Source organism: Diadema antillarum, unplaced genomic scaffold, assembly GCF_040938485.1.
Source record: "Diadema antillarum isolate AM-2024a unplaced genomic scaffold, OU_Dant_1.0 seq00001529_RagTag, whole genome shotgun sequence".
In the NCBI taxonomy this organism is placed as follows: Eukaryota; Metazoa; Echinodermata; class Echinoidea; order Diadematoida; family Diadematidae; genus Diadema; species Diadema antillarum.
In genome coordinates, this window is record NW_027272261.1 from 433,188 (window position 1) to 505,276 (window position 72,089).

A 72,089-nucleotide genomic window follows, 5' to 3' on the forward strand; every position below is an offset into this window, starting at 1 on the left:
GCTATTTTATTGATTATAGCTACACAAAGAAAGTTTAACCTGTGCTGTATTGCCACTCTTTGTATGACTAAAATGGTGGAGTTGCTGTGGCTATTATGACATTAGATCCTACATTTTTCATGATCTAGACTTTTCTTCTTTATTGACATTTTTTTAATCACAATGTAACCACGTAGTTATTCTGTTTTTCTTTACTGAAGCCTGTAACTGACTACAGAGTAAGTCCTTTATGATGATTTAGTTTGGTTTGTTTAAGTTTATCATTTTGGGCTCATAAAATATTGCTCTTTGCCTTGCAAATTTGCAGTGTTGGCAAAAGTCATCAGCAATTACAGTCCCTCATTTTCTGTTTTTACTTATTGCTTTTTCTCTGTTTGTAATACACAATATTTTCAAGAATTCTTCAAATTTTAAGTGTTACTCATATTTTTATGCTTGTGATAAATCAATCTCACTACAGTACAAACTGTCATTCAAAATCACTTTTGTACAAAGACCTTACAAGATGTTGCCTACATTCTCAAAATCATTCTTCAAATACATGTATGCATACCTTATATATACAATACATACATACAATGTATAACCAGTGCATTGTTTAAGGTAGACCTCACAACCATTCTGATTGTGGATGAAAGAATGTGAATTTTTACTATTTTCAGGTCTTGTTTTCAATAGGAGTTTTCTATTTTTCTTGATAAGTTTACTACACACTCCTGTGGAAGCTGCTCTTTCTTTCCTACTTTTAAGCCAAATCATCCCCATTTTTCAGAACCAGCTAGAAAGGTTGGAAGATCTGTTAAAAGACAATGTGTATACACATTCGTTTTGGTACAAGTTTCAATACCCTTAATTCTTGCTGATTGATTTTAAATGTAAAGTTTAAAAATGTAATCTCCACTCACTTGACATTAAGCATCTAGATCTTTATAATGTTAGATTTATAGGAAAACACAATCTCTACAATTTTGATAGTGGACACAAAAAGGGACAGTGAAGTAAACTGTCAGGAAGTAAAAGTTCCATCAAAATCTTACATGTAGTAACAAAGAACAATCATAAAATCTAGGTTTCACATGTGTTTTCCAAATGTTTGATGCCATTACTTTACATCTACATGTAGAGTATAACAAGAAGATTAGGTGATGATGTCATTGCCATGCTACTCTTTCATTATTTTGCACATCAAGATATTATAGACAATTAGTGAACTTGTTTTATGAAGGCCAATAAGAAAGTAAGACAAAGACAAACAAAAAACAAACTCACAACGAGACAATTTTCTGCATAATTTGTTGGTTTGAATATGAAAGACTACAGGGAAAGCCATTTTAACATTATGAAACAGGTAATAGGCGAAGGAAGAAAACAAAAATGTTTTGAGAATCAAACCAGAAGTACAGAATTTCACTTCATATTTTTCAGTTTACCTCATAACAGCCTGGTGGTTATGCAGGCATCTTGCATTATTTATTTCTTGTGGCTCATGGGTGTGACATGCATCACCACTTTGCCCGACTGTATGGTGGTTGATAAACTTCAGTGTGGTCCATGGTTTTCGTAATACTAACAACATATGATACTTTACCAATGCACTTTTGTTTTGTATTTTTGAATTTGAAAATACAAATGAATGTATTGAACGTGTACATGTACCACATTATAGGTACTAGCACATGCTTTCTTGTCACACAGTGTAAATAATAGTCACTTACTCATTGGGGGTGTTTGATGAAGTGTGCTATGACACTTCTACAAATTTCAGTACACAGCTGTGGATGCAAGAACAAGTGACCTTGTAGAGTCATCTTGTTGTGTGCTTGCTTTCTAAATTCATGGAAGTTGCTGATCGAAGAGTAAATGTTTCATGATTAAAAAGGAGAGAAAAAAAAAAAAAGATGGCAGAGGCCAGACCACTATCAGCAAAGGTTTAAATTGACAAGAATGGTTCAGTGCACCAACAAATTTTAAGCTGAATAAAAAGTAGTGGTTTGTATTGTTACCCACGCCGATGAAAATCGGCAGGGGGTTATGTGAAGGGTTCCGTATGTTTGTTTGTTTGTTTGTTTGTTTGTTTTTTTGTTTGTTTGTTTGTTTGTTTGTTTGTTTGTGTACAAGATAACAAGAGAACGGGTAAACGGATTTGCACGAAATGTTATGGGGATGTTTGGATAATGGCAGGAAAGAATCGATTAGATTTTGGTGATAATCGGTTGACCCTTGCAAATTCTGTGTGACCTTGAAGTTTTGACTCCATGGTATAGTGACCACTCCGAAAATTTCCCGTTTCTCACTTTGCGATTTTCCGCTACCATACGAAAACATAAACTCCCAAACGATCCGACTTCGCTGCTCAAATGTTCGTAAGAATTCCGAAATTTACGTTTAGGCCTATTTGAGGGACTATGTCCTTCTAGATTTATGAAAGTTCGTTCTCCGTCATCACAAACTGGCCCGTATTTTGATGATTTTTCAAATTAACATTGATTGTTTTTTTCGTTGGAGGAGCATTTGCTCGGTCGCAGTCACACTGCACGATATGCGCGCTCAATGTCAATGCGTGTGCAAGGCCGCTGAAAATGCATCGCGCTCTACACTGTTGGTGCAAAATTGCATCGGGGACGTTGCGGCGCTCGTTGGTGGCCGAATACTGGTGCAGTAGACATTTGCATTCAACCCTTGCATTGAATAATTCCCGTAGACACTAATCATAGGGGTAATTGCCTAGGGGGTACTGGTGTACGTAAATTTTGTTTTTCTTTTGCGCTTTTGTGGATACCATCAAAGATCGTACACTCATACGGCCTTTAGATATCATCACACTCTCGGCTTGCTATAATCAAAATATCCCGCAAGAAAACGGCGTATTTCTCGATTTTTAGCGCTTTTTCGGCGACCCGTCGCGTAGACAATACTCTTAAAACTGGACTTAATTCGCGCGCGCTTGGAAAAGTTCCGATTCTGCACTTTTGACAGTGGAATTTGGGATTTTCGATGGATTTTTGGAGGAGACTTAAGGACTTTCCTGTACGTGAATGAGTGTTAATACCGTATGCGTAATGATGTGATTTGCGTGTGATGTGACTGTAGAACCAAAGATCGTACACTTCAGTGTACGATCTTTGGTAGAACTCACTGGCTGGTGATAAAGCACACTGGCAATTAAGTGGCCGAATTCTGGTAGATGACCGAATGCACATTATGTTTACCCCGACTTTGTACTTATAGGCGTGGGTCTGCCGCCTTTGACGGCCCCTCTCTAGTTTTTAGTGCAGTCTTGCCGTGCAACATCTTGTATCTTCCTTTCATTAGTAGTGTATCAGTAAATTTCTGAAAACTGTGTACTGATGAAAAAGGCGGAATTGCATTACCCATTTTCTTTAATGTTGAAGTATGACAAGTGATATGAAAACAATACATTGTATCCTAAATTATCGCACCCTAAACACTCCAAAGGATTCTGGAGAAACCACCACAAAATGAGATTTACCAAAGTCATTTTGATATCGCAATCTGGAAAAAAAAAGTACTGGTATCTTATAGTTCGAATAGAGATCAAAGTTATTTTTTTTTTGTATTTTTATAGAAAACCTTGTGTGTACATACATGTCAGGGGGCCAAGATTTTATCACAGAATTTAATGTTTCTGCTTTAAAAAACCAAAACCAAAACCAAAACCAAAAAAAAAAAGATTAACAGAAGTATGTGCACCTTGTTTGTTTAAGTCCTTTAGATGATGGTTTAACAAGCTTTTCATTGAAGCTTTTAGTATTATAGTGTAGATTTGAAGGTTTGACAGGAAGTGACACTATTTTCACATACGTATGCACACACACACACACACACACACACACACACTTAAGATAAGAACAATCTATTTGTGTGTTTCTGTGTTTTGTGCATGTTGCAGTGCTTTATAGTACAACTGTAGCAAAAAATTCCATTTCATATGCTCAATTCTTGCCATGTTACTGTTTCATGAGAACCACAGGTTCAGAGTTGATGATCAACATCTTGTTTACTTTAACTGATGAAGTATGAATTTATGCTTCGCTCTCTACCCCATCATCATAGTAGTCATTTTTTTAATCACAGAGATAATGCTTGCAGTGTAAACAGTGGAAGTTATCCAGACCATTTTTATCAGAAATTGGGTGTTCATGTTGTTTGTTTGGTTCATTTCAAAATAGTTAGCAGAATGTTTTTTTTTTTTTTCCAGCTGTTTATATTTCTGGAGCTATTGCTTCTGAATAAATGTGAACTCCTGAATATGTGTTTGCAAGCTCAACCTGTGGTTATGGTGCACAATAGTTGAAAAGAGAAGTGTATCCATTGTCAGACATCCAGTACCAATCAATCTAAATACCTGAAATTTGGGTAAGCCGATCCAATTTTGAATGTTACATTCGAGGAGTAGATAGTATGCATCAAGTTTGTGAAGTCTATAATATTGCTAGTACTGTAGCATGCAGCGGGCATGTTGAAAATAGAACTATTTCAAGCTTATCAAAACATGCATACATCTACATATGTGTATACTGTATAGATTAAGTGTATTGTTGCATTAAAAAAAAAAAAAAAACTTTCACTTGAGTTTCACTTGCCTTTCACACTGTTTCCTGAATGTCATATTCCATGAAATAAATTGTGATTGTTAATATTCAGCTTCATCAGAGACCAAGCATGTCTCAGCACATGGTAAGGCAGCCTCATATTATAGAGGACTTTCTTGTACACACCTCACACCTATCACTCACAGTCACTATCCATTGCGCTCTAATCACTATCAATCAGCATTTCACTGCATTCCTTTAATAGTGTAGTCATGTTTAGTGTGCCTCAACTAGCTGTACATGTACACTTTGCATAATTGGTGTTAATCTTGTGCAATTGTCTAAAAACCATGCAAAACTTTTGTCAATGCAATTAGTGTGTAGAACTTGTCAGATTAGGATCAGATTTTCCATTTCAGTGGTTGGATTAATGTTAATGCATGCATTTAAGTAAAACTTGAGATATGGGGAATAGCAGAAAGAGATTTGTTTGATTCATTGCATCTTTCATATAAATGACATACAATATCATAAATATTTTTGGAATGTAATGATCATAGTCATGCATTAGTGCAATTTATGTTAGATTTTTAGTAACTGTTTTGTGTTATGTACAATATGTTTGGAACAGTGTCAGTATTACTTTACTTCATAATTGCATTTGTTACAATACCCAAATTCTATTCAGCAACAAGTAATGTAATGTATAGTTTTGATTATTTATATCATTTTTCTCCTTTTATCAGTCTGACAGGTCAAATTGACGGTGTCTAGAAATTTGTAAATGATTGTGTTGGCAGAAGTGTATGAAATATTGCAGAAGCTAAATACTGGTAGGAGTTAATACACTTCACAGATACAGTAGAATCAATGAACAAAGTGGGGAATATAATCCCTTCGAACACATGTGTAAATATATGCTATACAACAGTCTAATCTTTTAAAATAAAACCATATACAGCATGTTTTGTGGTTTATGATGTAGAAGAGCTTTAAAAAAAAATATCAATAGAAATAGAGTTTAGTAAGAACTTGATTACATCCAAGCTTGGGATTTGAAAGGCAGAAGAAATCCTCTGAGCCTTGCATTCCCTTCAACTTTGGCCAGGTAGATGTTTGACAAGGAAATTTGACAGATGAAAGCACATTGCTTTTTTAATAGTGATTATTTACCTTTGTGTGATTGCAGTTAAGTAAGATTGTCAGGCTAAGGTATGAACAAGAAAAAAAAAAGGATGCTGGGATAGGTCTTTTGATGTCCATGCAGGATCTTTCCTTTTGGTATGAACCTTCACAACAAATTCAAAATATTTCATATGAAGAATCTTTCAAGATATACCTGTAGGCAAAACTGTTTGATCTTTGTAAGTGCTTTTGTGTTGATTTATGTACTGTCTCTTCTCTCTATCTGCTTCAATTCATTTTTATGAAACTTTTAGGGGATAATTTCTTGTTGTGCATTGTGCTATTATGATGGAGTTGTTGCAGTCCACAGTTGTATACAATATTCTCACAGCTACTATCACAATCATTATTACAGTACAAGAGCATACATATTGAATTTGCTTTATTTTTTTCCAAGCACAGCTAAAATATGTTTGGTTTGACATTAATGGATGCCTTCATATCAGCTGCAAGCTAGGCACTGTCCATAGTTGCAATGGGCATATCTTTGTAAGGATAATGTACACATTTCATTTTTATGAATACAACATTGCTGTAGCTATGGGTGCATTCGAGCACTCTCCTAAAGCGAAGTATACCATACCATACCCGCACCAGAGGAGCGCTAGAATGCTCCTAAAGTGTACTGTACCGTACTTAACTGAGCCAAAAGTGTACCGGTACCACTTCCAGATGTGCTCCTTAAGGGTACCAAAAGCATTCCAAAAATTTGCATGTGAAGAATGCGTGTAACATGCACATATGTCATAATGCAAAGAGTTCATTCTCTTTGTTCAGGACATCTGTATTAAGTAGTGCTTGCCAGGTGAATGACCCTCTTCGAAGTCTTGCTACAAAATGAGTGACCCCCTCTTCAAAATGTAAAACTAACTCATGAGGTACACTTTCTCAACAGAGTGCTCGAACGCCCCAAATCTGGCACAGGTCAGTACGGTACGCTTTGGTTCAGTTTACTCTGGTTCGCTTTAGAGCACTCGAATGCACCCTATGGATTTCAGTACATTATTTTCAAAAAGCATTCAACAATTCTAACTTTTAGACATTTAAAAATAAAATAAAGGCATGCTGGTGTTTCTTTTTTAAATTCAGAGATATGTATGCATGTTTGATGTACAGCATGAAAGCATTTTTTTCAAATACTGGATTTTATGATTTTTGTTTTGTTTGCATGAATTTACTTTATGTTGCCATTAGAATGTACACTTTGATGAAAATTTATGATTTTTATCATGTAACTATGAAGTGTTTTGAACAGTGTTGTATTATAAGTGATATATTTTAGGGGCTACTGTAATTCAGTGGTGTCAAGTACATGTAAAATACCACATTGTGCCTCATTTTTTACAATTTTGAATTTGCAAAGTTATGTGAATGTGTAAGGCATTCATCACAAGCATACCACCACTTTGTATGTTTTTGAAACAATCTTTGTATTGTGAAGCAGAAGTGTTTGAAAACTTTAATAATTATTAATTCTATCTTCTACTGATTAGGCTGATCGGTCAAGGAATTGTCTATCATTTGAATTAGAATAAAAATCATTATCCCTTGTATCATTATTATCAGCATTCAAATATTATTGTAGGAAGGGGTGACATGAAAAATCGGAATCTGTAGAGTGTGTTCATGCCATCAGCTTGCATCTCTGTACAATTTCAAAATTGTGAAAATGAGGCACTATGTGGAATTGTTTTTGCACAGGTCTGCATGAATGTTATAAACTCAAATACTGTTTTTCTTGACTTGTAACTTTATATACCAATCTGTCTGTGTCCAATGTTTCCAGTTATTTGATATCATGATAAAAGGATTGGGTCTGAAAAGTTCACATGACTATACTGTATTTTAGCTGGTGCAATGCAATATTATTGGAATGATCATGCAGTTATCTGCATTAAGAATGAGAAATAATTTAGATAGACATAAAGTATTATGACAAATCATCTGTGCCAGAAAATTTGCAATAAAAGTGTCAGTTTTCACTGAAGCTTGCCCCTAGATGATGAATCCTGTCCAAAAGGATAAGAATGGACATAAATGTCATTCTGAATTTGAGTTCATTAGTTTGTATCTAAGTAAATTTATTGATAAAAATGCAAAGCTTTGCCACTCAACATAAAAGTACTCCTTTCAGAGTAATCATGTGTAATGAATGGATGTCTGATGCAGTTTATAACCTCCTATTAGTTTTAGGAGTCTTAAAAAAAAAGAATATGTAATTCAAGAACGTACATAATGACAATATTCTATAAAGAAATGTAGTGAATGGTAGTCTTGTAAATGCAGTTTTTGTCTTTCACAAATTCCTCTCCTTCAGATACTCTACTACTCTACAGTGTACAGTGTATGGTTTTAACCAGTTATGTTCAACATAGCTTATATAAGTATGTTACTATAAACTGGATTGATATCTATAGCTTTAATGATTATTATGATGGTTATGATTGTGGGCATCACTATTATTATCATTATTTATACAATTATTACCATAATTATTAACATTATACAGTAGCCTGATGCAATACTAATTGCATAATGTACATGTACACTGTAGTCATTGGGATTTCCTTGTGAGCTGCAAAACACATAATTTAGGAGAGGACTTTGGAGCTGTAGAGACTGCTCTGTTGCATCTGTCATCTTTGTTAATGATGAAATGATTTGTGAAAATGCCCCCCCCCCCCCCTCTCATTTATAGCCTCCTCCTGCCTGCTATGGAGGTCGACATACAGTGACCCTTATTCCGGGTGATGGCATTGGACCAGAACTCATGCTGCATCTCAGACAAGTCTTCAGGTAATGCTGCATCAGGGTATTATTCTGGGGTTTGGGGAGTGTTCAAGCTAAGAATCGCTTTGTTAATTGTTCAAAGTTGAATGTTGGAGAAATATAGAAGGACGTACAAAAGAGAGAGTTTTGATGCAGTACTCTTGTTTCATTAATATTTTATGGAGTACTTCTGTATGCTTCATGCCTTGCTTATCATACGTTTTATATTTGTTTGTTTGTTTGTTTGTTTGTGTGTGTGTGTGTGTGTCTGCGTGTCTGCTCAGGCAGGAAATATTCTTTTTTAATTGTATCCATATTATGTGAATATTTTGTTACTTTGTATAATAATACCAGTTTAGATTACTGTATTCATATCATTGAATGGAAATGATTAAATTCAATGAAAAACAAAATATATTCCCTATTCTCTCTTCCCCCCCCCAAAAAAAAAAAACCCAACCAAACAAACAAAATAAACAAACACCCAGACATGCAGAAGCCCCAGTGGACTTTGAGGAGCACAGCCTCAGTGGGGAGTCTCAGGACAGTGCAATGAAGGACGTGGAGGCAGCCATCATGGCTGTTAAGAGGAATGGTGTGGCTCTCAAGGGCAACATCCACACTGACCTGGACAAATTCATGTTCACCGAAGAGAAGTCGATGAACGTCAAGCTGAGGTAAGATCCGTCCCCTGCTGATCCTGTGAAAGTCACCGGTATACTTCCTGTGATTAGACCCCCCCCCCCCCAATTCTGGTGGCCTTTCTAACCTCAACCATATTTTACGGTAAGCACTATTTGGTCACCCGTCCCGCTTCATCATGAATATTCATCATCTACGGGTATCCGTTATACCGTGGAAATACATAATTTTTACCTTTCCCGGCAGCGTTTTTAAGTTTCTCGGCAAAACTGAACATTTTTCCATCACCCGGCGAGACGTTTTTACATTCCCCGTTGATGCAATTTTTGACAATTTTACATTTCCCAGCGATACGTTTTTACATTCATATGGCACATATCCAGCGTTCTGCCATTTACTAGTACAGTATCTTACTGCCTGATGAATATTCATAATGAAGCGGGACGGGTGCCCAAATAGTGCTTACCATATTTTACCTGGAGATGTTTCTTGGTATGCTAACAGCACTGTATGAGAAATTCTAGTGTGTATCTCCATGACCATCTGGATTTGGAGTGAGAAATCTGTTGTTTGTATTTACAGCATTTTACATTCGCAACAGAAATCTTTTGTTTGTATTTACATCATTTTACAGTCATACCAAAGGCATCTGGCGGTTTCCTTGGGATATCAATACATAATTCTTATCTTGAATGTCACATCTGACTACAGATGTATGAATGCCATGTCAACTTTTCCTCTATCAGTTGTTAACAGTAGGCAAAACCTATTTCAGAAACCTCTCTTACCCCCCCCCACCCTTTCCTGCGAAGGATTACCTCACTGCTAACCAGTCATGCCGTTCTTGCATTCGTGCAGTTTTGCGGACATGAATGACATAACAAAAAGAGAGTGGAACTACTATCTATTGTCACATTAATGCGTTTGAATAGCATATGTTCACAGTGAGCTTTCTGCATTTGTATGCTATGATTCAGACAGAACAGGAAGCCAATTCTGGGCCCCGTTGCAAGAAAGTTGCAATCAATTACAAATAATTGCTAATTTTGAAACAACCATTCTGATTGGCTCAGGGTCTGCCCTATTAAGAAGACATGCATGCAACAATGATTTTGATTGGCCAGTGACAATCAGTTGCAAGTTGCGTTTAAACGCAAAGTTTCTAGCAACGGGGCCCTGGTCTGTGTTTGCTTCTGTATATAATCATAATGCAGAGCCATGACACATAATATTTGGAAATGTGCACCCTTTGTGAAATTTACTTCCCATACAATATTTACACAAAGTCAATGCAGGATTCGAAGGATGTCGGGTCAATAGATTGTGTCTCTATTAATGCTATGCTTTGGGTTCTTACCACCAGGGTGGGGCTGGATGTGTTTGCCAATGTGATCCGGTGTAAGAGCATCCCGGGTGTGAAGACGAGACACGAGGACATCGATATCATCATCATCCGGGAGAACACGGAGGGGGAATACTCAAGCCTTGAGCATGAGGTAAGGTGGACTGAGGTTACTCACATATCATCAATTAACTTACATTTTCTCTATCATTTTTCTTTTGCCACTTTTTATACAAAAACAAATGGCTATTAATATGGCCATCAGTGGACACACAATGTACTTTGTTGCACGAGACCAAAATCAATTTGGTACAGTGTACTTTGTAGACCACATCCTAAAATAATCGTCACATTATCCTAGAACTATTAAGATAATGCCATCAAGTTAGGATATGAAATACAAATATACTTACACAAAGATATTTAACATACATGAATGTAAGGACAAAGATGAAAAAGAAATGTCTGTCTCAGTTATGTATTCAAAAAAAGAATAAATGTATTGGAGACTGTCTTTCTATAGTGCATGAAGAATCTAGAGTTGTGTAGTTTACTGGATAGATTTCTCCATGATATGAGACCTCAGCAGAAACTTGTTGGCTCTGGGAAGTCAGATTGGTGAAAGGCTTGGTAGAAGGGAAAGCTTTCTAGATTTCTTGCACTGTAGGAGTGAAAATTGCTTTTCAAATAAAAATGTTCTTGTAGAGAGACCGGTAACGTACCACTCAGACATTTAGCATAGAAGATAAATGTTTATGAGGATGTAATCGTTAATTATCATTTACTTTTATTCTTGTTTGAATAACACAGAAGTTAAGAATATGAAATGTAAGTTATGATGTACACTGCAGTCTTTTGGAAGTGAGTTAAATATAGTGGCTCTCATGCCATTAATACTGTATATGCAATATATTTAGCGAGTCTAAATTTTTTGCAAATCGGGACTTCGCGACGATTTCGCCAGTGGTTAAAATCGCGATCGTGGAGTACTGTTCTGAACGGAGAAATGTATACGTGTGTGTCACATTCATGTGGGATCAGAGTTGTTATTTTGGCATTTTTTAATTTCACGAATAGCACCTTACTCTCACGAAATTCGCAAAAATAAAAAGCTCACAAAATATTCAGCATATACAGTAGTATATGACACGTGGAATGTAGCACATACATCACTTTTGAAAAGGGTTTACAAGCATTTACATCAAAGAGGAAGTTATAATGACATCGTGTAAATTTAAGAAAAACCCAAAGAAATTAGGTCAGTTAGTGAAATATAATGATTCTGCTCATACAAGGTCAAGATTGGATTCTGCTGGTACATGATGCATTGTGCATTAAATATTTTTGTACTACACACTGTAAATTACGATTAGGACATACACCTGTATACAGTATCAGTGAAGCTAGGTCATAAGAAAGACGGAATGGGATCTTTGTCTTATGTGCACTTTGTATACTGCTACAACTGTATGATAATCTACAACAATCAAAGCAATTTATCTTTCTGATCTTAAAGGAATGGTACAGTATTGGTGGAGATGAGAATTGGGCTTTTAACTTTTTGCGAGATACCAAGAAAACACTTATGATATAGTACAGAGCATACCATTTTAAGAGGAATTTAAAGTTTATTTGATAAAAATCAGGTTTGGAATGACTGAAACATCCAAAAACAAAGTAAAACAAAGCGATCGTAATAAAGTGTGGGTCCCACACTTTAGTAGAATCGCTCTTTTTGGGATATCTCAGCCATTTCAAAACCAATTTTCATGAAATAAACGTTGAATTCCTTATAGAAGTACATGCTCTTTCATATTCAATAAGAGGTTTATCATTATCTCACCAAAAAATGTTAGAAACCTGAAATTAGGTCTCAACCAAAACTATACGATCCCTTTAATGGCCTTCCTGTTCATACCATGCTTTATAATCTGTATTAGAATCTGTACTACTGTAATGTTGATGGAATGAAATCAGTGCTTTCCAGCTTAGTGTTGTTTGTTCAGTAAATTTTGCATGTAACAATATGAATCAGTGTCCATGTGTTAATTATTATTTACAGTAGGGGTAGCTTTGCTTGAGAACAAGTTACACTAATGCTACTAGAGCATAGTAGGAAAAAAATTTGGGTAGGACATAGAGTAAACTTGGACTACAGTTGTAGTTGCACCATGGTTTCAGCAGTGTTCATGGCAATGAATTATTCACCATGGTATTCCATTGTAGATGTCGCAGCAGCAGTATTCAGTCATAAATGTTTGACTGTGGTATCCCATTCTACACCTCACATTGGTGTATAGCCATGAATGATTTACTTTGGTATTCCACTTTAAACCTGGCATTGGTATTCAGCCATGAATGATTTATGGTGGTATCTCATTTCAAACCTCACAGTGGTGTTCAGTCATGGAGGAAAGGATATTGGTCTGTATCCCCATGGATTGAGGAAGTATTCCCTTTAACTAAACATCAAGAAAACAATCAAGGACCTGGTATCGCACTGGTATTGCACCACAGCTCCTCTGATATGTCATGTTGGAGAATTTACTTTCAAAACTGCTTTATTATGTCTCTGTATCCACGTCTCAAGCTGTTATTATTCTCCAAAATATTGGATTGTTTTCACTTGACTACATTCTCTTTCAGTAAAAAAACAACAACAAAAACCAAAAAACACCATGAGGTAGTTTGTGGTAGTGCAAATGTCAAAGGTTATGGACAGCATTATCCAATTTTCACAAACAGCATCCTGCCTTTCTTGACACCTCTCCCTCCGGCAGAATGTAGACGGCGTCGTTGAGAGTCTAAAGATCATCACGGCTGAGAGATCACGGAGAATAGCCAAGTACGCCTTCGACTATGCCGTCAAGCATAATCGCAACAAGGTCACCGCCATTCACAAGGCCAATATCATGTAAGTCGTTAGGTGTGTCTGAATAGATCACTTGCATAATGCAGTGGAATACGTTCGCAGTTCCTCACCGCAGGGCCATTCACGAGAATGTGGTTTAATTTCACAGAGACTTGTCTGACCTACTTTGTATGACAATGACGTTAGCAACATGCACTGTTGATGTACGACTCTGACAAAGAGCTAGCATCCTAATGCACCATCACTCTACAGTAACATCATTAAAGGCTCAGCACAATGATGCATGGCAAATGTCATGATGCACTGGGAGGGAGATCATTGCAAATTCCCAACCATTCTTTGTCGGAATGAGTTGAGCACAGATGTTAAAGGGAAACATCACTCCATTTTCAAGTAGACTTTAATGTTGACAGTAATATAAAGCTTCATCGAATCAGGCAAAAGAAATGGAGAAAGTTATGGAAGTTTCAGGTGGTAGATGGCTTTGCTCAAGACTGATATACTGATGATGATTATAGTTATAAATATGTAACGCACACCAGGCAATTATATCCCCTCCTAACAACTCTCGTGTTGGTTTGTATTTAGATGGGATGGGAATTTGATTTTCTTAACTCATGTTTACAGAAGGAGGTTTATTGATAATTCTTATGCAAGCAGATAGGAGATTTGTGAGGCAACAACACGATCACCTCATGTAATCTGTATCAAAGACTGACTGATTATAACTTTTCTCAAGAACTCTGAGACATTAGTAGGATTTTGTCACTTTTTGTGTGTTTGTTGCACTTTTTTAGGGGGGGGGGGAAGAAAGGGGTGTTGAGCACTTTTAATAAATTGTCAGTTCATCTGACATAACTCTCTATATCAAAGCAAACTGTTGCATAGAGTGGCATTTTAACTGCCTTCAGAAGAAACAGTATTTACTATTAACAATCTTCATCTACTTGGACTACTACTATACACCCACTGTGTCCAATATATAACTTTCCTGTTGAATGAAGTGATCATCTATTGCGCAAAATTGCACATTTTGGAACATTGCATTCATCTAGGCAGAAGTTTCACATGTCTGACATACATATATTCACATGAATATATTATTTCTTTATCGATGTGTTCTTTTATTTCATACATTGCGTTGTCACAAATGTACACACTAGTAGTTATGTACACGTACATGTATGATGTACTGTATGCCGGGCTGTTTTAATGTGTATGTACACAGGTGGACCAGATTAATGGAGAACATTCTATGTGGTATAGATATAGTACATACAGGCTGACCAGATAAGTGGAGAATTTTCTAGGTGGTATACAATGTAGCTATACAGTACATGCATGTAACAGGAAATACATTATAGCTCACTCAATCTAGAATGATTTCACCCATTCCAGAAAGTTCTGGGAAGTGCTTACATGTTTGGCTGAGTGAGGCACTGTCCCTGTAGCCCAATGTGATTGGTAGTTATTCTTGGTAATGATGTTTTGTACATAGTTAGGCAGTGAGTCATCCAGGTTTCCTGGAACTTGGACTGGCTAGTAGGTTGGAGAGAGTTATAGAATGTGCTAGAAGGGGGTGAATGGATAGTATATAAGCCAGAGAAATTCTGCAGTAGGCAGAGTACCCAACACCTCTGCTCTGAGAGTTACGTCACTTCTGGCTCTGAAGCGACTTGTTATAGTCAGTCCTGTGTTACCTGCTGACCTGTTATGTTTGTGGAGATAAGGCCTGGGAGACATTTTGCCTGCAGAGAATTAATGTGCCTTCATTGGACTCCATATTTTAATGTCAATGGACATTGCTACGGCAAAGCTGTGACGGGCTGGATTCATAGCTGGACAATATAAAGTGAATCATCATTCAACGCATCAACTGGACGTGGTCGTCACAACGTTTGGACTCTGCACGTTTCGCCGTGGACATATATCGTGGATTTTACCCCGGATCTATACCGTGGACTATCGTAACCTGCGCCTCTGGAGTTACGTCGGAGGAATCATTCATCGGTGCGTCGCGGATCATTCGTCTGTGCATCGAACATCGTATTTGGACACTTTCAAAGGATTATTTAATACGTGTAAGTGATTCCACTACCGATTTATAACTGTTTCTATTGATCATTGTTGTACTGATGTGACGCCAATTACCAGTCTGTACCACTGTCAATAAACCGCCTGAACATCAGTTGATTGTTTCTTTTGTGCGATCATTCTCGGAGTGATTTTGGTCGTAACAAAATTGGGGGCTTGTCCGGGAATTGAATTTTAAGCCAAAACTTAGAATTTGGAACGTTCCGGAATCCAGAATATTGGTACAGACAAAATACCAGTTGAGTTGATTGTTCAATTGTATACATGTATTGTGTGTAATACATTGTGACAATGTCAATCAGTACAATGGATGTTCAGGCATTTGTTCAGAGGACAGATTTGTCCCTCAAAGATTTGCAAAGGTTACGCAAATGTGATTTGATCGCTGTTGCACAGCATTTAAATGTTGATGTTCCACAAGGTGCTAGAAAGGCAGAGATTCTTGACTTAGTAGCTGGTCACATGGAGCTCAAAGAAGAAATTGACACTCCAGATCAAGCTCAAATTTCTGATCAAACACGGCTTGAACTTGCTAGATTGGAAATGGAGAAAGAGAAGATGAGATTAGAAATGAAGGAAAGAATAGAAATGAAGAGAATTGAAAAGGAAATGGAGCAACAACTGAAATTGCGTGAGATGGAATTGACTCATGCACAGACTGTTGGAAATCGTGAAAGGGCTCCCCTTGAATTCAATTTGGCCAAGAACATTCGATTGGTGCCAAAGTTTGAAGAAAACAGAGTTGATGCATATTTTGTGTCATTTGAGAAGGTGGCTAACAGTTTGAAATGGCCACAGGAATTTTGGCCCATGCTCCTTCAAAGTGTGTTTGTCGGCAAAGCAGCTGATGTGTACTCATCTCTCTCTGAAGAGCAATCACGTGACTATGCTACAGTCAAGAAAGCAGTGTTGAATGCTTATGAGTTGGTGCCAGAGGCGTACAGACACAAGTTCAGAAATTCGTACCGCAAACCAGGCCAGACACATGTTGAGTTTGCTCGTGAAAAAGAAATGATGTTCGATAGCTGGTACAGGTCCCTGAAAGTGGATCAGGACTTTGATAACCTACGTGAGGTTGTTCTCTTGGAAGAATTCAAAAAGAGTGTTGCTTTCAGTGTGAGGTCGCATTTGGATGATCACAAAGTGACAAGTTTGCATAAAGCAGCCTTGATGGCTGATGAGTATGAGCTGACCCACAGAAATGACAACAGACCACCTTTCAGGAATTTCTCTGGAAATAAGAGAGACAAAAATCAGTCGAGCAATCCAAAGAATGCTGGTCCTGAAAAAGGCCCGAGTTCTGAAACTTCATCGGCACCAAAGCCTCAATCTGACAAAGGGTCCAGTACAAGTGCAAATGTCATCAAATGTTTTCACTGTAACAAGACAGGGCATGTAAAGTCACAGTGTTGGAAGTTGCAAAACAAAACAAAGAAGGACTTGGGATTTGTCATGTCAAAAAGTGTCCTACCAGAAAACAGTGTCCCGTTCAGTGAAACACAGGCCATTGAAAGTCAATCTCCCAAATTCAAAGATAGGCTGAAGCAGGTGGATGAGAGCTATCGTAGCTTTTTGTTTGATGGTGAGGTGACCCCATGTACCTCTGGTGAGGCAGGTAAGCCAGTGGTCATCCTGCGGGATACGGGGGCCTCTCAGTCGTTGATGGTGGATGGTGGTATGACTTTTCCACCAGATAGTGCAGTGAATGCAAAAGTTTTGATTCAGACTGTTGATGGCAGTTATATGTCAGTGCTACTGTATAGAGTGGATTTGAAGTGTGACCTAGTTTCTGGTCCTGTGACTGTTGGAGTTGTTCCTGAGTTGCCTATGGCAGGCATTGACTTCCTGTTGGGGAATGACTTGGCTGGGGACAAGGTGGTTGCGTCTCCAGTTGTTTCGGATAAACCAGTGGTGGTTGCTGAAACTGAGCAGTTGCAGGAGGAGTTTCCTGGGATTTTCCCAGATTGTGTTGTGACTAGGTCTCAGGCTCGTAGAGCTGTTCAAGATGATGTGGATTTTGTTGATGTGGAGGAGAATTCCGGTGTTTGGTTGGCAGAAACCTTTTTCAAGGATTTGAATGATGGGGTTGCTGTATTAGGCTCCGAGGCTAACAGTGATGGGCTGTTTAGCAAGTCTTCCTTGGTTGAAGCACAGCAGGCAGACTCTGAGTTGAATGGCTTGTCTCAGACGGCGTGTTCTGAGGCTGAGGCTGAAAAGGTCCCTGAGTGCTATTATGTCAAAGATGGCATTTTGATGAGGAAGTGGAGACCTCCCCATAGGCCAGCTGATGAGGATTGGATGGTGGTCCGTCAAGTTGTTGTCCCTCCTAGTTACCGCGGTGAGATCTTGAGGATTGCTCACGAGTTACCTGTTGGCGGCCATTTAGGCGTCAGAAAGACAAAGGATCGGATCATGAGGCATTTCTATTGGCCAGGGCTGAATGTGGATGTGGCTGAGTTTTGCAAGACTTGTCACACATGTCAGGTGGCTGGTAAACCACAGCATTCGGTGAAGCCGGCGCCATTGATTCCGATACCTGCGTTTGAAGAACCATTCAGTCGGGTTCTAGTTGACTGTGTTGGACCTTTGCCTAGGACTAGGTCGGGTCACAAGTACCTCTTGACAATCATGGATATGTCTACACGGTTTCCAGAGGCTATTCCATTGCGAAATATCACTGCTAAGACTGTGGTAGATGCTCTAGTGCAGTTTTTCACTAGGTATGGGTTGCCCAAGGAAGTGCAGTCTGACCAAGGGTCAAATTTCATGTCAGGCATATTTCAAGAGGTGATGTATCGTTTGGGTGTGAAGCAGCTGAAGTCGTCAGCTTATCATCCCCAGTCCCAAGGTGCGTTGGAGCGCTACCACCAGACCCTAAAGACAATGATTAGGGCGTTCTGTGAGGAGTATCCCGAGGATTGGGATAAGGGCATCCCTTTCCTACTGTTCGCAACGAGGGACTCCCCAAATGAGTCGACGGGTTTCAGCCCATTTGAGTTGGTGTACGGTCATGAAGTTAGGGGCCCACTGAAGCTCATCAAAGAGAAATTCATGACTGAGGATGATGAGGTCCACCTACTTGACTATGTGTCAAAGTTTCGTGAAAGGCTTTCAAAGGCTTGTGAGGTAGCTAGGGAACACTTGAAAGTGTCACAAGACTCTATGAAGAGAAAGGCAGACAAAAATGCCAAAGCCCGAACTTTCAACCCAGGTGACAAAGTTCTTGTACTGCTGCCCATACAAGGTGAACCACTGAAAGCCAAGTTCAGTGGCCCGTACTCTGTCAAAAAGAAACTCAATGATGTGAACTATGTGATCAGTACGCCAGACAGACGCAAAGATCAGAGGGTGTGTCATGTAAACATGCTGAAAGAGTACTATGAGAGAAAGGCTGGTCAGCCGGTAGGCGTAGCTCAGGTGGTAGAAGAGGAAGTAGAGGAAGAGGGAGAAGCTCAAGATGAGCATGGAAGTGAGCCCTCTAGTGCCAGGTTGTCTAACTCAGAGATGTTAGGGAAAGTAGATGAGGCACTGAACTACCTACCTGAAAATCAGAGGAAAGATGTGACTAGTCTGTTACATGAGTACAAAGAACTGTGTAAAGACAAACCAGGCTGCACCCCTCTGGCTGTACATGATGTTGATGTGGGAGATGCTGACCCTATCAAGCAAAACCCTTACAGACTAAACCCGAGCAAACTACAAAAAGTAAGGGAAGAGGTTCAATACATGCTAGACAATGACATAATAGAACCTAGTAAAAGCAGTTGGAGCTCCCCAATCGTCATGGTGCCCAAACCGGATGGGTCTCAAAGATTCTGTATAGATTACCGAAAGGTGAATGCCGTGACAAAAACAGATTCTTTCCCCATTCCCAGACTTGAAGACTGCATTGACAGGGTCGGCAATTCTGCATATGTCAGTAAAATAGACCTTCTAAAGGGATACTGGCAAGTGCCCTTGACCGACAAAGCCAGAGAGATTTCTGCCTTTGCTACACCAGATGGCTTGTTCCAATGCAAAGTAATGCCATTCGGCATGAAAAATGCTCCAGCCACCTTCCAACGGCTGACAAACCAAATCATTGCCGGACTTGACCACTGTGTAGTATACATTGATGACATCCTAGTGTATAGTGACACGTGGGAGGAGCACATTACACACTTGCGGCAACTTTTCAATCGACTCAAGGAGGCCGGATTGGTGATTAATCTGGCAAAGAGTGAATTTGCAAAGGCCAAAGTGGTGTATCTCGGGCATGTAGTCGGTCAGGGACAAGTATTGCCAAGAGAAGCCAAGGTAGAGGCTATACTAGGCTTTCCCATCCCCCAATCCAAGAAGGAGTTGCTCAGATTTCTGGGCATGGCTGGTTTCTACAGGAAATTTGTACCGAATTTCAGCACTGTAGTCACCCCCCTAACAAACCTGCTGAAGGGCAAGGCAAAGTACACCTGGACTGATGAGTGTCAAAGAGCCTTCGAGAAACTAAAGGCAGTCCTTGCTAATGAGCCTGTTTTGGCAGCTCCTGACTTCGCAAAGCCATTCAAGGTGGCAATAGATGCTAGCGATGTAGGAGTGGGAGCGGTTTTGCTCCAAGAAGATGAAGAAGGCACTGAACGACCAGTTAGCTACTTCTCCAAAAAATTGAACACATACCAGAAGAAGTACTCCACAATTGAGAAGGAGGCTCTCAGTCTCATCCTTGCCCTCCAGCAATACGAAGTGTACTTGACAAATAGCAAAGGGGAGATCACGGTCTATACTGACCACAACCCCTTGGTCTTTTTAGACCGGTTCAAAATGAAGAACAACAGGTTGTTCAGATGGAGCATGATGACGCAGCCATATGCACTCAAAATCAAACATGTGGCAGGCAAAAACAATGTAATTGCCGACGCTCTGTCAAGAGTGTAACTTGAAGAGAGTATCAAAGGTGAAAAGTTTTCACCGCGTATCATTTCCAGTGTATGTGTTTAGCATATTCATTAATGTGTGCAAAACAGTTTGATATGATTGTATAAGCTCAGAGAATCTAAGCAATATCATTGTAAATAGTATCCATGAAAAGAGAACATGGAATTAATACAGCTATCCAAAAGGCATGTGATAGTATGTGATTATTGTTGCTTGACTTGGACTTTACCTCACATTCGTTGCAAATAACAATGAGAAATTGTGAAGGTAAAAGAAACCCTTGCTACAGCAAGGCTTTCTTTTTCCCATGGGGGATGGTGTCACAAATGTACACACTAGTAGTTATGTACACGTACATGTATGATGTACTGTATGCCGGGCTGTTTTAATGTGTATGTACACAGGTGGACCAGATTAATGGAGAACATTCTATGTGGTATAGATATAGTACATACAGGCTGACCAGATAAGTGGAGAATTTTCTAGGTGGTATACAATGTAGCTATACAGTACATGCATGTAACAGGAAATACATTATAGCTCACTCAATCTAGAATGATTTCACCCATTCCAGAAAGTTCTGGGAAGTGCTTACATGTTTGGCTGAGTGAGGCACTGTCCCTGTAGCCCAATGTGATTGGTAGTTATTCTTGGTAATGATGTTTTGTACATAGTTAGGCAGTGAGTCATCCAGGTTTCCTGGAACTTGGACTGGCTAGTAGGTTGGAGAGAGTTATAGAATGTGCTAGAAGGGGGTGAATGGATAGTATATAAGCCAGAGAAATTCTGCAGTAGGCAGAGTACCCAACACCTCTGCTCTGAGAGTTACGTCACTTCTGGCTCTGAAGCGACTTGTTATAGTCAGTCCTGTGTTACCTGCTGACCTGTTATGTTTGTGGAGATAAGGCCTGGGAGACATTTTGCCTGCAGAGAATTAATGTGCCTTCATTGGACTCCATATTTTAATGTCAATGGACATTGCTACGGCAAAGCTGTGACGGGCTGGATTCATAGCTGGACAATATAAAGTGAATCATCATTCAACGCATCAACTGGACGTGGTCGTCACAACGTTTGGACTCTGCACGTTTCGCCGTGGACATATATCGTGGATTTTACCCCGGATCTATACCGTGGACTATCGTAACCTGCGCCTCTGGAGTTACGTCGGAGGAATCATTCATCGGTGCGTCGCGGATCATTCGTCTGTGCATCGAACATCGTATTTGGACACTTTCAAAGGATTATTTAATACGTGTAAGTGATTCCACTACCGATTTATAACTGTTTCTATTGATCATTGTTGTACTGATGTGACGCCAATTACCAGTCTGTACCACTGTCAATAAACCGCCTGAACATCAGTTGATTGTTTCTTTTGTGCGATCATTCTCGGAGTGATTTTGGTCGTAACAGCGTCACGATCACATTGTGATTACCTATTGATTATTACCTAATAAAAGAAAAATTCATACTGTCATACACCAGGGTTCTCGCCAGGAATTTCTTCACGCTTGTCGGCACTAATTCGCGCTGTTCTGGGGGTGGGTACGAAGCGCGGAAGCCTTCGCTAATGCTCAATACAACACAGATAAATCGCCGCTAAAATGCCACTAAATGCGACATTTTCACGGAGATGTAATGAACGTTGTGAGGGGCATATTCTCACAGAAACAATGCAGAAACTCCATACCTTTTGTTGGCGGCAGCCCCTAAATAATAAATGAAAGAGACGTAGGTGCCGATGGTGAAGGTTCCGATTTCTTTTAGGTCTTTCCTGTTTCACTGTTGCAATAATTAGCCGTCTCTGCATCGCAACAACGCGCGCCGTGTATACCCGTAGTGTTTTTGCTTTCTCGCCGTCTGCTCGACCACGTGGTAGGCCTATTGCATGCAGATGCGCGAGAAGCGATCGAGAACTTTCGGGACATCATTGCACTTTCCTTTCTGGGTATACTGCGGTAGTTTGGACATCAAAGAGATATCATACAAAAATGTAATGATGGTCATTATTCCGAAGGTTTGTTTAATCATAAAATGAAACGATTCATTACTGAGTACAGTGTACTTCGAAGGTTTGTAATCGAAAACAACAACAACACCAAAGGTCGGTACTACAGATGAACGTTCAAAATAAACAAAACTGATTTCGTTCGGAGATTTAATTATTTTCCGATCAACAAACCTTCAGAAAGGAATCTATCTATCATCGTTCTTGTTTCGGAATAACAAACCTTCAGAGTATAGAAAACTAACCATTTTGGGGCCGTTGTTGTATTCCGAAATCATACTGGCAGAACGTTCGAAATAACAACACTGATTTCGTTTGGATATAAACGAATATTATTTTCTCCTTTATCATTTTTCGATTAACGATCATTCAGAATTAAGAATGTAGAGTATCATTTTACCATCATTCTTTCGGAGTAACGAACCCTCAGAGAACGAAAACTGTAACCGTTTTGGGGCCGTCGTTTTATTCCGTAATTATACTGGCAGAACGTTCGAAATAACAGAACTGATTTTGTTATGAAATGAACGGACATTTTTTCTTAATCATTTTTGGATTAACGAACCTTCAGAATAAAAAATCTAGCATCATTTTATCATTAATCTGTCGGAGTAACGAATCCTCAGAGTAAGAAAACTGCAACTGTTTTTGGGCAGTCGTTTTTTCCGAAATTTCACTGGCAAAACGTTCGAAATGATGCACTGATTTCGTTTTGAAATTTACGGACATATTTCTTTTTTCAATTTTCGGTTAACGAACCTTCAGAATAAAGAATCTACAATGTATTATTTTATCATTGCTATTTATAAACAGACCCTTAGAGTACGAAAACAAGCTGTTTTGTGCCGTCATTTTATTCCGAAATTTCACTGGCAGAACTTTCGAAATGACAATTGATTTCGTTTTGAAATTTACGGATATATTTTTTTTCTTTATTATCTTTCGGTTAACGAACCTTCAGAATATAGAATCTAGTATCTATTTTGTTACTTTTTTTTTCTGTCGGAGTAACGAACCCTCAGAGTAAGAAAACTGTTACTGTTTCATTCCGAAATTTCATTGGCAGAACGTTCGAAACAACAAAACTGATTTTGTTTGGAAATTAACGGACATTGTTTCTTTATTATTGTCAGATTAACAAACCTTCAGAATAATAAGGAATGTAGTATTATTCTGTTATTATTTCGGAACAAACCCTCAGAGTAAACCCGTTTGGGGCATCGCTTTATTTAGAAAATTCATTGACAGCGAACTGAACACAGGCAAACCAAACTGCTTTTGTGAATGTGAAACACATTGTTAACTTTCACTAAATCAAGAACTGATCTGGAAAGAGAACAATTCACGTGTTCACGAAAATCAAAACTGCGTCACAATATATGATATGTATATATGCCTATGTACGCCGTCATTGGTCATTGCTAAAGAGAAGAACATTTCGCTCTCTCCCGTAAAAGAAAAAAAAAAGAAAATGCTTGGCAGTTAAGCGCATGAAATGTCAAAATAATATTTTTCACATTACTTGAACAACCAAACATTCTTTATTTTAGATTTTTAAAAAAAATCATTATGAATAGATAAAGAATGTATGGTTCTTCCCGTCAAAACGTGGGCCTCTGCATGCGGTATCCATTATTAATTTTACGCGGGAAAAGCGTAGCTCCTTGAAGCAAGAGCATGATAAAAAAAAATGAATAAACACAGACACACACTGATGCTGGTGTAGAGAAAAACGAAAGACAGCTTGCTCAAAAGATGCTTCCTTCTTTCAGTTTATTTTCTCCCCAGTCATTCCTATCGTTCTACTCCCATGAACCCCTGCCATGCACAGACGATGAACAAAACAAAATATTACCAACACTGCAATAAAAAAAAGAAAGAAACACGTGCTCGAAGCAAATTATCTACACTTTTCAAGTTGAACAAATTGATGTTCGTAATGAAGAATTAAAAAAAAAAAAACACGACCACCGGCAATGAGGAAACTTGATATCATGGCTTGTGGAAATTTCCACGAAATGTCCACGAAAGCCAGGTGTCAGATAAAGGAATGCCGCGCGTACTGCCACCTTGCTTCAGTGGTCGTAAACAGCGTGTAAATAGCATGTAAACCAAATGGGAACATTGATGGATGATTATCCATTTATTTTCTGCCCATGAAGGCCCCCTAACCCTCCTGTTAACAAGCCAAGCCAGAAGCACGTGGAGCATTACGTATGTTGAACTTGAAAGACCATTATGACAGAATTACTATAAATGTCGGCCCGGAGAAGGAAAATGGAATATTCACGAATGACGTTTACAAATCCATGGAAAGTGAAAAGGCTCAAATGGAACACATGGCTTTTTAAATAATAATAATAAAAAAAAATAACCCGCTGAAACTACAAAAAAAAAATAACAATTTGCATTTGCTTACTCCATCGCACTTTCTTTTTTCTTCTTTTTTTTTAACGAAAGATGGAGTTAATTTTCTCTCTGCGGCAATGCTTTGAACGCATCTAATTTTGCGTCATTGCCGATGGCCAGCTTCCTACAGAATTGATACGAATCCTTTCAAATATACGAAACAAAGTCTAAAAATCCTGGATTCTGGCGGTGAATTCCGGTGGTATTATAAATCCTGCTCACTATCAAAATTCAATCATCTGTTCCTTGCGCCATTTTACACCAACTGTTCCTGAAAATTTCATCCTAATCTGTTCGCAAAATGTTCACTTATTTTGCGAATAGAGAGACAGACAGGCAGATAAACGAACAAACAAACCAAAGCAGCAAAAAAAAAAAAAAAAATACATAAAAATACAACCTTTGGCGAGAGGGGGCATGCATTTCATATCGTTTGTTTTTGCGTAACCCGACAACAAGCGTGACAACAAGCGAGCACGTGTCAGCCTTCCTCAGCCTCCCTCGCTGGTCGGCCTCCGACCCTCTTTTCGTCCTCTCTCTCCCTCTCACAATACCGTCGGACACACAGGCGGCTGTTTGTGGCCGGCTAGTGTGTGGATCCCGAATCAGAGCGCATGTGAGTGAGCAAGTGTGTGATGTGGTGTGTATGCAGCTAGTACATGTACAATTGTATGTCGCTGTGTTGAGCCGCGTTGTTGTGATCGGTGCGTTAACTTTTTGCGCTTGTAAACTGCTGCTCCTTTCAACTCTAGCTTCTTTTCTAGCCAGATAATAAAGAGTAAAAAAGGCGAGAAATTGGTCCGAACTTGGCTCGTCAAGCAAGTTCACGCGTGCATGGTGTTACCCTTGTCGGCAAGTTCACACGTGGTGTTACCCTTGTCGGCAATTCTTTCTTCAAACCGCACGCTTGTCGGCACCGACAAGGGTGATATACGCTGGCGAGATCCCTGATACACTCATCCTTTTTAGATGGTCTTGGTAAAAGGAAATCAGATCAAACAGAATTCAAGGTTTTGGTGCAAGACACTTCACAGCAATTTTGTTAAACGAGAATTCAAAATATGCCTATGCTACAATCAAGTTACATGCATTCCTTTTGTTATAGATTGTAACAAAATGTTTTGTGTTCCTTCCAGGAAACTTGGGGATGGTCTCTTCCTCCAGTCTTGCAGGGATGTAGCAGCGGAGTATCCTGAGATTGAGTTCAACGACCTCATCGTGGACAACTGCTGCATGCAGGTATAGGTTACAGCTGCCCTAATTTGTGCCTGTTTGTTGACATCTCTGCCGCCTGCAATGCAATATGATACATCATGTACCAGCATATGTTGCAGTAATCTCAATTTCTTGTCACATGGGTTAAAGCGAAAATCTAATGCCAGGTTCAAGTTGGCTTTGGTAAAAAAAAGAGGAAAACAAATACTTCAGTCAAATGAACAGAATGATGGAAATTTTATTGAAAATTGGGCATAATGTAATGAATGCATAGAATATCAAAATGATAGTGATATCAGCCCCAACCAAATAAATTTGCCAATTAGATGTGGCATTGATGTCACCCCCTCATAATTCTCCTACTGGCTTGTACAAGTGTACAAAAACAAACAAACAAACAAACAAACAAACAAACAAACAAACAAACAAACAAACAAACAAACAAACAAACTAAACAGATGAATCGTGTTATGGTCAATGTTTTAGTAGATGCATGCTATTGTCCTTGAAAGTCGCCATTTGTAGGTTGTCATAAAAACAGAAAATAGATGTGAGAGATGCGAGTTAACGGCATGATTTTCTTTCACAGAGGGAAACGGAGCAAAGAAATTTGTGAAGGTCGGTGGAGATTTGAAGAGATGCATAGCTGTCAAGTCTTACATCATTTTGTAGTAGTTTATGTCTGAAATGATTAAGCTTCCGCTGTTCTGTTTGGCTGATTTATTGGTGATAACTTGAACTTTGAGTGGAATACCGCTGTAAGTCACGACACTTGAGTCTGTTTCCAGGACTGTAGTCGGAGCTATTACTGTGTAGACAAAGGTAACCCCTTCTCTGTATAGTTTTAGTAACCTTTTTCAGTATTAAACAAAAGGGACTAAAGTCAAACAAACAGAAATTATGAAGCTTTATTGAAATAGGACAAATATAACAAACTACATGAGTTTTGTGAAGCTATGATGTTTGTTCCCAATCATATATATAAAAATATGACAAGGCAATGGTCTCCAATTGCTTTTTTACAAGATATTATACCAGGTATAATGAAATAATACTATATGTCAATCAATGAGTAGCAGCTATGATTCCCCTTCCCTCTCCTGCTTCCCTTTCACTTCATAAATTCATGTTCACAATTTGGAACAATTTGATATGTAGGATGATATTTCATGTTTTTAAATTCATGTTCAAAAATTTTAATAATGATGCACATATGTTTACCAGTGAAGGGAATCACTAATAAGGCCATAATATTACCTAATTTTGTTTTCATTTAAATTCATATGTAACTTGGCTGGCTAATATCTCTGCTTTCAAAACACATGGGAAATTTTGAAGTCCGATGACATTTTGGTTTTGTGAATGATTTGAATGAAGACTCCACTGTTCTCTTTGTTCAGTTTCATTTCAGTCTACAAGTCAACTTCAATGAGGACGAACTGATTTTGTTGTAACATGCATTTTCCATAGACACCTGCCCGAGTATACTCGGAACTAATCTTCAACGGGTTAAAGTGAATTGTCCTCTCTCTTTATACAGCTGGTTTCCAGACCTCAACAGTTTGATGTGATGGTCATGCCCAATCTCTATGGGAACATCATCAGCAACATAGGATGTGGACTGGTGGGAGGGCCGGGCATCGTTGCAGGCCAAAACGTCGGGGAGGACTACGCAATATTTGAAACGGTAGAGCTACTTACTATTTGAAATGGCACGCATTCACGCACATACACAACCACATAGTGATCTCTCACTACAAAGAGTGTACATAGCTTCTTCCACATTGGTCACACTCCCCTGATTTTCTCATGAATTTATGTGTACGTAGTATAGCAAATTCCATTAGAATTGTATCATACCGCTCTGTTTGTTTTTTCCTTTGTTTATACCTTCAGCTAAATTCCTGCAAAGTGTGGCAAGGATAACAAATTATTTCACAAATTCAGTCTGAAGGCTGGGGGTGATGATGCAGCGCTCGGGCAAGCATGGGTCATGCAGCTCTTTGATGTATGATTCCATAGTAGCTTTGTTTTAAGCCATAACAAGCCCTATTAGTGGTCTTTTGTATCGTTATACCGGGGAAAGAGAGATGATGACTTTAAATAGCTAGACTGTATCATTGGGCGGTGTTTTCCCTTCAGTGGAAAATTGCATGTCCATGTGATGTTACCTTGGCTGTTTCTGACTGCATGCATTGAATGCCTGTGCTCTTTCCATGTCATACAAATGATGGGTCAGAACTCTGTATGTGCCTCAGTTCAGTGCTTTAGTCATATATATAACATCATACTGAGCTGCATTTTTCACTTGACACCAACAGTCCTTTCAACCATTGTGATAAGCTGGGGGGGGGGGGGGGGTGGGAGGAATAGTAGGGAATGGGCAAAAATGTTCCTGCACAATGTGGTAGACTGAGGCTAGTTGCAACTCATATTGCTGCATTCCTCGACTGTGTGTGTAGGGAAGCCATAATTGAGAGATTGTGAACAATTGGTATTTTCCTCGATTCTGATTTTGTGTTGCTGTGGCGTATATAGGCCAATATTGACATGATTCGTGCAGATTCAATTCAGTAATTGAAATTTCGGTATTTAAGCAGAGAGATAGAAAGATATTGGTTTACTTATTTGAGTGGCCTTCCTGTACGGGTTTGCATAAATCACAACTGTTTAGCTGTTGGATCCACATCATTGTAACAACATGCCTAGGAATTACTTGAATGCTCATTGACAACCTTTCATGCTCCTGTGCACTAAAAAAAAAGAAATATCAAAGCAGCAAAAGCACAATTTAGTCATTGTGTACATTTGGTTGGCTTAATAAAGGGGTTAATGATACTATGTTTCTATACAAAAGCCATTGTGATACCCTGATTAACTGTGTGGCTAACGGGTCTAGGGCAATTACCCCCTGGACAATTACCACCCCCCCTGACCCTTCCCCTGACCCTAACCCTAATCCTAATCCTGAACCTAATCCTAACCCTAAACCTAATTTTTACTCTAACCTTGCCACTAACCAGTATTTTGCGGGGGGGGGGGGGGGGGGGGGGGTAATTGCCCTCGGGGAGTAATTGCCCTGATACAGTGGCCAACAAAGCACAATCGTGGATGGGCTGATTGCTGAGCAACGCATAGTAAAACTTTGCTTTGTGAATGTTATGCACATATCATTGTTCATTATTTATTTAAGGAAGGAAGTAAAGATGGATGAGAAGTATGTGTAGGAAATTATATTTGATTTTTGGCAGTGCTGCATTTTGTTTTCTGTTTACTTTCTCTTGACTCAAAATGCTATGAGGTTAAAATTAGGAATTAATACTTGATTTCTTCCAAGTTCTGCATTTTCCTTTGCTGTTCCAGTTGATGGATTTTCCTTTCTGTTGACCCAAGATGTCGTGAGTTATATTTTCTAGTCTTTTCTTTTTAACTTGTTCATTTGTTTTGTTTTGTTTTGTCTACAAAGGCCACAAGGAACACTGGTAAGACGATTGCAGGCCAGAACCTTGCCAACCCGACTGCCACCCTGCTGGCAGGGGCACTGCTGCTAGACCACCTCGGCCTGGAGAAGCATGCCAAGACAATCCGCAAGGCAACGATTCAGACACTGACAGAGGAGAGGGTGAGTCTAGGGGTGCGTTTGAGCGCTCTAAAGTGAACCAAAGCAAACTGAACTAAAGCGCACCGTACTGAACTGTGTCAGATTATGGGCGTCCGAGTACTCTGTTGAGAAAGCGCACCTCATGAGTTATCTTTAGAGGGGGTGGTGCATTTTGTATCAAAAGGATCATTCACCTGGCAAGCTTGAAATACTTCAAGCTGTCCCGAACAAAGAGATTGAACTCTATGCATTATGACGTATGTGCATGATATGCACATTCTCACATGCGAACTTTGGGTACACTTTTGGTACTCTTTTGGAACACATCGGGAAGTGGTCCACTTTTGGCTCGGTTCAGTACGGTACGGTACACTTTAGGAGTGTTCGAGCGCTCCTCTGGCGCGGGTATGGTACGGTACAGTTCGCTTTAGGAGAGCCCTTGAACGCGCCCTATAACTCCTTTGTTTGTGTCCCATGCTGATCTGATTCTCCTGTGACAATCAGGATCTTATTTTGTGCATTCAACTCATTGAACATAGATGTAAACATTTAAAAAATTTACTGTGCAAGAAATTCAGTATTTCCTGTTCAGGATTTTGAATGATTTCAGTTCTCTTCCTGGCACCCCTCCAAAGTATGTGGTACACTGTATTGGAATAGTAGGTGGCAATTATCAGCTTGCTCCACAACCAGGTTTAGCTGTGAGAACTTGAAAACTTTCATAAGATTTTTTTAAGTTTGTTTGTTCGTTTGTTTTCTGTTTGCACTATTAGCACTTAATGAACATTCTAGTTTTGATTTCATAAACTTCTTTATTCTTTCATATTCTGACTGGAGAATTTGATAATGGTAACCACGTGTGTCACAATTTGAAATGTCAACATTTTTAATCTACATTCTTGTGTTCTGATGAAGAAATTGTCAAATGCTTTGCAACTGCTCATATGCAGTTGATTTCAAACGGCGTGTACTTAAGTTACAAATGTTAAGAAAACATTTCCTTTCTATTCTTTTTTATTTTCTACCCAAATATTTACTGTACCAAAGCACCCATAGTTTACTGCATCTAAAACAGAATGTGTGTGTTTGTGTATATGATTTTTTTTTTTTTGGGGGGGGGGGGGTGGGAGTTTCCAGAATGAAGTCTATGACACCTTGTAAAAGCTAAGAAGAGAAAAGCTAGATTTTTGTCAAATTTGATGAAGCAAAATGATGCTTTCATTGTCAACACACTCAAGGCCACACATACATAGAAATGTATTAATGTTTAAATGCTGAACATTTAACACCTGGGAGTACTTCATCAAGTATTTTGTCAGTGATTTTTCACTGACAAATTTGCTCTCAGCCAATCAGATGCAAGGATTTCAGTAGCTTAAAACAGTTGTCAGTGACTGACAAGCTTCATGGAACACTGCCCACGGTCACACACACTTTGTGTGCTCACACCTGATCTTGTGCACTCAAACTACTATGCACCTTTCATTAAAGCATGAACTGTACATGACATAAACCTGGATGTCAAATGTTAAGTCATCTGTATCACTACAGGGGAGGCCCATATGGGAGGGCAAGAGAGAACTTTCTACTGGATCACAAAGACACAATCATGCTTTGATACAAGCACACCACACAGTAATCAGAAACCTGCACCCTGGTCTCACTCTTAGTGAATAGAAGGATTAACCTGTCAGTGAATAGATAAGGCCGCAGCTGGGGTTTGCTATTGTCACACGTACCATTATGCTTTGATGAGGCAAGGTACTGGGTTTGTGATTTACCCATCATGTATGTCTACAGAATTCATCACCCAGCTATTTTCTTTTCTGACATAAATTGAATAGTACTCTCCTGGAAAAAAAAAAAAATCATGAATGTATTTACATTCAATATGTAACTAAGTTTCTAAAGAGCTGAGACTGTGCCTATGCTCAGCTTTAAAGTTTTGGCCATTGAAAAAAAAGAGGAAAATTCTTGTATACCACCCAATGTCCACACAATTATGGGGGATCTGGCATTTCATGGCATAGCGAGCAAAGGATTGCAGAGCCTGTATTGATGTGTGATATAAAAGAAACTTTGCCTACCATTTATATTTTGGAAAACGTTGATCTTGTCATATTCAATACTGAGATAGGTGTCCATGCATGCAGTTAATTCTTTTTCTCCAAATTTTGTATGGAATATATCATCAGTTTGGCTAAAGTGATGCATAGAAAAAATGTCGTACGAAGACTGCATGATGCCATCGGTTATGGCTGACAGTGTTTTATGCACTCAGTGTTTCCCAAGGAGTTTTCAAGGTTGATGGCCATTTTCATTTGCACCAAAGATCTTGAAGCGTGAGCGAAGACAAATTACTTAAGCGATTAGCTGTAGAACGCACATGGCCACCATTTTAGTAAGCAAACTGCTGGATTTTCCATGTACGTGTATCCCCTGACCCTATGGAGTGAATTCTGTGTGCCCTGGCCTCCCCCCTAAAGCGGAGAAAATGAAAAGGAGGCAGAATGCACTTGATGGGTCATGTAATATACAAGCATGGTGAGTCCAGTGGTTTGCTCGTTATGGAAATGGTGCCCATGTGCTCTAGATATATATTGCTTACCAGGCACATTTGTGCGTAAAATCGGGTATTAGCGCACTCTGTGCACTTTATGATCTTTCATTTGCACACTGTTTCACAGAAGTCAACCTGTTGGCCATCACTTGTCATCTTATTATTACTGACTGTTTGTCTTTCCAGATTCACACCCCAGACCTGGGAGGCACTGCTTCCTCCAGCGATGTCATCCAACACGTGATTAGTGTCATCGATAGCACAAAATAGAGCTATCAATTAAGACAGGAGCCTGCGAAGAGACTAGTGATACAACCACAAGGGGTGATGCAGTCTAGAGGTGTAAACCAGGCAGAACAAGTCCTAACATGTTGGTTGCAGGACTGACACAGATGTGGGGTTAACATTGTCCATGTTACATGAAAGTGACTGTAAGGCAAAAGCATAATATTATTACTAGCATCAATGCCTAGAGACATGGTTTTCACTTATGGATTTAAAGGCAGGGGAAAGGCAAGGGAAATGTTACTGTTGAGACTTAGTTGTACCATAACTGGCCAAAATGTGAGCAGGTGTATGGTGCTGGACATTCGTATTTGACATGTCCATGAGTGGAGAAGAGTGTACCTGAACTTTACTAGTACATGTATAACAAGGAGTCTTTTGAAGGGTATGTTTTAATATTGGTGTTGATGCTTTGAGGGTATTGATATTTTAGAGCTATTTATTTTGTACATGAATGTTATTGCACAAAGCATCTTGGGCAGTAAGTTTTCATTCTAATGATGAAAACACAGACATAGAAAAGAATGCAAAGAATATGCAACATAATATGAATGATGTAGGTCTCTAAAATAGCACTCCAGTGTTGATAGGATTTTGAGACTGATTTTACAAAACTGCAAACATTGTCAGATTACAAAATATTGCACAAATTATCGTCGCATTCTCTGCAATGAAGCATGTCAATTGTGGTGATATGTCTTACAATGTATTTACAACTCAGATTTGTGATGACTATTTTCAATATGTGGCAATGTTCTTTAGTATGTGGTGCTGAAGTACATGGAGTCCAACTTGACTTAAGAAAGATGTGTGATAATTGGAATTGCTTCCTCACTTTGTTTTTGTTTGTTGTTGTTCCAGTTTATGTATGCTTCAGAGTGAATACTTTTTAATGAATGATATCTCTAGCTGTCAGCACAAAGTTTGAAATACTGTATCTGCAGATGCTACTTAAAGAATATTATTCATGCATTAATTGTGTGATGTCCTAAGGAGACTGTACACACATATGAAGGTGGTTTTAAAGAATTAAAAGCAGATATACAGAAAAGTGCAAATTTGAACCCAGTCAGTCAGGTGAACAGTAAAATCACGACAGATTGAATTTTAATGATTTGTCCTAAATTATGTCCTGTGGACACATATCTAAAACTTAGTTTCTATAATATTCATATTCTGTGGTTTTCTGGCAGTCGTCTGTTTGGTTTGGATATAAAAGTACTGTCACACACTACAAATTAAAAGAAAGTAAACAACTTATGCAACTGATTGACAAATTGCCCTACATTGATGTAATTAAGCACTGAATTGATCATTGTGTTAGTAGTAGCCATGATAAAAGAAATCATGGGCGTACATACTCGAGCAGGATTCGAACCTGCCTTTATTAGTATTTACACCCATGATTTCTTTTATCATGGCTGCTACTAAAACACTGATCAGTTCAGTGCTTGGTTATGTCGATGTAGGGCAGTTTGTCAATCAGTTGCATCAAAACATCTGGACGGAAGAATTTCATGAATTTGAAGTAGATGACTTGTTTTTACGTACATCATTCTAAAGAGTTTCACTTCTGTTTTGTGGATGATGAGTTAGGACATAGTACACTAATAAACTGGTGCTCAGAATCTTGAATAAAAAATGGAATAACTGCATTCTTTCAAGAAATGTTGGAAGATGGTGACAGTTTATGTGAAGGGCATGCAGAGTCCTCCACAAGCAACATTAGCAATCAATGCATGGAGGAGTGTGAATTTGCATTCGCAGGTATACTGTAGGTTTGATTTTTTTTTTTTTTTTTTAAATCTGGCAAAGATATTTGTGTCATGCCATCTTGTAGATGGTGGGTGCCAATGATAACCAAGTGACTATGACTGAAGTGAGATGTTTTTCCTTTCAGAATGTTTTTTTCCCTTTGCGAGATTAAAAGCACAATTCTACCCCAGGTTCAAGTTGGCTTCATTGAATAGCTAGAGTTAAGTCAAAGAAACGGAATAGTAAAATGTTTATTCAACATCAGGCATAGAATAAACTTGGATGTCATTGCAATTCTCTGCTCTCAGAGTAAATGCTTGACAGTTCAATACCTGAATTCCAATAAATCTCTGCAGCATGTATTTGTGTCAAACTGGTGGCCTGTTTTGCTGCACTGAGTGTTATGTGCAATACAGCCTAACTGAAACTAGTGTACCTGAGTAATGATGTGCAAAATGATTATAGTTTTGGGGTTTTTTTAGAGTCCCATGCTTTGAAATCTGGTGTTGATGTAGAAAAAGCAGGGGGGGGGGGGGGGAAGACATTCAGTGCAAGGTTCATTGGTGTTTCACTGCTTATCACATTATTATTGAGTGAAATGTGTCGTTGAAGAATGTCTGTGTCATGTAAGATACCTTTTCTCCTCTTTTGTATACATTTACTGGACTCAAAAGGAGACTGGCTACAATGAAAGGGAAGCATTTGACCTGGGTCATGCGACTGTATGTATACTGTTATGATAGCTAATATGTGTCCAATATATGTCTCTGAACACTGGTGTATGCTTATAAATCAATCTGCTTTGTGAAGGATTGGAAAGTATTCTGTGACATGCATCTCATAATTTTGAAATTTATTTCCCCCCCCCCCCCCAGAAAAAAGGGGAAAAAAAATCAAACACACAAATGAAATATGAAATCCTGAACATGTAGCAGTGAAGCAGTTTATGGGATGATGCTACAATGCACTGAAAGGCGAATTTGTGTGGGATTGTTTAATCCATTAAATAAAGTCTTGACCTTGACTCCTCTTGTGTTATCTTGTCATTTACTGGCTTGGTGAGCTTTTGGAATTCTGCAATGAGAATTTATATCCAGTGGCGTATCTAGGGGGGGGCAAGGGGGGCACGTGCCCCGGGCGCCACTCCTTGGGGGCGCAAAAAAAAAAAACGAAGAAGAAGAAAAAAAAACGAAGAAAAAAAGAAAAAAAAAGAAAAAAGAAAAGAAGAAGAAGAAGAAGAAACTCACCGGAAGGGGGGGGGGGGGGGGCAGAAAACCAAATCAAAAAAAGATAAAAACAAAACATAACGATGACTCGGACAAAATGACAATGTTTATTGTGTTCACACAAGAATTCCATGTTATGTAAGCTGAAATACAATTTTCGGCTCGCTCGCTGCGCTCGCTCTCTAAATTTTATATAGAAGAAGAAGGTAAGAACAAAATGTGATGATGAAGCGGACAAAATGACAATTTCTATTGTGTTCACACATGTCATTTTATATTTAGCAGGCAAAATGTTTCACTGAGCAGCGGCTGCAATTTCTTTCGTTCTGAAGCGATCGCCAATTGGATCAAAAGAAGGCGCCAACGGTTTCGAACATACGGGGGGGGGGGGGGGGCGCCAAAAAAATCAAACAAGATAAGAACAAAACGTAATGATGACGTGGAAATATACAAATTTCGGCTCACTCGCTCGTACTAATTTAGAGTATTTCTTCAAGCCCTCAGTTTGTTGGTAAAAATCGTTATCTATAAGGCCATCACTATATCTTGATTAGAATTGTAAGATTTGATAAGCAAAAAATGACAAGAGTTCCATGTTTTGTAAGCTGAAATACAAAAATTTTCGGCTCGCTCGCTGCGCTCGCTCGCCAAAATTTATCAAAACAAAAAGGAGATAAGAACAAAACGTGATGATGACGCGGAAATATACAAATTTCGGCTCACTCGCTCGTACTAATTCAGAGTATTTTTTCAAGTCTTCAGTTTGTTGGTAAAAATTGTTATCTATAAGACCGTCACCATACATTGTATCTTGATTAGAATTGTAAGATTTGATAAGCAAAAAATGACAAGAGTTCCATGTTTTGTAAGCTGAAATACAAAAATTTTCGGCTCGCTCGCTGCGCTCGCTCGCCAAAATTTATCAAAACAAAAAGGAGATAAGAACAAAACGTGATGATGACGCGGAAATATACAAATTTCGGCTCACTCGCTCGTACTAATTCAGAGTATTTTTTCAAGTCTTCAGTTTGTTGGTAAAAATTGTTATCTATAAGACCGTCACTATACATTGTGTCTTGATTAGAATTGTAAGATTTGATAAGCAAAAAATGACAAGAGTTCCATGTTTTGTAAGCTGAAATACAAAAATTTTCGGCTCGCTCGCTGCGCTCGCTCGCCAAAATTTATCAAAATTAAAAAGGAGATAAGAACAAAACGTGATGATGACGCGGAAATATACAAATTTCGGCTCATTCGCGCGTACATGGGGGGGGGGGGGCATTTCATGAAGCAATTCGTCAGATATTTCGTCTGACAAACTGTTAAAAGCTACTGAAATCCTTGCTTCTGATTGGCTGAAAGCAAATTTTGTCCGACAAGTTGTCGGACAAAATGCTTCATGAAATGCCCCTCTGATTTAGAATATTTTTTAAAGTACTCAGTTTGTTGGTATAGATAAATCGTTATCTATAAGGCCGTCACTATCTTGATTAGAATTGTAAGATTTGGTAAGCAAAAAATGACAAGAATTCCATGTTTTGTCAGCTGAAATACACAAATTTTCGGCTCGCTCGCTGCGCTCGCTCGCCAAAATTTATCAAAATTCATTACATTTAAATCACCCTCAAAAGACCCCCTTTTAAGGGCTTGAAAAGCATATCATGTGGACTTTGCTTAAAGTCCCTACCGGGATGGGGTTGGGGTTGAACAATAGTCTTTTTCAGAAGTTAGGGGCGCAATTTTCGCGCTTGCCCCGGGCGCCGTTTTCCCTAGATACGCCACTGTTTATATCATAGAGAGTTATTTGTGATGAAGGTATAGTGCAACAGGAAGAAAATTTTTTGGAAAATTGAGCAAAATTGGGTAAATGATGCACATTTCTTGACCTGCTCAAAGTCAGGACTGTACAGTTCTGGTTGAGGTGAGGATTTAGCTTTTAACGTTTTGCAAGATATTCAGAAACCACTCTGAGATGTCAAAGAGCATGCAATTCTAAGGGGTATCAAAAGTTTATTTGATGAAAATTGGTTTTGAAATAGCCGAGATATCCAAAAATAATGTGAAACAAAGAGATCCTAATAAAAGGCGTGGCCTGTCGCCTTTTATCATTATCACCTTTTTTGGTAATCTCAGCCATTGGAAAACCAATTTTCATCAAACAAACATTGAATCCTTCTTAAAATTACATGCTCTTCCATATTCCATAAGAGGTTTCTCATTATCTCACTTAGGAATGTTCAAAACATGAATTCCCACCTCAACCAGTACTGTACAGTCCCTTTAGAGCTAAACTCTCACCCTACCAGAACTGTACATGCCCTTTAAAATCGAGTGAACTTTTGCAGTAATTACATCATGGAGCTAGGGCACATGTAGTTCCATGTTATATGTGACAGTGGAGTGACAAATACTTTTGCTCATTACTTCAAATGAATAATAATTATATTAATGCATTTGTAGCAGGTCATATAATTAGCTAACTAAAACATTTAATTGACCCAAATAAATAGACCTCTTTGGGAATGTGGATAACAGGTCTTGCTATAGAACTTTATTTGTCATGAACAAGATATCATGTAATTCACAATGTATTTTATACACTTTTCTGTTATCAAGACTTTTCCCAAGATGCATCAACAGCATGTGCCATGATGTTTATCAGTTGTCTCCCCCTGTATCGGTACAAATGTTTTTGTAAGATTGTAACTGATGATCTATATTTTCACAAACGTGCTGGAAATAAGGAACCCGTTGGAATCAAACCTGTCATCTATACTGCTCTCCGGGCAGCGACACTACCACCTGCTAGGCTATCCGCAGTTGCAGGCAGTGACACAATGAACTTGGAACATATACATGTACCCAGGCTCTGAAATTACACATTAACACAGTTCTGTTTTAACACATCAATGTAAACAAGGCAACATAGCATTTGTAACAATTGATATGCAGAACTATATATGTGAGAACTACACAATAAGACACAGTCATCTGTTTGAATAATTTTATGAATTGGAAAGTTAAAGTCATGTGAAAAGAGTTGGTTTGGTAGCTACTCTGAGCCCAAGACTCAGGGTGAAACTGTTGCAATGAGCACTTTTTTGTCTTCCATTTTTGTCATTTAGAATCTTCACACTGTTTCATATTCTCTAAAGGAGAATTCTGGACCAGTTAAAAGTTAGTCTGAATAGAAAGAGTAAAATTTTACAAGCATGACAGTGAAAATTCGATCAAAATCAGATTAAAAGTAAGGAAGTAATGAAATTGTAAATTGAATTGAGGAGTAAGATACTCTCAAGCAGATTAACAGACACTCTCAAGCAGATTAACAGACAGTATTACACCAACATATCCGATAATCACAAAACTTTTATTTTTACAAGGCTGCAGGGACATAACCCAGACAACCCATTTACCAGCACAAGAGGGCGACATCCCGTCTCCTTTCTTGAGCAGGGGTTGCTTTGATAGTGGGGTGGCTTAGTGACAAATATACTGATAATCGTGACACGCCGGACAAAAGTGTCATTTTTTCCTCAGACACTTGTATATATATGAGGATCAAAATTAGGGGGTGCTCCAAGAAATCTGCCAACAGAAAAAATGAGAAATTACCCTTAATTTGTACATAACAATAATGTCTGAATTCAAAGACTATACACAGGGCATTCGCCAGGTTTCTGTACAATGCAATGCAATGTACATGGTTGCTAGTCTTAAAATTTAGACCCTTAATACAACATATTATGTGCATGTTTACAATAATACACCGTTTTTACTGATTTTCCTATAGTAACAAGTGGTTTAGTCTGTGTTGCAGACCTGAGGGAGGTGTGTTGGAACAGTCCAGTTTTCTTAAGCACCTTTTCATTAAATGATTTGATATTATTTCTGGTAAAGGATCTTTTTTAGTACTGTCTACCTCCTGTAGAGAAATGGCAAAGAGTGACGTGTGACTCTGGCTCAGATACTTTAAATCTTGGGCAATGACTGAACCAGGTGTAGGACGTATGTCACAGCTCATTTTTTCTCCTAGTACCACTAGTTTACAAGTAGAAGAGCTGCATATTCCATTGAGAACTGAAGGTTTTGGGTATTGCCCTACATATTTCCAAACAAATTTAACCCATTTCCTCCACGATTGTGTGAATTCCATATTAGCGCACGGATTACCCGGTTCCCGCAAGCAATTTTTATAGTCCGCACTTCCCCTCTCTATATGTTTCTTATTTCTTATGGGGGTCATTCAAATGTTAAAAAAGGGTAAAATTCACAGATGAAGTTGAACTTAGACAATTTGAATATTTTTAAATATATATTTATATTTGTAATTTCACTCATAAAGACTTAAAGCGGTTTGAATATTTTTGGTCTGATAGCTATGTATAGACATGTTATTCAAAAGTAAAGGCAATGTTTGATCGGTTCACATTATCCAAAGGGGGTGGGATGTAGTTGGCTTGTGAACAAAGTCTATGGGGAAGTTTACAAAGTTGATAAAAATAAAACAAAATCGGCATAGAGCAGAATCTAAATCACAATATAATATGACAAAATTCCCGACCCCAAAGGCGGTTGATTCTATGATGCTTTATGTCAAAGTACATTCCACCCAAAATACATGTGATTGATAGGAGGAAAAAGTATGGTACATTAAAAACAACAATCGTTCAACTAACCCCTAATAGTCCAGCAGCATATGATTGTTAAGTTTTATCGCCTTGTCGATTGAAGATGATGTTACATAATAACAATTATCAAAGTCAGCTAGATCTACTTGTATATCAAGAAACCAAAAAGAAGGGGTGGGATGGGGTGGGGAGAGAAGAATGAAGTAAGTTATCGGTATCCGTAGTTTTGGTTTTCAGTATATTCATTTTAATTTCCTTAATTCCCGTTAGGTCACCATGGATTGGAGAGTTTGTGTACTAGTACTCTGCCAGGAACAAACACAAGAAAAACTTAAAGGTCCTATGTATACTTTTGGGAGAGTGACTTGAAAAAAAAAAATTTCAGGATATCACATTTCATGCATAATATGTGTAGGTCTGGGGGCATTTCATGAAGCATTTTGTCCGACAAGTTGTCAGACAAATTTGCTCTCTGTCAATCAGATGCAAGGATTTCTGTAGCTTGTAACAGTTTGTCAGAAAAATATCCGACCAAACTGCTTCATGAAATGCCCCCTGTTGTATCACAAGACATCCTCCCATACAGTTTTTGCAATCAAAGCAAACATATAAGGAGATATCAGTATTTTTCTCATTAAAGTATAAATTTCGGATGGTTTAGTCTGGAAACATTTTATTATAAAAATATTGTTCACATTTTGTGTTATTAACAATACTTAACATTGATATATATACAGATTCATTCTTTTTTAAACAGAGGTTCTTTCTATCCGTAACTCACACTTAAGAATAATATTATTTTCAAGCACTAATTCTGGGTTTTTGCCTTTAATTGTCCACAAAAAGGAGGACTCAAGGCATAAAAGGTGTATGCTTTATTTTTGGAAAAATGTTGAGGAGATCAGGAAAATTATATATTATATTGATGTAGATTTTGGACCTGAAGGAGCAGTTGAAGCATTTTTACGAAACAATGCCTTGTGGCATCGTTCTTATCATCAAAAATTAATAATGACAAACTCAAATGAAAATTTGAGGGGGGGGGGGAAAGAAAAGACGAACATAATGACATGAGACAGCTTTTTAAAGATTAAACGCTACAATAGACAATGCAGCCTCTTTTCTCAGTTCATACTTATCCAGAGTGTGTGCTTTCTTTCCAGTACCGGTATTATTATTCAGATAGGTTAGGGGAATCCATTTGAATTGAGTGATACATCATTTTAAAACTTAGAGTCTGCTCTTTCAGAAGCTGTCCTTCAAGGACAAGTCCACCTTCATGCGCACGTGGATTGAGTGAATACAACAATATTAGTAGGACACATCACAGAAAGCTTGGAAAAAATCGCACAATCCGTTCAAAAGTTATGATTTTTTAAAATGTCTGCACAGTCGCGGCTGGATGAAAAGACTACCACAGTGTATGATGTCACATGCGCACATTGTAAGGAATATAAAAAGAGAATTTCACAAAACCATACTTTTTGAGTAAAGTTCACATTTCTTTGACTTGCTACTGACGCATGTTAAGGGTAATATTATTCCCCCTGCCTTCTGAAAGAGAAGTCGAGTATCCTTTTGTAAGTGAAAACATTTTGAATTTTCTTTATTCATTCTTTATATCGTTGTACACATGTGACGTTACAAGGTACAGTAGTCTTCTCATCCAGCCTCGACTGAGCAGAAACTTCAAAAATTCATAACTTTAGAACGGATTGTCCAATTTTCCTCAAAACTCTCACTGATGTGTTCTACTATTGTTGCTGCATTCACTCAACCCACATGCTATGAATGTGAAAAATCTTTGTCTGGCGACTTTTTGTTGATCAATTATACCAACCCTGATGGAAATCTCTTCAAATTCATGGACGTTCTAAAGTCTCCTTTAAGTTTAACCAAAATCTATGTAGTTGCCATGGCAACGTACCACTTAACACTAATCAAAAGTATTTCAAACCTCTATACATCCCGTCGATCAGTTGTACCTATTCACATGGAATCTCTTCCAAACTGAAAAATAGCCTCCTGTAACTAACTTCAACTAAAAATCCTATTTTGGGTTGCCATGGCAACGTAAAAATCAACAATTATATTTGACCCCTGCTTTATACTCTTGGTACCTTCTATATAACGTTCATATCAAATTTTGTGAAAATTGAATCTTCCTACCTGGAGAAATAAACAAAAACATGATTTTTAGAAAAAGTTCATTGACCTTTGACCTTTGACCTTTGGAAAATTCACTCCAAATTCAATCAAAATATCTTACTTGTTCTCAATATTCTTCCTGCCAAGTTTTATCCAGATTGGATATTCCTGACTTGAGAAATAGCCAAAAAACCTATTTCACAAATAAAGTTCATTGACCTTTGACCTCTGACCTCCTTCCCAGCATCAATTTTTTTGGAGCACCCTATTTTTTGAGAAGGTACGTCATGAAGTACCTTTGGTGAAAAAATCATGCTTTTGTCCGCCGTGTCACGATAATTTCACTAAGCTACCCCACTATGATCCATGGATCGTACAGAGGAGGAGAGACATCTAATAGAATACGCTACACACAAGTCCTGCATTTGTCACACCGCACCACAGACCGCTAGCTCCGGCCTTTCCTTTCTCCGATCCCTTGCGCGGAGCTACCGGAGGGCTCGGGGCTGATTGTTTTTATCCATACCCCTTATTATCTTCCCTGCGAGCAGCGTATGCACAGCATGCATGCATGCATACAGCTAGCTAGCTCAGAGTGCCGTTTCATCTGTTCACGTGAACCATGTACCACCACTCACTCGTAACACGTTTACGTTAGACATACTCTCGGGATCTCCACGGAAGACCGACACTTGCACTACTCGGTACGGATTTCAGCGTTACTGGGAATCATAAGATGTCTTGAATGGTGCCCTGTGGTAGTGTGGTAAGTGTCTATTATTATGAATATTTTACAAGCTGAAAATAGAAAGGTAAATTTTACGGATGGTATGTATGCTGGTATGCTTGGCATCAAGAACCAGTTTACATGGTTAGCAGTGCAGTAGTTGTTTCTCTACCCGTGGGACGTGGTAGCTATACATTGCAATTGCTTTCGTGGTACAGTGTACACGTGTAGCGTCTAAGCTCATTTTGGAGCAATATAAAAACACACTAAAAATAAGAGTATCGGGTAATAAAAAGTGACGCGTGTCGCCTAGGTTGTATCTAGCAGAGATTTAGATCTAACCCCCCGTTAGAGACTTCCGAGACAGAGTTTCTAGATGTTCCATCTGCCAGAATTTGTGGCGAATAAACATTAATTCTAAAACTTTCCCAGTGGCAGTGTTGTTTAATAATGTTGCCAAATTTTGTTGGTTTAGATCTACAGTAAATTTATAGGGTATAGAGTCTAACGTTAATTGATTCATACATGCAAATGCAGGATCTGAATGGGGATCTTCGGCTTGAAACTTACTCCTGTGTCCTGATCATTGCTAGAAGTTTGACGTCACAACTTACCTAACGACCAATTTTGACGCCATTTTTAAAGGACAAACAATGTCTTGACAACGTACTCAAGTGTGTAAATTACTACGACTGTGTGTGACAGCAAAACTTGATTCACTCAACATCAGTTCGGGAAACCCACTCACAAGGGGGGCCCCTCCTTATAAGTAACCCGTCCCCCTTATAAGTAACCCCGTCCCCCTTATAAGTAACCCCCGGGGCACCCCTTATAAGGAGTCTCCACGCTTTTTTGCAATGCAACGCGAAAATGAAAGGACTGCGGCAATTCGCTTGATTATGTCCATAAAGCTTCACAAGTTTCCTAGTTACTCACGAAATTTGAGCAAAATCGGTTCGAGGCATCATATCTAAAATCATGGATTTAAATGCGATGTCAAACGACCCATGCGAATGCTGAAATGCGAGCGATTACTGGCGTGAGTGTCGCCAGGCGCGGCGGCGCGGCAATGCTTGAGTGCAGACGTGGCGACTGAGTACGGAGACTTTCGTTCATTCAGGTGGCTTTAAATGCAGGAAAAATAACAAAAGTAACGAAATAGTCAACCACCTACCTTTGCAATTGGTATGCATATATGCATACCAAAGGGGGACGGGTTACTTATAAGGAGGGGCCCCCCTTGTGAGTGGGTTTCCCGAACTGACATGGCCTTAAGTTAGAATGACATTATTTATTGACTACGTAATTAATGGATATTTTTTAATGCTACAGACATCTATTAGGCTTATATCAGTATCACATGTTTCAGCTTCTCAACGACATCACTGTGAGTGAACTACGGCCATTGAAAAAAAAAAAGATTATTGCTACAAACTCTGGCTCTGCCAGATGTTTGCAAGATCGCATGCTACTATTTCTGAGTCAATGTAACATTATTTTTTCATTTAATATGAAAGCATTAAATGTATTAAAGATGAATGCAGTGACTGTTATATACAGTACAAGTTGAAATTTGCTGTAAAACCAGACCTCAGGAGGAGCCAAGACTGCCAGTCACCCTTCACCAATTCACAAAGTTTCACGCCATGAAAAATGCTGTTGGCTCCAATTTGCAAAAAATATAATCTATAAATTCCACTCATGTAGAAAATTCATTGATTCAAGATTTTTTATAGGAAGAGCTGAAGGGTAGAACTGTCTGTTCTTCAGTTTCAGTCATTGCTCTCTTGTCCAGTATCTATTCTAAAGAAAGTGATGAGCTACATTTTGCATTTCTGTAAGTGAAATTTAATTCTAATTTCAACTTTTCTCCATCCTTGTCCAGATTAATTTCTTGGGCTCAAGGAACTCCAGTTTCGCCGTAGGAATGCTGCCACCAGGACTTCAGGGAGTATTGAATTTCAGTGTCCCATCCCTCCACCTGCCTGTCTTTGTTTAGACTGCATCTGATCATAACATGCTGATCCACCACCAGTGAGTTACTGTGCATGTTGCTGACAAATTATCTGAGGACTGCCCATTTATAAGCTTGGATATGGCGCGCAGAAATAACGGGTTTGTCCCCATTCTAATTCCCCTGGCTCTGATGAGCTTGATGGTATTCAATGGAAATGTCCTGATTAAGGCAGGCCAAGATATTTATCTCTTTTTCAATGGTGGCAGGCTTGAAAGGAAACAGCCAGACATACTGAGCCCCAACAAGAATGTGGTCGTTCCGGTGATGGACAAACTGCTAAAGAGATCTGAAGTGATGAAAGGCCCACATAGGGCGAGACAGCCAACTGCGATCCCAGTTTCTTCTCAGAATATACCTCAAGACTTCAGTGACCCTGTCAATGGCATCACCTATGAGCAGAATCGGGTGTTGTACAAGTTCTATCGAGCAACTCAGGACCCTAATTTTGAGTGCGTCATAAGGATATTGAAATACAGGAGACCGAAAGCAGAGGAAAGGTTTCTGAACCATAACCAGTACCTACGGTCAACCTGTGAGGGCATTCCATGCAGTGTTGAGACAAAGTACAGCCTTCAGTTGGAGAGCTTCTGGGATGCTGATGTGGTAATTATCATGCCTGGACCATTCGAGGGCTTCCAGTGGAACAAACTGCTGAAGGCAAGGCCCAAGGGCCAACTTTGGGCCCTGTACTCCAAGGAGAGCCCTGTTCATGAACCCCAGTTTGCCCCACCCTCAGCAATATTCAAAGGCAATCCCTATAACCTCAGCATGACCTTCCGCACGGGATCTGACATTGATCTCTTCTATGGGCATTTTGTGCGTGGTGCTAAGCAAAACAAGCAAATTTTGAAGAAGTCAAAGCTTATCATGTGGATGGCATCGCGATGTGACCCCTTGGGTTGGGAAAGGACACTGTTTGTCAAGGAACTGCAGAAGCACATTCCTGTGGATATCTATGGCAAGTGTGGAACCTTTGAATGCCCTAAAAAGAGCTATGAACAGTGTTTGCAGATCATGCAGCAGTACAAGTTTTATCTTGCCCTGGAAAATAGCGAGTGCAAGGAATACATCACCGAAAAGTTCTGGTCCAATGCGTTCTCCACTGGAATGGTGCCTATTGCATTTGGGGCCCCTCGTGAGGACTACGAAAGGACAGCACCACCAAACTCATTTATTCATCTCAATGACTTTGCAACGATGCAGGAGTTCCTGGATTATATTAATTTGCTAGATCGGAATGACACTCTCTACATGAAGTACTTTGAGTGGCGTAAACTTGGGAAGACTTTCATGGGCCCGGGGTTCAGAACTGCCTTAAGTCCACCAAATCTCTGCAACTTGACAAAAAAGTTGGTGGAGATATCAGTTTACCCAGAGAATTCTTGGAGGGCCAAAAATCCTGACTTTGAGAAATGGTGGACCCCTACATGTCATCATCAAAGTGAATTATTAGGGATAAAGATATGACATCTGTTTTCAGCATGCAAATTCAGTTGTCAACATGAATAATTTATTTTGTACAGTGTGTTACAATCAAAAGGTGGAGTATGTCGAAAGTACATTGTAAACAAAAAAGTAACTTATATTTGTACAGTAGCTGCCCATTGTTCTCTATTTTCGCAAGTTTCAGCATTTAGTGTCAAAGACACATAAACAGTGCATGATTTGTGTTTTTACGCTGTTGTGAGATTTTCATGGTAAAATGGCTAAGATTAGAGGAGCTTTTGTGGCTCAGTGGGTAGGACCACAGAGTGTGAAACATGAGGTCCCTGGTTCAACAAGTCCCATGGCTACAGTAGTTGTGCCCCTAGGTAAGGCACTTTACCCTCTTTGCCTGGTCCTTTGTACGGGACAAAAAGCTAATGAGTCATGTTCTTGCTTGTTTGTAAGCATTCATTGCCTCTGTATCTGTCACATAAAATCAATCAAGATCAAATTTAAAAAGAATTCATATGAAATACCAAAAGACCAAATTTTAATGATCACATATGAAGAAAGATGATTGCTTATGGATCATCTCCAAGCCTACACTTCTGCTCTCTCATAGGCATGCAGGTATACAGTGCAGAAATATGGTGATCAATAAGTGTTTGTGATTTTACGAACAGTTTGTCTTGTCGACCACAACCATACTACCATGGAGCTACAAGTTGTATAGTATCTCCATGATACTACTGTAGATGTGAGCTGTGAGTCTTACACACCACCCAGTAAACTATTCATGACACATGGTTTTGTGTAGTGTACATTTCTGTTCTGAGACAACTAGGTGCTTGAGTGAGGTTTTGGGGTTGTGTTTGTACTGTATATAAATGCACTTGTTTTTTTATTGTGCTGTATGATATGAAATCATGATCACTAATGTCTATCAGAAATTGTTTAACATTTTAAGATGTGAAATAGAAGAGATTTGTACAGTCAGGCACCAACGATCATTGTTTTAATGCATGCTGTGGAGTTTGCACAGTTGAATATATTTATTGCTGTTACAGTTGATGTTTTCGATTGTTGATTGCTTGAATAATTATTCATTGTGAGAGAAATTTGAAACCAAATGGCAGTGAACAGAATTATGGTCCTATAGATGATTGAGATTATTGGGTATTTTGATTGATGAAAGGGGAGTTATACTGTATAATATTTTATTTCCAAGGAACAAAATGAATCATTGATACCTTATGTAAGGTTTGTATTCCTTGTGGGCTACTCTGTCAAAAATCTTGAATGAAATGGTTGTAGGATAATACTTTATATTACCTGGGCACACAATTAACCTCAACGTCATTAAAAAGCACTTCTTATCTATTTTTCATCGATATACACATTATGAACAAACTCTCCTTGAGTCATGGAAAGGTCCTGATAATACTTTAGGTGCAGGGAAGCAGCCTTTAACTCTTTATGTGCCATGGTGTAAACCCCCTGTGTGCCACATTATTCTGAGACAGCAACGTAGTTAAGACTTGGGGAAACATCCTGTTTTTCAAGTCTACATGTATGTAATTTTTTACAGATTTCTGTTTCCCTGGACATGTAATGTACAAAGTTGTAGAGAAAATGCCAAGCTTTGCCTTGATGTACATTGTATGGCAAATCTATGTTGTATTTCTTTTAATGACTGGTAGCTACAATGACTGGTAGCTACATGTGCTGTACATTATTTTAGAGGCATGACTTCTGCACACGAAATAATAACAAAACTTAGAATTTACTCGCAAATCCAGTAGCGAACACAGCTTGACAGTAAATTATCGCATGTACATGTGACAGGAATGGAATCGCGAGAAACACTTTTATTGTCGTGTGGCATTTGGCGATTTATCGATCATTTTGGGCGGGTTTGTCTGTTTGAGCAGAATACAATAATGAAGTTGGCACACTGTTGACCGAGTCGGGGGTGCAAACGTAGCCCATAAAGAGTTAAAGGCTTAATGCCACTCCATAGCACAATTAAGTGTGATAGATAAATATAGAGTAAAATCAAACCAGTAATGAATTAAGAATGGAAATGAGACCTACATCTAAATGTACATCGATAGATAAATTGATGGAATATTTCAATCTTTTTATCCCAAGAGGAATGTTGCATTTAGAGTCATGAGGTTAATAATGTCAAACTTCACATTTTCCAGATGGCTCTTTTTCTTCTTCTTTTTCTCTTTTACAAAAGAAAAGAAGAAGATAAATACAGTATATTGTACCTGTATCAGGTTTACGGTTGATACGTGCAATTCAGGAAAAGCTAGAAAGGCTTCGAGCTGAAAGATGTCATTAATGAGGTCTATCAATGCAGCAATAATTCTATGAGTAGGATGGCATTTAAATTTTAATCTTTTTGATTGCATTCAGGAAAGAGATCTTAGTGCGGACTCATGTGTACAATGGTGTAAATGCAGGGAGTGTCTTGTTGTACCTCCCTGGTCTATGGGAGACTTTCTACAAGTGATTACCCTGGTATAGAAGTCAGAGGGAAAACTCACGAGGTGGTGACATTTTTGTAGATCATCTACTGCAATATTACAAAACTCAATCATGTTTTGTGAAAACACTTGAAACTGTCTTTACGTCTTGGGGTGCGTTTATAAGATTTTTCTTCTGGCCAGAAACAGTGTTTTGAAACACTGTTTCTGGCCAAACAGTGTTTCTAGCTCGAAAAAAAAAAAATCTTATAAACGCTAGCCATGATTTGAAACAGTGTTTTGAAACACTGTTTCAAATCGCACAAAATAGTGCGTTTCAAAACAGTGTTTCTGTAGAAACAGTGTTTCAAAAATCTTATAAACGCAACCGCGATCTCAAACACTGTTTAAATGATGTCACAGTGCCTTGCGCGCACCCTGTTTGACCTTTTGCTGAGGAAAAACTGCGCAGAGTGAGTTGCGCAATGGCACAGTCTGAGCGAGAGCCCCAACACGCTCGGAGAAAAAATCTTAAACGCTCTCCTGACGAAACTGTGATTTGAAACAGTGTTTCAAAACAGTGTTTTCAAAACAGTGTTTCAAAACAGTGATTCTAGGCCCGCAAAATCTGATAAACGCACCCTAAGTCTGATGAAACTACAAGTATTACTGTTCTGTTGGTTTGATTTTACTCTATTTGAGTGAGGTTGAATGTAGAGTGGCATTTCCATAGATTAAGGACATTGGGTATCTACCCCTGGATGTCAGTGTAATCATGGACCCTTCCAAGGTGTTAAATGTCATTTGCCATCTTTAAGCCTATAGGGGACTGCGATTGGGGCTCAAAATGAAATGAAGTCATGTGCATTTTGAACACTACATATGTCCAAAAGAACAGGCCATACTCAGAAAAGATAATGGGGTACTCAGAGAATTCATTTTATAGCCAGTATTAAAGTGGTACGAGGCTTGATGTACAGTGAACCTGCTGCTTTCATGCAATTCTTTGCTGATCTGCTGTTTCTGTTAATTCATACCTCTTCATTCATACTCTCTCTCTCCCCTCTCAATATACTTAAATGGTAAAGTCTCCCTTTAAGGAGATCAATGGATTTATCCACATTCACTGCACAATAGGAGGTTCACATCCGTTGTTTACTGGTTCAATTGTATTCATTTCCTTGCTGATTTAAAAGTGGAATTAGGCAGTGGCATGTAAGCAGCACCTGTAAGGATGCACTTCATGCTCTTCCAAACGTTCAGTGCAAGGGTCATTTGTAGAGAGAGGTAGATTGTATGATGGGTGTGTGTACTGTGTGTCTTCCTTCATTTACATCTCACTTGTACATTTGTATCAAGCCAATAGTCATACAGTGTATCTCTCTCAGTGTTCATTATTGTACGGACCTCAAAGTCACATGCTCTACTGCAGGGTGCAACATACTCACAGGCCCATTTGTTCTGCATTTTAACCAAAAGGCATTATATAAATTATTATGGGGACCAAGGAGCTCAGAATAGCCCTGGTGCCGTTTATGACACCCACCCTACAGATTCTAACATGAATGATGGGTGCGTCGCGGTGCACTATTTATACTCCTGCATGGAATGGTTTCTGATGTGAATTGATGGTTTTTCACTCAATGTGAATTGATGGTGTTTACTCACTCTTTCATGTTTTTGGATACTCTAAAAGAGTTTGGATGAAAGACCAGTTCGCCATTCATGTTTCCACAAAGCTTGCCAAAGGGCGTGTCTGCCCTTCAAATTATTTGCATGATGTGTAAATGTATAACTCATAGCATGAGTACTTTATGTTGACAACAGCAGCTCATTGTGTCATCCTTTGAAACCATTCATTCATGCAAGAAGTACACATTATCTGAGAGACAGTTCACCAAAGTTTCTTTACAGGGTTCATTTGTTAGGTTTTTTTTTTTTCTAATATGTTATAATGTACACTGTACAAAATGCACAATGTGTTGTCAAAAACTATGTCATGGAGTGTGGTCCTGTATTGTAAATTGTATGCAAGTTATACCATACATCACTATCATTGTGTACTGGAAATACACAGTAACAGGAAAGCTGGTATATGACACCGTGCAATCACAGCAATGCACACATCTTCATGCACACAAGTGTTAATGATATGGTACTTCAGCATGAAGCGCTCTCCCCGGTGGTTTGAACAGAAATTTTATCGTTCTTCATGATTGGAGACGAACAGCTTGAGACCCATCTTTTCAATAACAACTGATAAGACTGTAGATTTGAATCAATGACTATTACAAATTATGTGCAGGCTGTAATATGATATAGTGAGTATTAATTATGCCCGTGCACTTGATTCTGTGAGAGACGGTAGGACCACTTTCACTCGTGGAAAGTACATTAAATTCTTTAATCTTGATGTTGCAGCAGATGTCTGCCATTTTATAGCCATGTAATATTTATAATCCTGTACATCTAGTGCTCAAGATGTCTTCCACTAGCCACAAGATGAAATATCCAGTGACTTGCATAAAAGTTACAATGTACATTCTTAACCCAATACATTTTAAGTTGATGTCTTGTGTACAATTTGTATGAGTTTGTTTCCCAATTTTTTTTTTTGATACCTATATGCTGTAGTGTGTCCATTTCTGTGTATGTATACTCAAAATGCATTGCCAAAAAGAATTTATCAGCTTGTTATAAATATGTACAGTATATAACGCCTGAAGAGATCCTTGTCATTTGATTGGTTGTTTGACATTGATCATTCGGTCCATTTCACTATGATGTCATCATCGGTGCAATTGTGGATCCATTTACCGTGCAATTTTGGATCCATACGATTTGGTCCATTGCACGATCGCTGAGAGCCCGACACACACGCCTGTAAAACGCTCGCGTTTGCAGTGTGTGTGTGCGACAGCGTGCTAGCGTAAAGTGCTCAGTGAGCACTCTCGCGATCTCAGATTCTCTCTTTGTTTCTAAATTAATAATACATCTATTGACAAGGATCTATGATAGGCGTTAAATAAAACAAATAATAAATGTTTTCATTCGTGTGATGGACAGAATATTTGATTCGGTGAAAGATGAAATATGATCCATTCAACGAGGCACAGCCGAGTTGAATGGATCATTTCATCTTTCACCTCATGAAATATTCTGTCCATTGCACTCATAAACATTCATTATTTGTATGATATTTATCACAAGTTATAATGACCTTCCAGTCATTGTGTGCACGCTGTACAAGTTGTACATGTTTCAAACTTTAATCACACTGCTCTGCAGTAGAAAAAAAAAAAGAATTACCTCAAGATGACAGTGCTGTCTGCTTGAAAGTGACATGTTCTCTCACATACTGTATACGCCACATATTTTATGGGGTTTTGTATTCCAGAATTTTGTGAGTGTTTTGTGCTATCGCAAATTCAGAAACTCGCAAAAATATCAACTCTGTTCCTAACGTGAACACGACATGCAGGGTACATAATATGTACATGTACAGTGATATGTACAAGCGTATGTACTGTACATGTGTACTGCCTACCAGTGCAAGGTGCATGGTCAACTATTAATGAATTTAACCACTTGCAAAATTGTCAGGGTCCAGATTCATGAAAAATGAGTACACCAAATACAGCTGTATGTGTGGCGTAGGTTATGTAGTGGCGACAAAAGCACACTTTAGCTGCAATCACACTGGCAAAAGTGGTGGTCAGTTTGAACGAAAAGTTTTCGCAAAGCATCTCGTGAAACTTCTCACTAAAACTGGGGAACCCCCACAAATCTTTTCGAAGTTTGTGCACTCTGAATGCTTGCAGCTGAAACTTCAGAAATTTGGTCGTGTGACCAGTCCACTTCCTGTTTGTGGTAAAGCTGCAACTATCAGATGGCATGTACTTTCTTCTTTGTTCCACATGTGCACCAATGACCCAAACTTCGAAAACTTGTACAGGGTGCTGGAACCTGGAGAAGTTTGGCCACCAGTGTGAACGAATGAGCAAACTTTATGAAATATTCTCAAAATTTTGTCAGTGTGACCATGGCTTTTGTGATATTAACTACATGTACACAGTAACATTCTATATCTCATGATTTTCATTGTGTGAAAGAGAATTGTATGAGTTATATAAGAGCAAGGATATAACACTAACAGGTTCTGATATTGTGTGTAAATCTCTAATACTGGTCATACATTTTTTTTTTTTAAATACAAACTGTAAATGTGTAGTCTAGCCTGTTTGTGGTGTAAAGTTTTGATAATTGTAAAAATAGGCCATCATATCATGTGGAGACTTTACAGTTTTTTACCCCTAACTTGCCAGTCGCATAATACCTTGTACATGTATACTGTGTCAATCTGGGATGTTTCATTCATTTTTGTCAAGAGTATGTGATTAAATCTAACATTGGTGGAATATTTTTGGAGAAATTTACAATTGTTACAGTCTTTGCTTGGCAACACCGAATATTCTGTTTCTCATATTTTTAGTAACAACAATTTCAAATCATGCAACCTGTATGTAAGACGGTAAATACACTGTATGCAGAGTGAATGCCCCATAAAGATATTTTTGGAGAAATTTACAATTGTTACAGTCTTTGCTTGGCAACACCGAATATTCTGTTTCTCATATTTTTAGTAACAACAATTTCAAATCATGCAACCTGTATGTAAGACGGTAAATACACTGTATGCAGAGTGAATGCCCCATAAAGACTTGGTGCGGTGGAACCCTTTTGTATTAAGAGATGGGATATATAACAAAACCCTCTTCTAACAAGATGATTTTTTAGGATCCAATTATTTATATTTCTCCTCTTTTTCTGTACCCTGATATAGTGAGAAACCTGACATAACAAGTACAACTGTCATGGTTTTTACTTATTGTAGGTTTCCTTGTATACAGTCAGACCATTATGTTATGTTACTCCCGCACGCAGTGCGCACGGGGCTGCTTCGTGCGGCTGCGTGCAGGTTCGTGCGATCTCGCACGGGAGCGTATGGCTCCGTGCGCCCCTGTACGCGCCCGTGCGTAGTCGTGCACCTCCGTGCGGATCTGCACGCCCCCGTGCAGATCCGCACGCCTGCGTGCGAATCTGTACGCCCGCGTGCGGATCCATACTCCCTCGCACGGGCCCGTGCGAGTGTGGCGCACGGACCCGTGCAGCTCTGCCGCACGGACCCGTGCGGCTTTGGGGTGCGATTTCGCACGGCCCCGTGCCGCCAGTGCTTGGTTCCCGCATGATCCCATCCCAACCTCCCTGGTTCCCGCGCAGTGCTTACATGGTACATGTACAGTACGTGTGTGTTATCAGGCGTGTACCGCGTGCGAGTCCATGCGCCATTCCCCTCGGTCGGCATAGGCCTAATTATGAAATGAGACGATTCCCGACAATATGTGCGTACAAGGGTTGTTATTTGCGCATTGCCAGTCAGTTGGCAAGCCGAAAACCCCGTCTAGAATATCCAAGTTCTCGCACGCGTGACCACGAGTTGACCCCGCAGAAGATGATCAGTGAATTACGTTTTCACATGATTTTTTTTTTTTGTTTTGATTTGACAGGTTACGGTTAGAACCTGAATGCAATACTGTTCAAATTTTCCACGAACGACATGAAAGACCATCAACTTCGAGCATGGCAATTACATTGTATTCATTACCGATGTACGGCACCGGAAATTATGGGTTCTCGTACTCGTCTAAAATTCTCCCACAAGTCTTCTTTTTCATCGTAGGGCACCAACGAACGTATATAGTAACATGTAAACGGAAGATTATGTAAGATGATACCTACAAGGTGTGACGTGCGTGATGATTAGATGGGTCAACAGCCAGCTGAAATCATAGGGATATCGGGATATCATGCCTTTACTCTGCACGAAATCGCGAAAATATCGTACTGTCCCACATATAGAAATTGACGTTTTCTGGATGCCCTTGTTTGTGTGTTATGAGCGACCCCAGCGTAACTGACATGGTCAGTTATAAGCGTCTACTAGCTGTGATATACTGTACTTGTGTCTGTGGTTGGGCATTATGTAGGTGCCCTACAAGTAGCCTACTGCCTCTTTCTTGGCCTCTCTCTCTCTCTTTCTCTCTCTCTCTCTTTCTTCGATTGTTTGTCTTCCCTTGATCTTGTAATTCATAATACATTGTATGTTTATTTGGTTTGTTTTTGTCAATCCTGATGATTTCTTCGACTGGAAGTGCTGTCTGATTCTCAGTTTCTTTCTCCACGGTGAAAATCCAATTGAATTCCCACTGAAAATAATGCCACCAATCATTCAGTCCACCCTCTCTCAATTCAAAGCATCCTAGGCATACACTCAATTACCAGTATACTATAACTACTAGTTATACCGTTCACTTCCGTGAACACAGTTACATTACCCGTATATCGAAATTCCGCTTACATTATCCACTCTGTTATTGTTTTTTGTTTTGTTTGTTTTTTCTCGGTGAAAACAACATTTTGACGTAGCAAAAGAAAACTGCTGATCCCAAGGACTGGTACTATGGGAGGCCATTGTATCTATTCTCACTACATTAGTAGGCCTACATATGAAACTAGGCAAAGAACCTTTGATACATCATTACACATACCTTTATCATTATTTAGTAAAATACCAGTACATTCTTTTTCATTATTATTATTAATAACAGAGAAAGGAGCACAATCGACGAGTTGTTTTCCTTTATAAATGTATATACATACACGTGTATCCATATATTTATTACATGTAGGTGTTGAAAGAACTACATTGTAGTAAAGTTTCAAGGTATCCATCAATCTTCATGGCAATGTATCATACCAGTACACATAACAAAAATATGTATAGTATGTTACCAAAAGTAAGAGCTGTATAAGCAGTTTTTCTTACTCTTTAGCAGCATAGTCAAATGTGGTTTATACTATTTTATTCATTAATTGATTTACTCATCTATGTATTTATTCATTCATTTATTTTTGTTGATTAATTTTTTGGTGGTGGCCTTGGTCTCAGTCTCCAGCTAAGTCACATGTAAGACCCTTATGCAATTAAGGTACAACTGTCGGCGATCTTGTGAGTAGGAATGCGAGTAGGAACAGTCTGTCTCGACTACGACAGTGATGTACAGTGAACATAAAAAAAAAAAAAAAAAAATATATATATATATATATATATATATATATATATATACACCGTGTATATATTCGTCTGGTGCAGCTCATGTAAAAGGCAAAGGCATGTACCAGCTAGTTTGAACAATTGCAGAGCTACACTGTGTCAAGCAGATCTATGCAAATAATTTGCCATCAAGTTTTCACACTGGCAATAAACTACACTATATCATGTTACACAAACAGGATTCTGAATATTGCTTGAATATTTGTAAGTGAAAAATAAAGCTAGAATATCACAAATGCTTTTGAGGCAATACCATGTAAATTACAACATTGTACATGCCATCTGCACTTTTGGCAAGGTTTTACTTAATTGAGACAGAGATAACTTCAATAACAGTCCAAACTGCATAAAGGTTTGAGGGGGTAAAAATGCCCTTGAGTACTCTGAAGGCAGGTATGTGTATCTACTAGTACAGTGTATTCACACCCCCAAGGTTACACATATACATCAAATAGAGGGTCACATAAACCAACAGCTGCAAAAGAAATTTGAAGATGTGCATGACTACATATGAAGTGTATTTACTGTAAAAAAAATAAAACATGTTCAAAAAATATGAACTTCATCAACAGTCCAAACAGCAAAGAATTTTTGAAGGTGTTGTCTGTAATATGAAGCATGCTTATTGGAAACAAAACGGATATAACTTTGAATACACTTCAAAACATCGATAATTACTAGAAATCAAAGGAGAAAAATTTCAGTACAAGTGACCCTTATACGTGTAGCACCTGGCAAAATATTTATGTGAAGAGATCTTTCATCCCAACTTTACCATTATACTGTACACAATCTTATCTGAAATGTCCATAGGCAATCTAATCGTCCAAACATCTGTATTAACTGAATACACATGTACTGTTAAAGTGAAAATTTTGTGGTTCGAAATGTACACGCTTTCCGCGCAACCAGAAACTAGCGCGAAAATAAAAGCATGCAAATATTTTTGCTTGCCATATGTTTCTGTGCCTGATGTCCTGATTCCACAGATTTAAAAACACGTGAAGCTCTTCTTATCCGGCCAAATGCGAACAATATGTCGCTAAAAAATATATATCCACTTTTACAGTATCAGTACATGTGGACAAGCAGTATCAGACACATTTAAAATACATGTATACATGTACACAATGAATGTGTGTCATTTTTTCATGGACCTTATGAATAAGTGAATGATATTTGACCCCGTTACCAGTAACAACACTCGACTTGTGGAGTATTAATTGGCCTACATAACTGATAAGAACAAGTTCGTTCATGCGAACATACAGGCAGATTTGGTGGAAACTTTTTGTACACATTTGCACATGTAATGTATTATCATCTGTCTAACTGCTGTGTCAGAATCTTCATTTTCCTTATCCCTTCTTGACCGTTCAATTCCTTTTGGTGACAGACCTTGTGTATTTACCTGTTAAAAAACAGAATTCTTACATCTTTGAAACCTCTTCTGAAATGGGTCAGAACCCAGATATCAACAATACAAGATGAATACTCACTAAACCTCTTATAGTGCTTCATTGGTGATGTACAAACATACCTTCAGCGGCAATTAAGACATGCCCCCTGTTGAGTATTGGCTGGAAGTGCAGCTACTACTTCATATACAGTAATGTACTCGCTTTCATAACGTTTATCAAGGATATCATAGTTCCATGCATTGAATATCTGTAATGGTCGAACTTCACATTTACTACAACACCCTTTTGCTTTTCAAAGGACATAAATGTACCATCGTCTTTACTAAAAATTTGAAAAAAAAAGTAAAATAAATGTTCTTGTAAAGATGAATGAAGAATTAAGTTGATAGAACATATATGTTTTATCAATTTCATTCTTCTTGTTGTATCATACCACATATTTAGCACCTTTGTGAGGTAGATTATCGTGATCACATACTGTTCATGGCCGGTGCAGCCATGGGGGCCGTGGGGGCTCAGTTTTTGTGCACCATACAGAAGGTGTCAGCACTTTGGGCCCCACACTTTTTTCAACCCGGAAATAGGTACCGGTAAGTGGCACTAAGAAAAATATAGATACACCTTGAAGTATGGTGGTGGTAAGGTTATGTTCTTTCTCTGAATAGCTTTTTCTTGCTTGTCAGGCGAAAACACCTGGAAGTGGACTGGTAGAGGTGAGCCGAGGACCTTTTTTTTTTTTTTCGCTTGTCAGCCGAAAAAACCGGAAGTGGATGGTAAGAAAAGATATTGTGTGTTTTTTTTGTCATCTTGTTGTTGGTTGTTTTTTTTTTTTTTTCCTGCTTGCTAGCTCATGAAACCCGGAAGTGGGCCCCCACACTTTTTTGAAAATGCTGTGCCGGCCATGCTGTTCTAGGTTTTTCAATGAACTGACAAAGTCTCTTAATCAATGTTTCTGTTCTTGTTAGAAAGTCATTAAGCGCTTGCAACAACAGTGCTCTACGGTACTTGATAAAATCTGTCAGAGATTGAATGGTGTTCATCCAGGGAAACAAAATATAGCAGTGTGCAATATGATAAGTAGATCTTCTCGTTTATGTCCTGCAGGTTATCCTGGAGGCCATAAAGAGGAGAATCATCATAAATATGCACGGTCAGGTACCGGTACTGTACTGTGGTAACCGCAGCAGCGACCCCAACGCTACTGGTTACGACGCCCCGCGCCGGGGTTAGTACTGGGGATACCTACATGCAAGTGTACAATGCGACACAAATAGAGAAAGGATTAGAAAATGCATAACAATTTTTCCAACCATTACTCAAAATTAATCATAATTAGATGATATTCTAAACCATTATTCATAATAACATGTCCCTAACATTATGTTGGAGTAAACCCCAATTCAAGCAGAGGCAACTACAGACAGACATTGTACAATGTACATGTACTAAACATGTACACGTACTATACACACATTTACCTACAAGGAGTGTGATCTGAGAATTATCAATCATAACATATTTTTTTTTTTATCTCAGTGTCATTGACAGCAAAAAAACAATCAAACAAACAAAAGTAATAATTGATAACTCAGCTCACACGCCTTGTAATTGAAACCTCTACCAGAATAATTCAGACTACACTCTCTTAAACCTAATTGTCACAAGTGTGGAAGACTCTACATCTCTATGATTTACTGCAAATATACCGGGTACTTAAAAATTAAAATATGAAAAATTAAAAAAGCCCACCCAGTTCTCAGTCACTATACGTCCATTGCAACAGGGACAGCACTCGATGATTTCCTGAAAATTATCTATACCGTTAGTCAGGGCACCAGCTTGCCACATCTACAGGTAGGACCCAGGTTTCGACGCCCAGCAGATAATTCTTATTAAATTTTATACTCAATACAAACGTCTGACTTCAACAATCAACAAAGTTATCAATCACATTTCTAGTTTTTATAAACCCTGTTTGTCACTTGTCATCCTAATCTGATGGTGGAATATTTAGGGGAAAAGCAACACAGTGTCAGCAGAAATGCTGATATCAGCCATTTTTAGGGGTTCAAAACAATATGATGCATTTTGTATGACAACGCCGTAAAATGAAATTCACTCATGACCATTATTTTACTTTAGTATCAATTTGTTTGCCATATCCTGATGTTTGATTTCTGTAATCGCCTTAAGCAATTGCATGACTGAAATTCGTAATTAATGAGCAAACTTGTAGAAGGCGTTGGCTTTGAGAATGTGGCACCAGATTTCGACAATGAAACAACAAGTTCTTGCGCTGGTGTGATTGCTGGTTTGCGTTTACAATGTAGTGTATGCGTACTGTATGCACCATGTGTTTTATGTGTGATGCGTGCTGCATGATTGTGCGAAAAATCGCTTAAAATTGAACAGGAGCGCATTCAAATGGGAATTTGTTTAAGGCATATCATTATTGGCCTTTTAAATAGCTCAATTTCATATCGAAATTCTCAGGTAAAACGGTGCAGTTTTGATGGTAAACAAGGAAATGTGCTAAAGTGTCGAAAACTAACTACGACAAGCAGCCCCATACGCATCTACGCTGTGCATGATAGAATGGGCTGCCGGTTGCAGTTACGAAAACTGGCACCCTAGCTGTATACTAGTATACAGCGGCAGCGTAATTCTGATCATTCTTTCTTAGTATAGGTGATCCCGATGAGCCGTAAAATCCAATCCATAATCTCAGGGCCGCCAACATTGGAAACTAGTAGTAGATCTAGTTGTAGTTCAGTGTTAGACTCCCATGCTATAATTTGGGTGTCAAAATGAGTGAGATCAATAGAAATGCATGCAAATGAAATGAAGCTTTAGACGTGTAAACTGAGCAGTCAGTCTGAGGATGATGAGGTGAGTGAGCTGTGAGAAAGGACCAAAATGAGCAGAGTTGAGCGAGTCTCACTCTCAATGTGAGTGAGAGTTGCAGTTGGCATGAAATCTAACCTACTACTACTAGTACTAGATTCTAGTACATCTTTGCACACTGTACGGCTAATGAGCAGCGCTAAAGTAATTGTAAATTAGATGTTCGGTCATGCCATCGCCACATAGATTACACATGTATGCAAATATCACACATGATGTCCCCTGTCCCCCTATTCCCACATCCTCTCCCCCTATTCCCAATACTGGCAATAGTCAATTCTGATGTCTGGATGTGGGATGAGCAGTAATTAGGCGTACCAGCCTGTCTGCCTTGCCTTTTTTTTTTTTTTTTTTTTTTTGAACTGACGATACAGTGTAGATGAGGATAGACCTGGAAGCTCGACTGCTGCTATACAGCAATCTTCCAGTATCTTCGGTAAAGGTTTAGTAGGTAAATGATCACGGGCATGGCACCACGGGCCACGGCCATCGCCGGCCACGGAGTTTCATTTGACGAATTAGCAACGCTAATTTCAATGTATGGGACTACCTCCGCACAAATCGTCATCATCAGCAGCAGCACGGATAACTACAATACACAGCAACAGAACGAAAGTTCCATTACGCTGTGGTCAGGTGGAGATTTGACTTACAACTTATTTTAAGCGGCTTTGAATTTATCTGTGGATGGCATTGATGTATCATAGCAAAGGGCAGATCTGATCCAGAGTCCCGTATGGTTTGCTAACGGTGCATTTGCGGTCAGTCCTAAAGTCGACCCGCCTTTTGTTTTAGACGGTACAGATTGGGGACCCTAACTCCTAACCCTAACCATCAAACCCTAACCCTAACCCTTATCCTAACCCTGGCCATAACCCTAACCCTAACACTCAGACTCTTAGGCCCTAACCCTTAACCCTAAACGCTAACCATAACCCAACGTATTTCCCATAGGTCTAATATGCGCCATGCCCCAATCTGTGCCGTCTAGGGGAAAAAAAAAAAAAAAAAAAAAAGCAGGCGGGACACAGAAAAAATGCCTTCGTTCGATCCAACCCGTACCTGCAGAAATGGTTTGACTGCATGGGGTGGTCGGTTCGGACCCATAATGTGCCCATAAGCTAACTCCGAAATGGCTTATTCCCCCTGCCTTCTGAAAGAGAGAAGTTGAGTGTTGTTTTGTTATGCGAGAAAAATGGAAATATGTTGAATTTTCTTTATTCTTTCTTTATATTGTTGCACTCATGTGACATCGCAAGCTATAGTTGTCTTTTCATCCAGCCGTGACTGAGCAGAAACTTCAAAAATTCATAACTTTTGAACGGATTATCTTTGTATCGTTGTACTCATGTGACATCACAAGCTATAGTTGTCTTTTCATGCAGCTGTGACTGAGCAGAAACTTCAAAAATTCATAACTTTTGAACGGATCATCTTTGTATCGTTGTGCTCATGTGACATCACAAGCTATAGTTGTCTTTTCATCCAGCCGTGACTGAGCAGAAACTTAAAAAATGCATAACTTTTGAACGGATTATCTGATTTTGCTCAAACTCTCACTGATGTGTTCTACTATTATTGCTGCATTGTTCACTCAATCCACATGCCTATGAAGGTGAACTTGTCCTTTAACTTTTGTACCTGCTATAATGGGAGCTGCTTTTGTTCCTCGAAGCGAGAGGGTCAGCTTTCTTCTGGTGGTCAAGTCTTTTATGCTTTTTCATCTTGATGAATTTCACTAATCGTCCCCGATGCTATAACACAAAAGAAGAAAACGTTTTGTTCTTGTCTATGCGTGCCACGCGTACATTGAACAGAGCAGAAAAGGACCCTTGAACTATGCCGCCAGTGAGGTGGTACCACACGCACAATGTATATTCCCCAGCTGTGTGTTCGTGTGTTGTTGTCGTCAGTGTTCGTCTCCTAAGTTCGAAGAATAACTGAAGTCATTTAGACATGTAATCGATCAGGGTAACATAATATTATGGCATTAGTATAGAGAGTTGAAGATTGTAGGCCTAGTTATTTCGCTAGAGGCTAAGTATCAGAATAAGGCCATAGGCAGTGTTCGCACCAGCAATAAGTGTATGCACTATTAAAAATCAACGCTGGTTTTCACCCAAAGCCGATTTGGCTCACACTTACTATAAAGCACTTGAAATAATGTATGTGTATGTACTCGTATATGCATATGTATTACTATACATGTATGTGTACATCGTCCATTGTGTTGGACTTGGAATAGCTTTATAAGAAGAGGAAATCTCGAGTAAGGCATTAATTTTGTAGTTCCAGAAAAGTTTCCAATAACAAAACTTTCTAGAAGGCTGGACGCGAATGACGGCTTTCAGAGGCGTAAACCCGCCTTCATACAATGTATCGCACAGGGCGTTCTTTTAGTGAGGGTTAGGTAATATCATTAAGATTGTGTCATTTATTTATTTATTTATTCATTTATTAAGTCTTCTTTAAAAGCAGGTCAAGTAGTCCCATTCAGTGCCACAAAGGCCTGCTTTACAAGGGAGTCCTGTGTCGCTGTACATCGCAACATTACATGTGCACACACGTGGGTAAATTTAACAAAACGAACACACTATAGTAAATGGGATACGGCTAAATAGCAATCGGTTTGTAAGAACATAAAACACATAGGAAAGAACATAAAACGAGCAGAGGAAAAAGATGTATTCAAAGTTCATACACTTTGCTAGTGCAAAGGGTTCATATCAAATGAGACTTGAGAGATTGATGTTGGCGTACACGATTCATAAATGTTTGCAATGAGGAGGCTTTTTGAATACAAATGGGTAACTCATTGAATAATTGTTACTTGCAGCACGTGATAGAACATTTCTTTATTCATATTCATGATTAAGTTTGGGTATATGTAATTGGCAAAAAAGGTATAAAAATATCAAGATTAGTGGCAGAGTCAAGTCAAGAGAATAAGATGAGATCCAGTCTCACGAAAAGCGAACAAAGTAAAGAAGGTTTCAAAGAAAAATAATTTGCGTATATAATGTATGCCCCCCTTTTTTTCATTTGTGCACACTGAACATTGTCATATCTGTCGAAATCATTGATGAATACTTGTGCTGGCTAGGCATATTGTATTTCAAGAAGGATTCATGTTCAAATGGAAGTATTGTCTTGGACAAAGCGCACGTATACATTGGACTGTACATGTAACTTCTCGACGGAACGGAGTGTATAAGAGAGATTCTTGTTTCCTCTCATTTTTTAGAGGGGCAATCCTGACAATTTTTTCAATTTCACATCATGTATGTACATAAATGAACAGATCAATGTGATCCTTGAGCAGATGAGCCTATACTTGGAAAAACAAAAACAAAACAAACCCTAACAAATTACAATGAACAATGTGGGTGACGTATAGACTATAGGCAGATAGGGATGTCTACGCGCAATTCCGAAATGAGAACGCTTGTTCTGTGTGTGATTATGATATGCATAAGAAACTGAAAAACTCGGTTCCTAGCTGAAGTGTCATGTATCCAAAACTAAAAACTAAAACTGCAGTTAATATTTGTATGCCATTACCTTATTGAATGAGCTTATGAAAGAGTGTGGAACACTGACAGACGTGAACAGCGTCATCTCCGCATATAATGGCAAATGCATGTGTTGCGTTGTTGTTGTGTTGGTGTTTTCTTATTCTTGTTTTACCAATTTTGACACTTTTGGGTTTGCCGTTCCGCGTTCCACTGTACAGGATTACATCGTTTTGTAGTGTGCCATAAAGCTTGCTCTTTCATTTTAAAATTTGTGAATGTGCTTGTGTGTGTGTGTGTGTGTATGTGTGTGTGTGTGTGTGTGTATGTGTATGTGTGTGTGTGTGTATGTGTGTTTTTTCGACTGGAAATACAGGTCCTACACAATTATTCGTCATACTTTTAAAGCTTGAAAATCATTCTCAATGATTTTAGAACGCTAAACAGTATCAACTGGTGCGCTATACCGCTAGCGGGAAAATTTCCCAAGTCAGAAAATAGCGCGCTATCTCGAAACATCGGGCTGATGTGAAAACGCCTAGTGTTATCTGATATATAGTTTATGAATTATTAAGAATCACGAGTGGAAGATGTTTTCTGAAACACCTAGTACAAGTTTCCAATGTATTACAGGCACGACAGGCGCACTAGGCAGAAACCCTTGTGTGTAGTAAAGTCTGTGTGCGCCAAGACTATTACACGCTCCACTGCACTGCAGCCGCTCCCAACAAGAAAGAGATAAGATACAATGCACGGTAAACATGATAATAGGCATGAATGTTTATTGATTCATTGAGCTATTAAACATTTTGAATAAAAGTGCACATTTTCCAGAACGACTGAAATCTAAATCTTGCGTAAGCTAATTTTTAATTGAATTCATCGACCCTTGCAGGTTATAGTTGATCATGTGTCTAAGCTCCTTGATGGGCCCATTTGCAAGTATTTTGCTGACATTTTAAAAACTTCAAGTTTGAATCAATCTGTATAATGATGAAAGTGCTAATAACCTACATACGTACGTCTGTAGGATAAGGATGTAGGCTTGTAAGGTGATCTTTGTTTGATTGTTTGATATAATACTATTTATTTTCTGCAAATCAGCATACCTAACTTACATAAGCAGTAACATATTGGAAATAAATGATTATACAAAGTAAATTTAATACAGAGTCGTTTGACTTGCATAAACAATGGTAATAAAAGAAAATTAATGATTTGATTTACTATACAGTATGCAATCCTATGTAGCGGTGATTACAATAACAATGTAGCTAGGAAGCGGTTATGCAGAGGGCCGTCATTCCTTCCGCAATTCTCTGGGTGCTTACATGAAACAGGGAGGCGATTTCCTCTCACCTCCCTGCATGAAACGAGACCTTTTTGCCCGTCGATAAGAGGCAGACAGGTTGGTAATCCAGCTGTGAAGGTAGTCAAGCGGTACATGGCATCCCCCTATCCACGGTCAACTATAACATGTGCCAATGAACGATGGAAATATCGACCGGGTGCGAGGTATGAATAGAGCGTGCGCTGATGAGCCCACAGAATCTTTTGTTCTACACAAAACCAGGTACCTGAAAGAGGTGACTGGGGAACTAAAAGCGAACCCACATATCTAACTGATCTCAGCCTTGATCGCTATGTGCATGTTCGTACGAGTTCACATCAGAACAAGCAAAAAACTAAATCAGGAAAAGGCACATAATACTGTGAAACACGCAATTTTCAAACAGAAAGAGAACAAATGCTAATAGAATTAACTCTAATTTTTTTTATTAAACCCACTTTTCTGAGCATTAAAACACAAAGAAACATGACTTTAGGCCACTAAAGCAGGCACCCTTGTCTTCATTTTGGGAACCTGGTATCAGTTGCTCCCTCGGGAACCTGCCTTACCAGGTTCCAGTTATTCTTCCCTGAAAAGATGACCTGCCCGAGGAAAAAAAAAAAAGTTACGTATACTAGATTCATTCAGCAGAAGGATGGATGAAAAGGACTGAATGAGTGCCTGAGAGCAGGGAGGTGAGAGTGAGTGTTGCGAGTTTGTTAAGGTTTATTTATGAGTAGATATGTCCAGCTTCCAATTCTTACTATGATAAAACTCAATATTCTACACATCAAAAAAAAAAAAAAAAAAAAAAGGGGGGGGGGGCAGGAATTTTAATGTTTTTCATTGTTTTTTGGGGGCTACCAAATTTTCTCTCTGTCCACCAAAAATTTGACATTGATGATTTTGGTGGCCCCATCGGGCCACCAAATAAAAAAAAAGTTAGTGTGGAGCCCTGTGTTAGGGCTCTGATCATGGAGTTACCACTGAATAAAAGATGGACGGTGGTTCGAACCCCAGTTTGGGTTTTGCACAACATCTTGTTTTCGTTTTTGCTAAGTTTGTAACGCTGTATTCCGTCAGGCTTAGAGAGAGTAATAAAGTCAAAGACTTGATAGTTATTCTCTATCCAAGTCACCAAGACTAATAAATTCTTTTCCCATACTGGGGAAAACAAAAATCGCGACCCGCACAGTAGCGTGCCAGCTAGAACCTCTTTGGCCAGCACCTAGCGTGTTGACAAGGTCTCGTGGCTGAAGATCGAGTCTAATTCGGCACACCGAGAACTGCGAGAAAACGGATGAACGCAAGAGAGAGTAGCGCTCGGTCTCACCAGGGAGGTGGGTTCCACCTCCCTGGTCTCACGTTCATCCGTTGTCTCGCTGTTATTCACAGCCACAAGGCCTTGCCAAAAAGTCTCGCATTCACCGGTTCTCTCGCAACTAGTCTCTTTCACAGCCACGAGGCCTTGCCAAAAGGCTAGCCAGCACCACGCACGGTAGCCTTTTGTCAAGGCCCTCTCGCTGTATGGTGTAGCGAGCCCAGCCGAGTGGGTTATAGTGGCTATTGATATCATTCAATCATGAAAGAATTTTATTTTTGCGGATAGCCTGTAGTCACCCTAATCATGACTGCAGTGCATACATCGCCGGCAGGTAAGTTGGATAAGTGGATAAGCAACCCACAAGAAGATTGGGAACATCAAGGAGAAAAAATGAAGAACAAAGAACAGGCATACACAAATATAAAAAAAGGACAAATGAGAAGAAAAAGACAGACGGGCTGAGTAGTCCAGTGTTATTGTTCCATTACTCATAGCAGTGGTGGATCTAGAGTAAGTGCGCACACAGAACTCAGTGCTGTGGGTGCACCGGGCGGACACTCCTCTTATTTTTGGTTTAAACAAAAGAAATAAACACGAAGGACCGATGCGACCGCGCCCCTTTAATTTTGCAAAGGCGTGATCCCCTGTATGAAATTCCTGGATCCGCCCCTGAATAGAATTAGTATTTCGAGTGGAAATTCTCATCACGTGTAACTTTAACACTTATCCATTCATGACTTTGATAAACGTTAACGAACATTTTGTTTCTCTTTATAATAGTATATCAAAAGTGTTCATTAGGCAGTATGAACGTACATTAGCGAACAAAATTTGTAGTTCGAATCATTCAATTATTAAATGGTACATGTTCCCAAGATTCAGTCCTCTATGTTTGTTTGTTTGTTTTGTTCTATTTTGTTTGTTCGTTTGTTTGTTTTTCTTTTGCTTTTGGCGTCCGGACATAAGTACCGATTATATAAATAAGCAGTTGAATTGCCGGACGCTGTAGATACACGTGTACGTTCACCTCCATTGTGAGGACGGTAAAGCGTGCTACCTTCTCGCGAGTACACGTAAGACGCGATAATTGATTTATTTTTGTTTTACTCGCTTAGGCTCTTATACTGATGTCGGACACCGAAGAACGTATTCCGAATCACTTACCATTTCAGTGTATTAAAGGGAGAAATAAAGGTGCAGCATCTTAAGTACAGCGCTAATTGACCAGCTTTGGGACCGACTTAAACTAAGACGCTTTTGACTTTTTTTTTTTTTGCTTTGTTTCACCAACCACTCACCAATGAACTTTTATAGTGATGTCGGACACCTAAGAGCGTATTCAAAATCAATGGCCCATTCAGTGTATTAGTATGACGGAGTATAAAAAGTGGAGCTTCAAAGCGCTCATTGTCCAGCTAATTGTTGGCCGTCTTACACGTAAGACGCTATTGATTCTTCATCTCTGCTTTATCCACCTTTTAACAATGGATTTTTCTCGTGATCTCGCACACCTTATAAACAGCGTTTTCAAAGTCAATTGCCCTTTTACTGTATTCGAGGGACAGCGCTAATTGGCCAGCTTGTAAAAGCCAGTGTGACTATAATATGTGTCATTTTCTCAGCTTGTTTAAGCCAGCGTGACAAGTGTATAATTACCGGGATTTTGCTCAGCTTGTAAAAGCCATCGTGACTCGTTTATTATTTACTCAGCTTGCTTAAGCCAGAGTGACTCGTGTATCATTTTCTCAGCTTGTCGCCCAAAGTGACTCGTGTATCATTTTCTCAGCTTGTCGCCCAAAGTGACTCGTGTATCTTGTTTAAGCCAGCGTAACACGTGTATCATTTGCTCAGCTTGTAAAAACCATCGTGACTCTTTTATTATTGGCTCAGCTTGTTTAAGCCAGCGTGACTCGTGTATTATTTTCTCAGCTTGTTTAAGCCAACGTGACTCGTGTATCATTTTCTCAGCTTGTTTCAGCCAGCGTGACACGTGTTTCATTTTCTCAGCTTGTAAAAGCTAACGCGACTCGTGTACAATTTTCTCAACTTGTAAAGAAAAAGCCGGCGTGACTCTTTTTTATTATCTGGAAGTCAGCGTGCCTCGTGGATTATTTTTCCTTGCTCATCGAAAAACGCAGGGCGAGTGACGTGTACTCTGTCGTTTCTATGTTATAAACATACTCTACTTTTATACGTGGCACCGCCATGCCACGTCTGAACAATGCCGACCGTGAGAAGGTCATACACTGGTGGCACGAAGGATTGACGGCCAAAGAGATTTTTCAAAAACTAAGAGAATCCCTGGTCGAAGTGAGCTCAATGACAGTGCGGAGAACCATCAAGAGGTACCTCGCGACCGGGTCAACTGGTGACCGTCCAAAATCCGGTGCACCCTCAAAGTTGACGGAGGTGCACAGGATGCTCATCGACGAAATGATGGGAAAAGATCACGAAACTTCCGCTAAGGAAATTCAGCGTAAGTTGGAAGTTGATTTCGGGGTTCGTGTCGCTGAACAGACAATTAACGAGGCCAGAAAGAAACTTGGCTGGAAGAGGACCCGCCCATGTTATGGTCAATTGATCCGCCAGAAGAACAAGGCTGCGAGATTGTCATACTGCCTGAGAATGGTGGAGACGCAGGAAACTTTCAGCAACGTTGTGTTTACAGACGAATGTACTGTGTACATTGAGAGGAATCGCCCCGGGTCGGGATTTTACTGGCGCAGGGGTACAGAGGCCCCAAGGAAATTTGATCGTCCAAAGCACATGGGCAAGGTGAACATATGGGCAGGAATATCGTACCATGGGGCGACGCGACTGGCAATCTTCACAGGGATAATGAGGAAGGAATTTCTCATCGAGAAGTTATATAGTGAGTACCTGCTGCCATTCACCGAGGCAACATTCCCTGACGGGAATTTCCGTCTCGTCCAGGACAACGATCCGAAACATCGGAGCAAAAAGTCCGTCGAATTTCTCCGCACAAACCACATTTCATGGTTCCCTACCCCACCCGAATCTCCTGACCTCAATCCAATTGAGCATGTTTGGGCCCACATGAAGTGGTTTGTGCGGAGACACGTCAAGGCGACAACAGAGGAGGAACTGAAAGTTGGCCTGGAGAGGTACTGGCAGCAGGTACTCACCCAAGAACTCATCGATCGGCAGATCGGGAATTTACGTCATGTAATTCCCGAGGTAATACGATGTGGTGGGGATTCCACCCACTACTAGGAGTGTTTTTTCCTTCATTGTTCCTTGAGAATATTGACGGGGGAGGGGGTGTCCTCATTTTCAATTCTAAGGGACAATTCGCGTAGTTAAACGCATCTACACAATTGTACTTTGCACACATTAACTGACGTGAATCATTTATACTTTTCGTGAATTTTTCTTGTGGAATGTATGATTTTTTGCATACACTTTGTCATGACGTGTTACCGCATTGTAACTTTGTACGCAGTCAAAAGGCTGATGTGAGAAAACTCCGTCGAGTTGCAAGGAATCTTCTAGTTTTTTTCTTTATTATAATTGTTATTGTTGAAATTGATGTCAGTAGTTATGACATTGTGATTTTATGCAATTTTTATCATCAAATTATTAGTATTCTTATCACGTTTATGGTAATTTTGATTCTAATCTTTATTATTCTTATTATTGCCATTGAAAGACGATGTGTATCTTACGAGTTTTCATTACTGTTCTCCTGTACTTTTAATGAACTGTAATATACTTTTATGACGTGATTCAAACTTCATTCGCAGTATGCATTACATGTACGATACCAGCAACGAAGGGTGCGTCCAACAGTGTTTGTAGACGTATATTGTTATACAGTGTAATGAAACATATTTGTTGTTGTAGGGAGGTGGCTCCATAGATGGATAGATAGAAAGACATAATGTATAGACAGATACACATGTAGCTGTATGTCTTGAACCTGATTAGGAAATTCATGTACACGTGTAGTGCAATATGAATTTCAAGTGTACTTTACAATGTACATGTAGGCCTACGATATACTTCTGCTTTCGAACCTGTTGACTGACCAGGAAAAGCGTTTTGTTGAGTTGTAAACTAAACTACGACGTATGACGTGCAGTGTAAGCCTGTACTATAGTGTACAATAAGATGTTCATTGTGGATTGTTGACTTTATACAGCTTACGATGAGTAAAATGTAGTATACTGTGTACATGAACGTGTTATCATTTATGTAGCATTCTTCCATCACTCCTCGAAAATTTGGCATAATTGTCTGTTGAATTTTACAATGCTGCTTTTGCACTTTCGAATCTGTTATGAACGTAATTTTCAGTGAAACATAATGAAACTTTGATACAATTTATTTCGCATGCGATTGATGAATGTGTGGATTGTTTACATTTCTGTACGTTCATGCCCGGGAAACTCAGTATCAGGCTGACCAGGGTAGCTGTGTTTGCATGAGTACCCAACGTTTAGTCCATCAAAATACAGAACATTTCTGTCGGCATGTTACAAGACTTTAGCCATTGACAGGCGGAAGTACTGTACATGTAGAAGTTTCACAACTGCAAACTGTTATGTTTACGTATACATGCAATGAATGACAAGAAATTGCTAAGGTAAACATCAATGCACAAACTACTGCAAAGACTCATCGCATTATACACAAGTACATTCACAATAGTAAAGGTGCACATGAGTTAAGAAGAAGTACCTTTGTGTACATGGAAAAGCCAACGAAATTGCTTTCACGAAATCAAGTTATTTAGCATTAGTCTTGTGTGTTTCTACATTGTACACTGTTCATCTGCGCACGAGCACTGAGGCTACACATGACATGTATATAACAAAACTACTGTACATTTATCGTGGATATCTGTTCGCTATGACACTGAAATTCACATGTATTATTAGATAAAGTAGCACGTGCGGGTTTGAGAGACGAGGTTGGGATGTTGCCCGTACTTGTATTTACTTGTGATAAGTATTGGAATTGCCTATGTCACTTAAATCATATCCTTCATTACGAAACTTTTTCTTACTTTGGATGAGAGACCTGTGCTGCATATTGTATATAATTATGTATCCTCACTTTGAAAATGAAGCAAACCTTTCTTTAACAATATCGATATAAATTTGAGATATAATTCGAAACCTCTTTCGTATAAAGTAACCTGTGAATCGCAATGGTTGTTCCTGAGTTAATGTTTGTGTACATGTAGATACTCACAATTCTTACTAGTGGGTGACTTAGACAGAAGTCCTTTGAAAACATGTTCTATATACTTTTCTTTATTACACTGTAGTTGTTTAATGGACGTTTTATGAAGAAAACATGAACAGAAAATTAACATGCAAGTACATACATGTATGTAGCCTACATGTACAAGTCGAAATGATAATATGTGCATTTGAGATTTCAGGCACATTTCGAATTCATTATGAAATGATATGAGAAAAATAAATACCAATCAACTAAATTGGTGGAGCCAAGAAGAAGGTTTAATAATTACGAGTATACATCTCTGAGTCTGTTGGGTGTAAGGTCGCATGCACTGAATGTCTGATGTGTTGTGTGTGTGTGT

General features: G+C 39.0%; 2 protein-coding genes across 2 annotated transcripts; both read left to right on the forward strand.

Moving 5' to 3' along the window:
* Positions 1–205: 205 nt before the first annotated feature.
* Positions 206–33,512, forward strand: LOC139710412 (isocitrate dehydrogenase [NAD] subunit gamma, mitochondrial-like). The gene is made up of 9 exons (XM_071622329.1): positions 206–218; positions 8,437–8,534; positions 8,996–9,184; positions 10,513–10,645; positions 13,272–13,405; positions 25,925–26,027; positions 27,544–27,690; positions 29,470–29,625; positions 32,351–33,512. The coding sequence occupies exons 2-9, from the start codon at positions 8,509–8,511 to the stop codon at positions 32,432–32,434; spliced, it is 972 nt and encodes a 323-aa protein (XP_071478430.1). The 5' UTR covers positions 206–218; positions 8,437–8,508; the 3' UTR covers positions 32,435–33,512.
* Positions 33,513–44,890: 11,378 nt separating this feature from the next.
* On the forward strand, positions 44,891–47,973 carry LOC139710411 (3-galactosyl-N-acetylglucosaminide 4-alpha-L-fucosyltransferase FUT3-like). Its single transcript, XM_071622328.1, has one exon. The coding sequence runs from the start codon at positions 45,032–45,034 to the stop codon at positions 46,418–46,420; it is 1,389 nt and encodes a 462-aa protein (XP_071478429.1). The 5' UTR covers positions 44,891–45,031; the 3' UTR covers positions 46,421–47,973.
* The last annotated feature ends 24,116 nt before the right edge of the window (positions 47,974–72,089 follow it).

Coding starts and splice junctions, on each gene's coding strand:
- LOC139710411 (XM_071622328.1), top strand. CDS start 45,032: ATGGCGCGCAGAAATAACGGGTTTGTCCCCATTCTAATTCCCCTGGCT.
- LOC139710412 (XM_071622329.1), top strand. CDS start 8,509: ATGCTGCATCTCAGACAAGTCTTCAG. Junction 10,646..13,271: donor ACTCAAGCCTTGAGCATGAG/GTAAGGTGGACT, acceptor TCCCTCCGGCAG/AATGTAGACGGCGTCGTTGA. Junction 29,626..32,350: donor AGACACTGACAGAGGAGAGG/GTGAGTCTAGGG, acceptor TTGTCTTTCCAG/ATTCACACCCCAGACCTGGG.